The sequence below is a fragment of the Struthio camelus genome, chromosome 2 (assembly GCF_040807025.1).
Source record: "Struthio camelus isolate bStrCam1 chromosome 2, bStrCam1.hap1, whole genome shotgun sequence".
In the NCBI taxonomy this organism is placed as follows: Eukaryota; Metazoa; Chordata; class Aves; order Struthioniformes; family Struthionidae; genus Struthio; species Struthio camelus.
Window position 1 is genome coordinate 153,162,306 of NC_090943.1, and position 72,089 is coordinate 153,234,394.

Consider the following 72,089-nt stretch of genomic DNA (forward strand, 5'->3'; position numbering starts at 1 on the left):
CAGGACGCTGCCCATTTCTCAGGCTAGCTGGCCCCGTTCTCTGTGTCCATTAGGAAGAAAACTAGGGCAGCTGGCAAGCACAGTGCTCACCCAAGGCCTGACCTGGGCAACATCCTATCACCGACCTCTCTGCAACTCCCCACAGAGGCTACTCATTACGCTTTTGTTAATTTTAGTTATATAATAACTTACAATGCTGTCCACCCATTTTAAGCTTCTGCAACTTATTACCATTAATGGATTGTCGCATTTCATTAATGCCCACAGGATCTAGTTAAGACTATACAAAAATTCTTCTTCCAAGCTTGTATATTCTGAGCTGGTAAATGTTAAAATTAAGCACATATTACGATAAGTCATATGGACTCAGAAACTTGGATCTGTAGTATTCACTTTACTGGCATTTAAAAATCAATCTCAAGAGGCTCTCAGGATATAGTTTAGAGTATCAAGTTGTGGAGGAAGTTCTATGTGACTTGCTTAAGGCTTGCTAATGTTCTGGATTCATCAAGTTGATTTATATTTCTTGTTTTCCCCAGCTTTCCTAAAGCGTCTCTTCTTTGCCTCTTTTCATGGAATGCTCAGTGATGTAATCCTGGCTGTGGTCTCTGTTTCTGAGTGTCAATAGCTAGGAAGAATTGTATTCTAGCCATAAAAGCTCCTGCAGCTATGGTTGCCTCTTGTCCTTTAGTTTGGTAGTCAGAAAAAGGGAATTCATTCTGAATTGACTGTAAATACTAATGCTGATTTAGAAATTCAAAATGGTACAGTTTTGCTACATATTTTCCAAATATGTAACTGTTTGTGCTAGTCAAACTTAGAAAATGATAAGGAAAAAATAATTTCCAGATGGCAAAATTTTTACTTGACATTTCTTCTCAGTTGTGGGTGTATATTGTGATAAAACTTAAAAGCATGTTAAAATGTTCGCCTCTCTATATTAACCCTTACAGCAATCCCCCTACAACAAATTTATTAATTTATATTCTTAAATATGTTTATGTTGGGAAATTATAAACTAGATGTACGCTAATATCTGCACTTCCAATTTTAATAAATAAAGGCCAAGTAGGATCAGGCTGAAAGGAAGTCACATAGTCTTTAAGTCATATGATTCAAATATCTTGAATTTCCTCTATTTTCACCCACTAATTTATCTTTAGGGACTCATCTTTACCATTACTACACAAGTTAATGATATCTGTAAACGCTCCACACGTAAAATGAAGTTTGTCCATACTCTTCAAGAGTAGGGAAAAACATATCTAAACAAGCAAATGAGTCCTCCTTTCGTTCACATAGGAGACAAAGTAAAGTTAGCACTTTATTCATTCCCAGCTTACATGGATACTCTACCTGTACATTCTTCCTAGTACCGCAACTGTTTCAGAGTTGTTTCCTCTTCTCTAGCTCTCATCTACTTCAAGGATGCCACCACTGCTACCTTACTAAACTAACCTCAACATTACCAAACTAAAATAGGTTCCAGACCCTGTTAGGTGAGGAGCCCATATATCTCTACCATATATGCTTCATATCTCATGCACAGGGCATAGGCTTCCATGCTTTGCTCTACTGGTAAGCTCTAATTCATATTATTTCGTTCTTCTTCCTTGGTATGCGTCATTTCTCTGAACTATAATTCTGACTGAATTATTATTGAACTGACTGATGGGTTTCATAACAAAAAAAAAAGAGAAATACGTTTTTTTAAAAAAGAAACAGAGCAAAAAAGATGTTTGCTAGTATTTTTTTTTTTCAATTTCACTTGGTAAGGTGCAGCATTAGCTGTATTATCTACCAAAAAGCCTAAGCTGAAATTTCTACAGCCTTAAACAGTCACCTCAAAGCACCTTACATCTAAAATTACTATATGAACTTTGGATCACTATCTTTCCTGTTGGTTCCTGCAGAAGTAGCACAAAAGCAGCACATGATAGACCCAGAAAACAGATTTCACATGACAATTGCCTTTTTAGAACTTTTGAAACTTTATTAGCAAAACACTTTCAACTTGGAATTAAGTGGCGGAGCTCCTTGGCATTAGAAAACTGTTTTTGAAATCAGTGTTTCAGTTTCCGAGAAGAAAAAGCTTAAACCAAAAACATCTCTGTTTCCAACTATAATATTATCTGGCTTAACTGGATATTGTAACAACAATTCCCTGCTCTACGTGAGTGTGGAAGGTTTCCTCTTCTACAGTAAGAGCAGAGGAATGCAGAGAAAGGTCAGCTTCCAGCTCGGCAGAACACAGCGTATGTGATCTTGGGCAAGTCATTCAAGACTACATCCAAAAAAGGTGGTAGACAACACTTACAGTGCCTAACTTGAGGATCCAGTCTCTTCTTACCATGCAGGTGGAGGGCTGCATATCTCAGGAAGCAATCCAAAATAACTGGGAAGCTGTCTAACTCTAGCTAACACAGAGGTCAGAATTATTTCTGACAACAGGAACTGGATCAAGCACTTCTCAGGTATGAGTTCCTAACTCCTCCTGAGATAGAGAGTTTTGGGCAGGTGCAAAGCAGAAAGCTAATTGAAAGTAAGAACCCCTCCATAAACATTTCAAACATATATTTCTCAAATCTCAGTACCTTCAGCATTAGGTGGCAGCTGATAGGGCTTTTAAAGGAATGAAAATTTGGATTTCACAGAATCACAGAATCGTTTAGGTTGGAAGGGACCTCTGGAGATCATCTAGTCCAACCTCCCTGCTCAAGCAGGGTCACCTAGAGCATATTGCCCAGGATCACATCCAGACGGGTTCTGAAGATCTCCAGCGAAGGAGACTCCACTACCTCTCGGGGCAACATGGTCCAATGCTCAGTCACCCTCACAGTCAAGAAGTTTTTTCTCAGGTTCAGATGGAACTGCCTGTGGTTCAGTTTCTGACCGTTGCCTCTCGTCCTGTTGCTGGGCACCACGGAGAAGAGGCTGGCCTCATCCTCTTGACACTCCCCCTTCAGATACTTGTACACGTTGATCAGATCACCTCTCAGTCTTCTCTTCTCCAGGCTGAACAGGCCCAGCTCTCGCAGTCTTTCTTCCTAGGAGAGGTGCTCCAGCCCTCTAATCATCTTGGTAGCCCTCCGCTGGACTCTCTCCAGGAGTGCCATGTCTCTCTTGGACTGGGGAGCCCAGCACTGGACAAAGTACTCCAGGGGAGGCCTCCCCAGGGCTGAGGAGAGGGGCAGGATCACCTCCCTCCACCTGCTGGCAACACTCTGCCTCATGCACCCCAGGATCCCATTGGCCTTCTTGGCCACAAGGGCACACTGCTGGCTCACGGTCAACTTGTTGTCCACCAGCACTCCCAGGTCCTTCTTGGCAGAGCTACTTTCCAGCAGGTCAGCCGCCAGCCTGTCCTGGTGCACGGGGTTATTTCTCCCTAGGTGCAGGACCCTGTGCTTGCCTTTGTAGAACTTCAGGAGGTTCCTCTCCGCCCACCTCTCCAGCCTGCCCAGGTCCCTCGGAATGGCAGCACAGTCTTCTGGTGTGTCAGCCTCTCCCCCCAGTTTAGTATCATCAGCAAACTTGCTGAGGGTGCACTCTGTCCCTTCCTCCAGGTCATTGATGAATATATTGAACAAGACTGGACCCAGGACTGACCCCTGGGGGACACCACTAGCTACAGGCCTCCATCTTGACTCTGCGCCATTCACCACAGCCCTCTGAGCTCGGCCATCCAGCCAGTTCTCAAGCCACCTCACTGTCCACTCATCTAGCCCACACTTCCTGAGCTTACCTAGGAGGATGTGATGGGAGACAGTGTCAAAAGCCTTGCTGAAGTCCAGGTAGACAACATCCACTGCTCTGCCCTCATCTACCCAGCCAGTCATTCCGTCATAGAAGGCTGTCAGGTTGGTCAAGCATGATTTCCCTTTGACCATTTATATGCTTAAGTTTAGTCTGCATCCCATATTAGGCATTAGAGCTAGCTCAGCAATCCAGCAACATTGAACTCTGTGCAGCTAATTTCTCATTCTAGCTCAGTTATCTCTATGTTGCAATGCAGTGTGCAGAGCAAGTGTGTACTAAATCCTTTTATGGATCTGGCCCTTAATCATTCTATATGCAGTCCTTTACCTGTAAAACAGGTGTGACACTTACCTACCCTGTCGGACTACTATGAGAATACATGAATGTTTTTGAAGCGTTCAGATAATAAAGATAAGGGCATCATAAAATTAGCTGGAAGTATGGCTTTACTGTACAAGGTCAAAAGAGTGGTCCTTCCAATTCAGTGACTTAGAAAATGAAAGACCATTTTAGCGGGAAGGAAAATAAAGACATATGGAGTCTCTTTCAACAGAGAGAGATCCTCAAAGATGGGAGATTGATTTTGAGTATGGAGTCTGAGGCACTCTGCTTCCCAGAAGAGAACTTGTCAGAGTTGAAGGTGGATGTTGTCAGGCAAGTTAAGTTTCTGGGTGGTATTTTTTAAACAAACCAATTGCTTTACATATCTGCAGTTGAACAGCTAAAAATCCATCACAATTTCTGAACATCTTTTAAGTTTACATCACCTCTTAAGTGGAGTTATATTTATTTCTTAATAAAGTAGTGAAACTGAGAGCCAAGAAATCCTTCACACAAACAGTCTGCGCCCAGAACAACTTACAGCGCTACAAGACAAAAGGTCCAACGGCGACAGGGGTGACGTGACCCAGCAGTAACGGCTCAGGTTGCGGGTCACCAGCAGAGCCCCCAGCGTGAGCCCTCTCAGAGCTTCCCTGACGCGGGTGATGGCGGCCGTTTATAAAACACTGAGCAGTTTGGAGCAAGCGAACACAAAAGGCCTTCTCCAAGACAAGCCCAGGGGGCACGAAGGGAACGAGTAGGTAGCAAGCTTAAAACAACCGACAGCGGTGCCTCCTCGTGTTTAAGTCGTTAAACTTTGTGCCGCGACGCGTGGATGCTGCAAGTGCACAGGGGCGAAGACAGGACAAACTTATTCATAACTGTTAAGGCCGTCTTTGCCACCGGATGTCCCGGGGCCAACTGCGGCCGGGGCCCGAGGAGCCCCCTCCCGCGCCTTGCCCCCGGCACCCTGTTTGGCCGCTGCGGGAAGCCGGCCGGGGGCTGGACGGACCTCGGCTCTAACTCGTGCGCCAGGGGCTCTGCTTCAGCTCACAGCACTGATGGCGTTCGTGATTAAACCATGAATTTTGCAGCCTTGGGTGACCCAGAGGCTACACAGGCCCTTGCTTCGCAGACCCGCCGCAGCTGCGCCAGCGGGAGGAGGAGGAGGAGGAGGAGGAGGAGGGCGGCGGCGGCCCTGGCCCGGCCCGGCCCGCTCCTCTGCCGCTGCACCGAGGGCAGGGCAAGGGCCGGTCACACCCGAGAATTAAATAAAAAGCCTCCCTGCCCTCCCCCAGCTACGGTGGGAAAAGTACCGCCTTTCCACCCCTCCGGCCGCGCCAAGCCTGCTCCTTCTGTGGGTCTGATCGGGCGGCTTCACCTCTTCTCCCCGGGGGGGGGAGGGGGGGGGCCGCGTCGGACGGACGGACGGACGGACGCACGCGCTGCCGCTGCCCGCGGCGCCTCAGGCGGCCCCCGCCCCGCCCCCGCCCAGCCTCCCCGCCAATGAGGGCCGCGGGCGTCACGGCCGCGCGTCACGCCGGCGGCCGGCAAGATGGCGAAGGTCTCGGAGATGTACGACGTGACCTGGGAAGGTAACGCAGCGGCGCGGCGGGCGCCTCGCCTGGCCGCTGCGCCGGGAGCCCCCGGCCCCGGCCTCAACCCCAGCCCCAGCCCCAGCGGGCGGCGGCGGTTGAGGCTCGGCCGGGCCGCTGCGGTGGTGAAGCAGCTCCGTCTGCTCGTGCGCAGCGGGGCGCCGCGCGGGGGGCGGTGCTGGGCGACCGGCCCGGCCCGGCGGGCAGCTCTCGCGGGGCTGCCGGCCCCCTCCGGTCTCCCCGGCCGGTTCGTGGCGCTGATTCCTGCTGAACGCGGCCCTCGGTGCCCCCGCTCGGCCCCGGAAGGGGCTTCTCAGCGCTGCTTCTCAATACCAACGAGAAAGTGGGGTGATTAGACGATCTTTTGCTCAGAGTGCTTTGTTTTACGTGGGAATGTGACGTATGTCTTACTGGAAGAGTACGTTCTTGCCGGGATGAGCTATGTCAAGGCGAGATGCGTTTGCTGTTGCTCCATCCTTTTAGCCACAGTCTCAAAAGTGGAGGGGTGGCTTAAGTCGGGGTCTAGAGTCACACAGCCGGCATCTTCCAGCCTATTAAGAAAGCCTCTGTGGCGTACCTGAAAACTGTCTGGCGCTGCTCTAAAGCTCCATCATGGGAATTAGTGGAGGAGCACCCAGAAGCTCTGCAGTGGCGTGAAAGGTTTTGCACATCCTGCTTCTCAAAGCTGTGTCGCTTTCCTCTCCCTTCAATCTTCCCGAAATCTCCCCCCTCCCCCCCAGTGATACCTACTGTGGTTTATCCAAAATTCAGAATGGTTCTTCTTTCATAAGCAGTTCGTTCTCACACCTCCTTGTTCAAATGTTAGTTCGTTCAGCACTCAAGGCCATTGGCCTCTCATATTTGGTGTTAATGCTCCTCCATAATTTTAGACCTAAAGGAGGGAGCCAAAGACAAATGGCCTAGTACGTTACAGACGTTATACAGTGGGGGAGGCCATGCACTGACAGAGAGGAGCTGCGTGATACTCATTTTTTATTTATTTGCTGTTGATCTGTGAAGAAATAGTTGAGGCGTTGGGGGAAGAAAAAAGAGTTAACAGAATGATTTCCTGAACATATTATTGGTTAGTTTGGTTTTGTAATGTGGGGAAAGAGGAGAAATATTGCCTGGGAGGTATTTTAGCAGATGTCAGTAACATGCACATCAGAAATAGTGCCCATTCTGTTTTTCATGACACTTCTTCTAGCGGATCCCAAAGCAGAACAAAATAGAATTTGAAATACTCAATTTTCAGTTTGAATTGCGTTAATAACAGAAAACATTGTATCTGATACTGAAATAAATATCACTGTAACTGAATGTTTAACGATGAAAAAGAAGGTTTACTTGCCCGCATGTACAGTTGCATTATGGTGATGTCATTAGACTAATTTAGTACCTCAGGAAAAGATTGTGTGGGTGTTCTTTTATGTCTTGTGAGAAGGTATTCCAGTTGTGGAGCTGAACTTGAGCAGAGAGCAGGTAGGTCAATATATGGGGAGGAAAGGGATGCGTGTCTGTGTAGTGTTATTAGGTTTATTTTAGACCTTCCCAAAAGTTACTGTAAAAAAAGCTTGTGAAAAGAAGGCTTCTATGAAATCAAGAAATGACAGTGCCAATGTTGTGGTACTTGAACTGAAAAAAAAAAGCTATCAGCTTTGAAAAAGATAAGTTGACGGTGGCCTGTTAGTGGCAATGGCCTGTTTTAGGCCCTTTATTTGACTTATTAATACAAATATTGAAAACAAATCCTTAAAACCAGTCCAGATATTAATGCATTTAAGTTTTAATTGACATTTGCAGCCCTGTGCAACTTTTAAGTTGGTATCTTCCAGTTTACCTTGAAATTATAGAATTGGTTGGCAGGTCAGGGAAAACCTTGAAATCGGCTTTGGTACCAGGGCTGTCTGTTTTGGGAACACACATTTGAAACATTATATTCTTCTGTCACACTTTTGAGAGATGCAAAATAGAGTGAAAATGAACAAATTTCTCCAACAAACTCTACAGAAACTCTCCTCAGAGAGGAAGGCTTCTCTCATACTCCACATGTACTGTTTCAAATCCCGAGTACGATGAGGCCGATCACTGTGTGGTGATCCCAGCAGTGCTGTGTCCTAGTCCCTAACCAAGGACTGGGACATGGTTCTAGGAACTGAATGCAGCCTGTCTCATATTTATCTAAAACACTTACCTAGTTTCATAGAAATGGTTGGTGTTTTTTTTAAGAAGTGTCCGTGATGGGCCTGGTGCTTTCTAAATGGGATTGATTTTACTTGCATATTGCTCAAAGATGAAACTATATTTGGAGGTTAGGGAAGAAGACTAATGCTAGGGAGATGAAATGCAGTTTGTACCTTCCTTGATTTTTAAGTCAAGTTCTTCATGACAAATCTGAGTGTTTAACAATGATTAAATTGTACGTTAGGTAGGTGCATTGCAGAGGTAGGTGCTCAGAAAAGTCATCTGAAAATAGCTGTGATTTCTGCAGCTAAAGCTGCTCTCTTTATTTTTCTTTCTTTACTTTGTCTGCTGTTGTCTCTTGAGTTTTAAACTGTGTTTTGAAAACTGTGGAGCAGGAACACCTGTCTTATCTAACTTCAGGATTTTGATCAATGAGTGGATTTATATAATCCAAACATGGCTTCAGAGTGCTGTTGTATTAAAAGAAATGCTTATATGTGGACATTCATCATATATTTTACGGCTTATGTATTTAACCATATGGTGGTACATTGTTTGGGGGGGATGGTTATTGTTGCTTATTATCCCATGGAAAATGGCCTTATGTTTGCTGCCTGCTTTATATTTGCAAGAATTAGAAACTGTACAGTGACGGGGAGCTAGGAGCTGCTGTCTGACAAAGAAGCATGATACTGTAGATTTGGCATATCAGCAGTAACTGGCAATGTACAGTCCGTTCTAGGAGCCTCTTAAGCCATGTCAAGCTTTATGGATACTGTCAACCTAAATAACACAGCACCATTGATGTGCGTCTGTTCCGTTTGAATTGGTTTCCAAATTTTCTTGCTGTTGATAAATATTTGACATGGTTTCAATGATACATTAAAACTGAATCTGGCCCATGAGTGGAAATATTAAAAAAAAAAAAAAAAAAAAGACACCTCTGTAAAGTTATTTTAGGACCTGGTTGTGTTCCACAGAAGTTGGTCTGTGTGTGGAATTAGTTTGATTGGCAAAAAAAGAAGCAGGCATGATCGTTGAAACCAAATCAAGTAACAGTTGGCTTTCTTAGTAAAACTCATCTGATGCCTTGTCAGAACTGGACAAAATAAACCAAGTTTTCTTTTCCTTCTCTTGCTTGCACAGAAGCACAATTGCGTTAACATCTCACATGCAGCTAAAATGAAGCAGTGACTTTCAGTTAATGATAGACATGCTTTCTGGAGATCTCTGAAGGCTGTCAGGGCAGCTCTTTTTTTAATCAATAAATCTTCTTCACATCAAAACCAAAAAAAAGAGATGTCATAGTCTCTAAACTAGATTTCTTTTAACAAAAATGGAAAGCAAGTCAGGAGACTATTTTGCAAGATTTTGGGTAGCTCTAGTGATGGCTATATTCCTGACCTTACACAGATTTTTCTGGATCAGTAAGTCAGTATTACTGTCTTTTAGATTAAAAATTGCACTACTTAAGCAGTAGCACATTAGAAGTTTTTGTTACGTTTTTACGTGAGACTTTTACAGGATTCTTTAATTCATGTATATATCATAAAAATGTTTAATAAAATCAAATTACTGTATACTCAAGGTGTTTTCTTGCAAACACATGCATGAGGAAAATTCATGTATAACAAAGAGAAAATCCCACATGAATTTTAACGAGGAACACTTCCAGTTAAAGTGGACTCTGATACTAGAGACATGATATATGAGAAATTGCTTCCTTCCTATGACTTAAACTGAATTCACATTTATTTTCTATGGAAAGACTCCTCTAAGTAGAACACTGAGTCTAACACTTTGTCTTTCACAATCCATTGTACACGTAAATGTGGATGAAGAGTATTTGTTGCATTCCGCACTGTGTTGGCTTGCTTTTGTGTATTCCTAATTCTTGTGGTAACTGAGGACAGAGCGGTTCACTCTGGATTTTATATATGAAGTAATGTGATTACAACAGGCAAAGGTGAGATCCTGAAATTTAGCTCAGGCCGTTTTGTCATAGTTAGAGGCAGCATCAGCGTTGTCCAACTGCATTTCCTTTGCCTCTTGCTGTACTTGCCTGCTGCTGGCCAGGTGTTTGGATGGAGACAGAGGGCTGGGGACCTGAACAGAGCTGTAGCCGGGCCACAACACACAGGGTGGGCTCAGGTCAGCTCGTGGCATTGGCAGCTTGGTGAGGCTTTCATATCTATCAGTTTGTTTATTTGTTTACCCTTTTGTAAGATGGGAATGGGTGGAACTGAGGTGTGGTGGAAGACTGGGTTTCTGTAGTTGAAGAAGAATGTAACAATGAGGTCCAGAAATGTGCTGGTTACCGAATCCCTGCCTCAGTGACTGTGGTAGTGGTTGTCATAATGTCAAGGTAACATTTGGAAGAGTGTAATGTACGTCTCAGTAGGGGAGGACTTCCTTGATTTCATTTCAACAGGTGCTTTTAGATATTAAGGACTTGAAAGCTATATTCCATCTAAACAAACAAGCAAAATATAAATATAGAAGTTACTTAATGTCTAGTGGTTCAGGCCAAATTAACTGAAACCTGAGCAGAAGCAAATATATAATATAGGTGATTTCTTTTGGCTTCCTACACGTTATTTGTATATTTTCAGGGACAAACAAATATCTTAGCAAGTGTGCTTGTTCCTTTGAGCTTATAACACTTTGATTTATTTATGCATAACTTGCTATTTTAAAATAATTCAGGTCTAAAACAGATGTATCAGTTGCTCAAGACCAACCTATATATATGACAGAAGTGGAACTGTAATTAGTTAGTCATTTCTTTAACTATTTTTTTCTAAAATCCCAGCTCACTATTGCCCAACCTTGTATTACGTACTATATGTAGATTTGCCTTCAAGACTTGAGTTATTATTGACTGACACTTGTGACAGCTTTCTTAGTAAAAATTCGTCAAGTTTGAGAACATTGGAAAAAAAAAAAAAACCCACCAAAAACTTACATAACTTTTGCTGTAATTTTTAGCATTTTCTTCTGCCTTTAATAGGGAATTCAGTATTTCTAAAACTAATGCACCTTTTGATGGATGCGCATGAATGAGAACATTTATGCTTGTTTTCTGTTTTTTGGTTGTCAGTTGATGTACTGTGCTCTGCCCTGCTGTTTTTTGCCATCACTGTAAATTCTGTAATTAGGTGATGAATGGTGGATGTGCATTCTACTAATAAATAATTTAGACACAATTACTTTTGGAATTCCACTGGAACAGAGGTGTTGGTAATTTCCAAGTAAATGAGTAGGTAGCAATCAGATGACTTATTTTTCATGTACGTAGCTTGTCAGTTTTTGTGAGTGTTTGCATTCCCTGACGTTCTTACTGTCTAACTTTGAATTTCCAGGCAGCACTGTGTGTCTAGAACCATTTGACTGTACTCATGCGTATGAAACATAACCCTGTGGTGGTTTTGGTTGAATTTCAAAAGACAAAATATAGCACAGTAACAGTTTTATGAGTGATCTGAGATCACTTCACGTAGATGGAGTAAAGTTCTATGCATAATCTTTAACTGTCAGTTAGGTGAAACTGTGCGTTTTGAAGTACAAGAAAAACTGACAGTACTTAGAGCTACGTTTGTGTTTGTTTTTCCAGCTGTTGTAAAGTTAAAACAAACAAGCAAACAAAAAAGGCAACTGTTTTCATGGTAACTTCATATTAGTAAAAACACTATATAATATTGAAAACTATTCTCTTTATGTTCCCTTAACCTTTTGTTCTAGTATATGGAAGTGATATAAAATTATATTCTTAATAATCTTGCATTTCAGGGGGGAAATAAAACCTGGTCTAGTCAGTGCTCTCTAGATGACTTTATAAGTATGCCTGCTCTTCAGGAGATCTGGTTCACAGTAAATGTACTCCTAAAATTGAAAGCAAGCAAAAGTCCTAATGAGAAAAGAAGCTGTCTTTTCTATCTTAGCTAGCTAAGGAATGATATTTTTGATGCCTTTGGGCTCTCTCCTGATGAAGAAAGCCTTCGCTTCCCTGTCTGTCTTCCGTGGTGCTCCTGTGCCTAGGAGTGCTGGTTCTTTTTGGGATGGATTTCACAGCGTTGTATTTACACTGGTAAAAATGAGAGGCCGTAGTGTTCTCTGAGTTCTTCTGATACTTCCTTCGAGTGAGAATTTATTCACCTGGAAAAGATAAAGCAATTTTGGTAAGATTTGCAAGTATAAGTATAAAACTACTTGGAAGAAAACTCTTGAAGCCTGTTTTTCCTAACAATGGATAATATCTGTTAAATTTTGTTATTTGTTGGATAACAAGAAATTGGGGGTTTCCTGCATATATTATTAACCTTATAGCCTGCAAATTCAGAAGCTGAATCGATATATACACACACACATATAGGTATATATGTGTATATATATGTGTATGCACACAGGCAAGGTTTGATACCATTTCAGAGGCCAGGTGCATCTATCTGTAAATTTTTAGTATTAGTGGAAGTCTTTTTCTTAGATCTACTGCTGCCTCTAAAACTATTCTTCATATTCTTATTTTCTAGACATAAAATTCAAATTCCATTACTCTCTGGAAATCTCAATATTTTCTGTTGACTCCCTCCCCCCAGATATGCGTGATAAAATGAGGAAATGGAGGGAAGAAAACTACCGAAACAGTGAACAGATAGTGGATGTGGGAGAAGAGTTAATTAATGAATACGCATCTAAGCTTGGAGATGACAGTAAGTACACGTTATTTTTAAAAATTCCATTGTTTTAGCTCTTATTGCATGGGTCTGGTTTTGTTTGTTTATATACCTAGCTGTTAATCTTCTTCAACAGCATGGCAAAGATTGAAAAGTGTCTCTTTATAAGAGAAAGCTATTCCTTGATTTAAGTCATACATACTGCAGGAGTTAATACTAAGGCTGTTTTTTCTTATTGCATTACATTTGTGGTACTGTATTTGAAGGTAAGTTTAGGTTTCTGCTATCCATAAAGTTATTATTTTCAGGGGATTTTAACTACGTTATACTAAGTCTCAGTAGACAGAAACTCGGCATATAACGTTTCATATGAGAAGAGAATTGTTTAGAAACATGTCACAAGAACACAGTAGCACACTTCTCTGTAAGCATGAAATATGAAGTATAACAAAATCCAATGTCAAGAGTGTAATTGTAAGTTTGCATATTAATTTCACACAGGCAGATTTTTATCTTAATGCTCATTCCTCTTTCTTCATGTTTCCTTTTTTAATAGCTCGGATAACTTAATACAGGCCATATATTTTTCTTGTAATTCTTTCATTTTCATTAACAGTGATTACATAGTCACTAGATTAACAGCTACAGTAATGCAATTGTATTTAACTAACGTAAGTTAAGGTATTCTGTGTGACTGTTCAGCTTTGGTAAGTTAATTTGAATTCAAATACTTAACTTCATACAGTGTTCCAGGAATTAAAGTCCACATACTTATTGCAGAAGTATACTTTGCTTTGTTTTCTGATCAGATGAGGAATCTTGAATTTTGTGCTCTGTAGATATGGTTCCCTTTATAGTGATACTTTGTTGTAGTTCTGTCTTGCATCTTCTGTACTGTAAGTCTGTTTTGGAGTTCTTCCAGTGCTAGGAAACTTGTGACATTGGTCACTGCAAATATTGTTGTTTGGAGATATAAATATGTTGACAATGTACCCGACTGACATTGTGTCATAGACACTTTTGTGCATAGCAGTGAGTCATGAGGTAGGTACGGAGATGCAGTTCCTAATGTAAGGCCCCCATGCGGAATATCAATACACTTTTAAGTGTAACAAATGTACTTTTTTGGATTGTCTGGTTGGGTTTAAGATAAAAGAACTATCATCGTTTTCCCCTGGCTTTAGAAAAGTACTGAAAGCTAACTTTGATTTTAATTTATTATTACAATGTTGTTAGGAATTTATGAGAATTATATTTTAGTACAGAATGCTCTAGGAGCTTCATGTTTCTCTCGGATCTTGCCAGTGCCCTTCTAAAATAGTGTCCTCAATAACTCCACTTGAGTCGGTCCTTTTCATTCCCTTCTTGTCAGTGTTGTCTCTGTCCTTCTTTTCAAAATATATTTATCATACTCTTTCATGAACTTGACGTTGAGGATTTAGTAGATAAATTAGCTGCAGTGTTCGTAAGCTGCTTACGAAATGCATGAAAGTATCTGAAATTTGTTTGAATATTTGTGTTCTGTTTAATTTTTGAAAAAGAAGTACCAGGAATGGAAACAGTATACCATTTAAGAAAAGGTACAGTGTACCTAGAGTTCTTGGGTAGCCATGAAAGGTAAATGGATCATCATATATGGTGGGTGTTAGTCTTGTTGCTTAATGTGCTTTCAGAAAATATCCCGATGTTGTAATGATTAATTGCAGAATGCATATAGAAGGGAAATTAATGAATGGAATAGGGTGGATTATTTGGGTATCTCTGTAACTTGCCTTGTAGATATGTGTGTTATCTGTATTTTGTATCTGATGCATGTATTTTTACAATCATGAAAAAATTGTATAAATTATATTACAAAAATAGCGCATCTCTTACAAATAGTTCAGTGGGGAAAAAAGCTTACAGGCAAATTAATACATGTGTCCATTCTTTTAGATATTTAGAAAGAAAGAATATTCTTTTTTTAAAAATAGTGGAAACTCATATGATAGAATGTATATTTAAAAAAAAAAAAAAAAAAGTCAGGAGAGCCTTTATTTGCTCTGTTTTGAAAGGTACTTGCTTCTGGTTTTTCTGTGATGTATTGACTGCCCCTGATTTGATTTACAGGAGTTGAGAATGCTTGATACTTGCAATACTCACCTTATATACTTTTCTTCTATCATAACCCATCTTTTCTGTGGCCTCTGTAGCTATTCTTTTGAGTTCCTTACATTCAAGAACTCAGTAGAGCTGAGACAGGAAAAACATAATCTGTCATTGATTTGGAGAAATTGTCCAACTCCAGGAAGAAAACAACATTTGTAGGAGTTTTGGCAGTGAAACGGTTAAGGAAATTTGTTTTATTTCTAGCTCAAATGGCTGTTCTCCAGGTCTGATCAGAGAGCACGTCCTAATGGGGATCTGCTTAGAAAATTGTAGATATAATGATAGGAAAAGCAGAGAATTAGAGCTTTTTGCCTTTCAGGATGTCAAAAGGTACTTTATGTTACTAAAAGCAATAAAACTACTTAAATGTATTTTTAATTAATTCCATCAGTTTGTTTAAAATGTCCGTTTTTCAGTAACGATCCACAGGAATGGAAGGGGAAAAATATACAGAGACAGAATTCATTAATCTTATTTACATGTTAGGTGTTTCCCATTATCTTAAAAAATCAATTATCTACATTTAATGTCTCTTTTGTGTCCAGTTTGGATAATATACGAACAGGTGATGATTGCTGCCCTGGACTGCAGTCGAGATGATTTGGCGTTGGTAAGTTTTCAAGTTGACTTTTCCCTCAGACTTTTTAAGTTTTCTTCCTTGGAATCTCTTCCAGATAGTTATAAGATATTCTGAACTCCATATCTTGGACTTTGAGAATATCGAGAAATATACTGCTGAGAAGAAACCACCTCCACCCACCTTCTCTAATATGTAACTTCTGTTTAGACAGATCATGTCTCTTCCAATAGCCGTGAAAATATTTACAGCTACTCTGGTATGGGCTAAATGTCAAGAATAATACTAAAGTTGCCATATTGTACAGAGAATGTTTGTTTATTGAAAACCTCTCAAATTATATTGGGTTTTTTTTGAATGTTTTGTGGTAAAATGTCATGTCATACATACCATATTATTTGTCACATTGGCTGTTATCGCTGACAAGGAATCAGACAGTTAGATGCATGTGTAGTACATCAGAAAGGCTGATATATGCAATTCCATTTGCTACAGCCTTAGAAATGAGTGATAATGGAAAAAGCGTGGTTGTACCCATTTTTGCTCTTACTAAAATGTCAAGACTGCATTGAGAACTTAAAATTGCTTTGGTTTTTGTTAGATACCTGGGTTTATTTTTTCACTTAGTTCCCCCTCCTCACCTGAAGAGGAAGTACCACAGCCATTTCTAACGTTTTGTCTGTTTAAATTGTGAGCCCAAAAAAGGGCCTGAAGATGTTAAAAGCTATGAAATTATTTTTCTTTTGGCCTTTAAATCAAGTCTGATTCCTAAAGGCAGAAACATCTTGCTGTTAACTGTTTTTACAATAGTACTTTTCAAGTGTGGGAACTGATTGTCAAGGGAATAACTGCAGAGTACTTGGTGCTGTTCTCTGTGAACAGATCAATGCTTAAGGTGGATCCAATCCAATGGAATTAAAGTAGGGAATGATTTTCTTGTCAGACATATCTGGTTAGGTAAACAGAGCATTTCTTACATTTGAGGTTTCTCTCTCACAAGTTAGTCTGAAAAGTTCCCTTTGAAAGCTTTTGCTGTTACTTGTTAGGTAAAGGATATCAAATAAATGCTTGAGTTTTAACTGATGATTTCTCAACCTTACTGTATCATTAGTGAGCTTATTTTCTGTCGTGTTTGAAGGGAGAGCGTTTATTAGCAACAACGTAGTCATCTGGTTGAGGGAAGTGGTAATTCCTTTCTATTTGGCCCTGGAGTACTGTGCACCAGTTTTGGGCTCCTCAACACAAGAAAGTCATTGATGTATTGGAGCAAGTCCAGGGGACGACCACTGAGATGATTAAGGAGCTAGAGTGCATAATATATCAGGAAAGGCTGAGAGATCTGTCTTTGTTAAGTCTCGAGATGGCTAAGGGGGAATCTTCTTGCTGTCTTCAAATGCATACTAATGGGAAGGTACGAAGAACACGGAGCCAAAGACGAGAGAGAGCAACGTGCACAGGCTGCGTAAATGGAAATTCCAACTAGGTACTGGGAAAAAATTGTTAGCGGTAAGGATGGTGAACCCTTTGGAACAAGTTTTCCGGAGAGACTGTGGAATCTCCATCCTTGGAGGGAATCAGGACTTGACTGGCATATGGCTTCCTGTTCTGACTTTGAAGCTGGCTCCGTTTTGAGTGGGATTGGACCCAGGTGACCTCCAAAAGTCCCTGCCAACCTAAATTATTCTTTGATGCTTAATGTAAATATTGCTTATGGATATTCAGGTTTAGGCAATTTGCATTTAGATTTATTTGTATATACACAAATAACAACTTAGATTAAAATTGTTAATCAGCTGATTTAGAACTGTAACATCGTTTCACTAGATTAAAACTGTAAAACACAAACTTGGCTGCTCCTTTGCATGCAGGAACTGAAAAGGGCAAAAGACTGTTTTGCACCCAGATTTTAATGAGCCTTTCATCTGTCCTTCACAAAAGGCTGGGAAAATAAATGGGATTGGTTTGTGCCCTGCAAGCCAACAAGCGTGGGCTTATTCCAAATAAATAAGACGCTTTATGGAGTTCAAGTCATTTGTGAGAATTACTCTTCCAGTGTTTTATTCTCCCACAGATGGCAAGACATCACGTAAAGTCTTTGAGACTCATGTTGTTTGGGTGAGATTCAACAGCCCGTGATTTACAAGAGGTCACACTAGAAGATGTAGCTGGGAGAAGGGCAATTTGAAAGCAGACAGAACTAGAAAGTTCTCAAATCTTTATCTCAGATTCTGTTTGTGTATGGTAAAATGGAGTGCCCTGAAAAAATGCAGCCCTAAATACTGAACTTGTTGTGAACCCAGTGAGCTTCCCTTTCTTAGATAATTCTTAACGTTCCTCAAAAGAAAGTACTGTTTTAGAATAGCTGTCTGTTTAAATAAAAACAAATAGACTTACTGTTTAAATATATTTCTGTGTTCTGATTTATATCTAAAAAATTTTTGATTTGAGGGTCTTTTTCATGAAGACTCATGAAGCCGTTGAGGGAGCCAATGTTGAAAGATCAGTTGTGAAACACTATTTGTTTTTACTAACCCTGGCAGGGATTTTGAATTTGAGTTTCTGTGCCCTCTAAGGGATATTGCTTGAGATGAGAGAGTGCAACATTTTATGCATCTCAGAAAGTGGGTTAAAAGCCTAGAGGGAAACTTAGATTTTTTTTTTGGTTTTTAATTTGATTGATTTATAATAAAGAAATAGTTAATTCAAACAAGTCAACATCGTATGTGGCTTTCTGCTACAGCTGTAGTCCTGAAGTAGACCAGCTTTGGAACTTCTGTTTTTTAGCAGTGTGCTTTTGACAGCTGTGATGCATTTTGCTTAGGGGAATGGGTCTCATCTGCTCCAAATGAGGAGACTGAGATGCTTTTCAGAGTCATTCATCTGGCATTTCTTTTTTCTTTTTTTCTTTTTAGTTTTTCTTACTGCTATCCTCTTTGTCTTGCACAGAATGATTATGCCTAATGCATGCAACCACTGCAATTAGCCAGTTCTGTCTTTCACACATGTTTTAGTGAAATCACCTGTTGCTGGCAGCCACCTGCACTATCAGTGTCTTGCATGCTGAAATTCAAGTTTATGCTTCTTTGTCGTTGCAGAGTTCAAGTCAGACTTTTAAAGTTAGAAAGTTGCTGGTTAAAGAAGTCAGAAAGCAAGTTAACAATCCTTAAAGTTGTACATATAAATCAGACTTGCCGTTATAATTCCTGGGTTTCTGAGAGAATCTCAAAAGTAGATTATTGACATAGTGCTGACCCAGTCCTCTTTGTAGGAACTGATGGCACTTCTTAGTAACAAGTGCAGCATTTCAAAAATAAATAATAGCTTAAACAGTTATAGGAATCACAAATTTAAAAAAAAAAAAAAGAGAGATGACATTCAGTGCTACTGAGTCCAGAACACTTTGAAGATATGCCTAATGTATTTTATCTCCGCAGAGGGCTTCTTTTGTTTTCGAAAGTGTTGCAGTGGATTGTTTCTGACTGTCTTACACCTTTTCCTGTCACTTAATTATGCCTGATGTCTTAACCTCTTGGAGTTTGTTTTGGCCTCGTGGTTGCTCTTTTCACTTGAATTATGGTCGTGTAGTCGGATCTGTCCGCGAACGTTTCTGGTCTCGCACGCTTCTGGTACCCCCGCGCTCAAGTGCTACCTCATCATCTTTTTCCTGTAAGGTCGATGGGGTTTCTCTGGATGCAGCAGTCTATCTGCAGATTGTGGGGTTTCATCTCTGTATTACAAAATTTGAAGCATACTTTTATTCTGAAAATTATTATCCTTCAGGATAGCCAGAGTATTGGACCGCATGGTGGATTTATGATCTGCAAAAGTTCTTTTTTAAAAAATAGAGGGTAGTGTTTGTATTATGAAACCTGCCAGAGTGAAACTACTTCCCTGGAGTTTTACGTCCATTTCCCTGTCTCTTAAAAATGTTCACAGGTTACTGCAGATTATGTAACGTGCTGCTAGGTACATGTAGTTTTCTGTAACAATTTGTAGTTCGGGGCAGGAGCATTTGACCTGGCCATCACTCAAAAGTGCCAGTAAACAGTTTCTGTGTTAAGTCTGGGTCTTTTGTTACATGAAATTGCATTGCTGAGATCTTGGTTGTGTTGGGTACTAGCAGGATCATGATGAAAATAACCTGTGCTTACCTGAGGCTAAACATTACTTCACTGATTACTGTCTCCTTCCTCTCTCTCCTATCTGTATTCTTTTGTATCTGGGAGAGAGATGAGTGCTTCTCTTTGCTCTGCTCTTGCAACCTATTTCGGCTGCAGAAATAGAGAGGGAACTTGGTAATTTTTACCAGTTTGCTTATCTGTCCATATTTTTCCTGTGAACAGTGGATGTGAGGAGATGGAACAGATTATGTAGTTAAGCCTCCACTAGACCCTTAGATCTGTAGAACAGGTTTAAGTTGAGTTGTATAAATAAATGCCTTGAAAAGGAGGGTTTTGTATGAAGCTTTTAAGATTATTTATACCGCTGCTCTTTTGGAGAGCCTGGGGCTCATCCTGCCTCCCACCACAATGTAATGGGTCAGCTACAAATGTTGCACCGCTATCTAGCCACACTCATGGTACGGTTAGAGTTTGGTTGCTTTGGGGAAGTTCTGACTCGGTCCCTCTACCAAACATCCTTTTCCCCTAATCCAGAGAAATCTGCCTGTGATGAATTTGTTTTATCCAGCCCAGGTGTCTCATTGATTTCAGGAGTCAGACATTTCGCCTCCTCTGCCAGCCGGCTCAGTTTAAGCCAGTGACAAACATTTTCTTTGGATTTCAAAGTTTTATTTTAAAAATAAACACAGTGCGTAGTATTAGCATAGTTTCTTCCATTGTAACAGATCCATTTATTAAAGAAGTATCATGTAAGCTCTTACTGTCTTTATTTTGGGTTTCGTATTGTTACGAGGCAACTAAGTAGACTTCATGTTTTAATAGTATCAGTAGATGAGTTTAGTTTTCTAGATAAATAACTATTTCCAAGAAGCCCTGACAATCTAGCAACTTCTACGGAAAATATTTCTTAGAATTAGTCTTCTAAGGCTAGGAGGTTTCAGTTTCTGAACTTATATTTATTAATGCATTTTATTACTTATTTCAAAAATTGATATTTGTTTTCATGTTGTTGAAAAAAGTCAAGTTTTCTTTTTTTCCCCTCAGCTTCTGTGTGGGTAATTATATTCACAATAATATTTTTGGTTTTGTTTATTTGTATAGTTTTGTCTTCAAGAACTAAGGCGACAGTTTCCTGGGAGCCACAGGGTTAAGAGATTAACTGGAATGAGATTTGAAGCTATGGAAAGGTAAAACCTGAACTTAAGAAAATGTAATTCCTATCTGGAAAAAGGTTCTTGCTATTTATTGAAAAGGAATTCAGGCATAATAAAAGCAGAGCAAAACAATGCTGTGCAGTTTTCTTGTAGAACGCAACTGTGTGCATGATAATTTTATAATGCTTAGATGTTTTTATTACATTTTCGCTTGCACTATACAGCGTTACGTTTTTCCAGTCTTCCCATCAGACTTCACAGATTAAAAGGATCTGTTACTTGCCAGCATAAGTCAGTATACAGTAAAACACTAGGCTCTTTTTTGGCAAAGTCTGTAAGCTGTACGTTTAATCTCACAGAGCTAGAGCAGCATTTGAAAATCACTGACAGCCTTTTCATTCTCGTTGTTCTCCTGTGCTCCTAATCAGCAGAGAACATCTTTTCCCACATTTTCTGAGTGTTGTGGGTCCAGTAGGATTTAATAAGGTTTAAATCTGTAGGATTGTTTATAGAAATTACTTAAAAGCCTTATAGAAATTACTTAAAACAGAATAGCAGAACCTAAAAGGCAGACTAACCTTTCTGAAATAACCTATAGAAGAGTTATAACTTACTAAATTTAGGAGGAATTATTAAAATAATGAACAGCTCAGGACTTTATGGCTTTTCGAGAGGAATGACCTCAGGGCTTGAGGCTGACCTCCATTGTTTGACTTTCTTCTTTGGATATATCCTTTTATCAACATTCCTTTCTAATGCACTTATGGCAGAGGGCAGTTACAACTTTGCAAAGGACTCTTAGTTTCTGGTGACTTTGAATGCTAGCAAATGTGTTCTGTGCCACACTTCTAATCGTTGAGATTTGGAGCTTTTGGGCTGTTTTGGCAGGAAGGGACTGGAATTTAGAAGTAAACCCATAAATGCTTTTTTCGATTTAGCAGATATTTTTCATCCATTTCCTTGAAAAATGAACTCTAAAAGTATAATGTGATATCAGCCACCAAGGAAGGTCCATTGTTTGGATTAAAATAACTGGACTCCACTACCACCAGACCAGTCTGAGGGCAACTAAAATTTTGATATTTTGTACTCACTCTGTATAAAATACATGGAGCATGAGGGATCATGAACACAGCATTTTGCAGCACTTCCGCTTAAGTTGTCTGTAGCGGTCACCGTCTGCTCATTTCTGCGTTTGTGCTTTGTTTCATGTTTGTTTTTATATCTTACGGTGATCTGGACTGGTCAGCCGAGTTTCACAAATCGCGGTGCAGCTTAGGGAACGGTCTTAGTACGTAAATGAGTGTCCAAGGTGAGAAGGGGATGGGTAGCGACAAGTTTGGTCAGCAGTACTTCTGGGAAATTACTTGTCAGACCATAAACTGAAGGACAAAGTATGCCCTAGCTATATGGTGACAGCGCAATAACTGTATAATCAAATGTGATTGAACGGAATTGTTTTATTTATCTAGTCTGGGTTCTTCATGTGGCTGGCTGATTGCACAAATCTGTTCCCAGAAGATTTAAAGCATTTGTAGCAGCTGTAGTAACCTATTTCTAGCATACTTCAAGTAGCAGAATTAATTAATTCATAACACCTATGTACTGATAATGGAAAAGGTTTTCTTTCATGCTTTATGGTAGTGTTGGAGTTGGACTCTTTTGTATGCACCCCCTTAGTTTATTATACTCTGCTGCTTATACTTTATGAAGTCATAACAGAAGTAACTTACCTGAAAAAAGTGAAAAGTCTGTTATTCTGGATATCCTTTCAAGTTTTTGGATTTCTGTTCCTTTGTGAAGAGGAGAATTGGGAAGTGGTGGTTGTAGCTATTAGGTAAAGAAAAAGAGAGACCGGGCAAAGGAGTAAAACACGTTAGGTGCAAAATGTGTAAGTTGTTGCTGAAATAGTATTCCATGAAGGAATTGCAATGTATTTTTTTTAACTTTGTGGCATAAAATACTGCACTTCATATTCAGCACTCACTTAAATGAACTTTTGCATAAATATAGCTCTCACAATATTCAATACGAAAAGTGCAGCAATGTTATTAACTGGAATAATTAGAAGGATAGTTGGAAAGTGAGGAGTTCTGTCTTAGCAGAAATAAACGTGCCTAACTTCTTTGAACAGGTATGATGATGCTATCCAGTTATACGACAGAATTTTACAAGAAGATTCAACCAACACAGTAAGTTTAAAAGATTTTTCTGAACTACAATGTGACATTGTTTGAAAATTTGCTAACATTTTGTGGGTTTCACTGTGGAAAAACGTTTTGGCGGAATGATTATTGAATTTATGTCCTTTAATTTCCCATTATAATAAACTTGTACGTTACTTTCCTCAGAGCAAATGAGATTCTTCTCATAAAGAGAAGGTGTGATTTAACGTTTGCTTAAACACTGAATTTAGAAAACGTATTATTGTAACTAGGAACCTTTCCAGTGATCACGATAGGGTTTGAATTGGGCCTTTCAGCTTTTCCGTTTCCTCTGAAAATTTAGTATTAAAGGATCAGTGTAGTCTGCTATGTATCGTCTGTCTTCCTAATGCGTAATCTTGCAAGTGTGATTACACTCAGGTAGCACTTGAATTGTGTAGTTATTTTGATTTATTATTTGGGATACTTTATTAGCTTTTGACTCAAAATGCTGTAAAGCTTGCCAGCATTACAAAGCAAAACCTGAGAGACTATACTTTTTAGGAATTTCTTAAATACTGGTTATGTAAGACTCCTTGAGATATTAGATGCCAAAATGAAAGTCTAAAAAAACTTGTGGCAATGTAGTCATACCTTTTTTTTTTTTCCTTTTTTTAGTAAAGGTAAAGCTAGAAACATGAAGAAACCGTGGTGTTTCATAATTGCACATTGCACATAATGAATTTCAATTAAGATTTATTATTGATCATTGCCCTTTTGAGAGTATATGTTCTCTGCCTTGATTTTAAAGAACTGGGTCTCTTTATTGGGTAATCATCTATGCTAATATACTTTGGCTATTCTAGATGTTTTGACAGTCTCATGTAAACCTTCATCAGCTCATGTTGAACTGCTACCTTTCTGCAGTCTTAACTTGGTGTGATCTGCGCTGTTCAGGAAAGAATAACCTATAGAAACTCAGATAACAGGGCAAGGTATGCCAGAACTGGCTATAGATAAAATGCCGTCACTTAAGTAAACTATAAAAAAGAAAAGACGGGAAATTATTTTTAAGGGAACACACTTTAAAAACGTTAATGCCAAGTTAAGTGCTCCGACAACAGTGTCAGATTGAAGTCTGTGTCTTTTTGCAGTGATTTAACTGAACAAATGTTTGTGCAAAGGTAAAAATAACTCTTTAAATTCTTCAGTATTTTTTGTTCACTCTCCCTAAAGTTGTACGTCTCTATCTGTGTTACGCAAGGCAAATGTAAGTGGTTTGTGGTTGTCCTTTGGAAGTCTATAGTATTTCTGAGTAGGAGCTTGACTACAAGGTGCATCGTTGTCTGCAGTAAATTTTGACCGATTTTAGCCATTTTTTATGGCCCAAAGAGTTTGGGAGACACTGTCTTCAAAGTCACGCTAAAACAAGATGGAAGCCATCAACAGTGCAGACACAAGAATAGGTCACCTAGGTGCACGTTTTATGACCTTCTGCTGAAGCCAGTGGAAAATGGAGCACCATATTGCTATGACTTCTGTAGACCACAGATCTTTGAAGTGTGCATTTTTGGCAGTTTTACTCTTCAGCTGTCTCAACGTGGCTAACGTCATCTGAGTAAGTGGTTTGTTGGATAGTTTTATAAAACAAAATGATGTATTTAAATAAGTAACGTGCATGGCAATTACCTAATTTGGGTTTCCTCCATTAGAAAATCGTAAAGATACAGAAAATGTTAATACTTAGAAGCATAGGACGTGAATATTAGAACAGCTGCAGGACCTATTGGGTTTCTTTAAATCTGAGAACAGAAGTGAAGAGACTATTAAATACAGAGCAAAAGTTCTTTGTTATATAAGTGTAGAATAGGTTGGCTCAATCTTGCACGTGAAGAGTGAAAGTTAAATAGAAAGTTTTGATAAATTGTCCTATGTTAGAGTTCTTTGTGTCTTTTACCTGTTAATTATTTCCATGCACACATGTGGCTGCTGTAGGAAAATAAATATTTCAAGATTTCTAAAAAGAAACCATTGCTGAGTTTGTCTTGGCACTCACCTTACCTTACAGCAATTTCTTCTGATGTGCTGACACATGGAGTTGCTTATATATATTAAACGTTTTGGCAAGTACTGTAAGTGGAACATAGACATTGTTCACACGAGTCATGTAAAAATCATACTTTGCATCGGCTGACAGTTTCCAATAGAGAGAAGCATGGGAAAAGTTTTGTTTTGTTTTTAAAAATCATTTATTTTTAAGATGCAGCAGATTTTTACTTTATGGAAAGTAAACTTTGAACTCAAACTATGTAATGGACGTTCACACTTTTTTACGAGGGTTTTTTGCATGCAAATTCTGAAATTAAGATTATGATTGTCTTATTTCATTTCTTAGGATAGAATTTGAAGTAGTCTGTTACAAAAAGATGATCATCTCAGTGTCTTATCTCACTTTAAGCTTCCTTGCTGAAAAAGATGACTCATTTAACAGTGGAGCAATGTTGTCGCTTGAGAGATCCTGTTTCATTGTTTAGAGCATGTAGGCCTTGAGTAAGACTCTGCCCCTTCCCTAGATAGGTTACCATTAATGAATGAAATCTGACTCCTATGAAAAGCACAGCTTGTGTGGATTTTAATAGGATAAGAATGGGAACCTTTTTCTTTCTTGACCATTTTGATTGAAATGCGGGAGTACTAGAGCTGTAGCTGCCAGATTATTCTGTAATTAAGCCTGCATAACATTTTTCCATTGTAGGACCTTTTTCATTAATTAAAATTTAATATAGTATCTGATTGGGAAATCTTTATGCTGATGCTAGACAGTAGCTGAGTTGTTTGCAGGTCTTCAGATAAAGTATCTGTTTCTGAGAAGAAAATAAGGAGGACATTGTTTTTTAGCATGTTTGGAAGAGGGTTTTTTTTGTTTTGTGGTGATGGTGATGTTAACGTGTCTCGTTGAGAAACCCTTACGCTCCTTTGCTTTAGAGCAAAGCTTTGGATACCAATGGGAAAAGAACTCTTGCTAGAATGTAGCTTTTGTTATGGTATGAGAAAAACACCCAAACTCGCTAAGTTACAGACATTTGAAAATCTTCCATTTCGTGTGCTCACTAGAGACTGCTGGTATTTTTATTAAATACATCTTCTTGAATTCCATTTGTACTGAGCGTGATTGATCCCAGGCTAGAGAGTCTAAGCAGGACTTCCCTGTGGTTGTTCCTCATGGCTGTAGTGCTATGGAAAGGGGCAGAAAGTAGGGAGACTCCTTTCTTTTCTGAATTGCACCTAAGCAGTGAAGAGGAGAAGGAAAAACCATCCAGAAGGAACTGAATACGGGAAGGGAGCAGAATTGTGAGGACTAAAGAGGAAGGGAGAGGTAATGGAAGCTTAGCTGGTTAGTTAAAGGTAGAAATCAGGTCGCATGTAGGGGAACAGATGGCTTGGAGGGTGGGTAGGAGATCAGAACAGAGGGGTATGTATTAACACTTAAGTCTCGGGCTTTTGTTTAAAAAAAAAAAAAAAACACGTTTTGCCTTGAGGCACTGTATTTTCTGCTGTCAATAAATAGCTTTAAGACCTACTGGTGAAATGTGTCTCTTATTCCCTCTAGTACCTGATGTGTATTAGTTCTGTCAGTAACTGTTTTAGCTCTAATAGTGAAGGCATATACCATTTGGATGTTGCAAGTAACCAAGTTGCAAGTTATGGTTCTGCAAAATTGAATTTCTTTTCTTTTATTAAAGCAAATGCAGGCACACTTTGTGCCTTTTGAAGACAAGGCTGAATGGTCAAATATGCTACTTAAAAAATGCCAGAATGTGTGCAACCTTAAATTGATCAGCAGTCTTTTGGAGTGAGTTTAGTTATTTAGCTGTATCCATTGTAAATTAAGATAATGCAAAGGCCAGAATTTGTATAATGTTATAATATGAAATATAATGCCAGATTCAAACTCTAAGCGTTTTTAAATTGTAAGCTGATCTTCTATGAGTAATACTTCATAATGCCTTCAGAGTCTTTATTAGTGGGTTGGATACTACATTAGTATTTGTGTTTTGGGTGAATTTCTTGTGCAAGATTTAATAGCAAGGTTACTTGGAACTGATTTATTCATATTCTCTATTTGATACTCTAAGCCCTTATTTCTGGGGATGGGGCTTTTTACTGCTTGAATTTGTAAGATCCAAGAATGACTCTTAAATTTTTTTTTCTTCTCTCTCTCTCACTTGTCGTAACACCTATGTGAGATGAAACAGTACTGACATTTTACATATGAAGAGCAGATATGCAGAGAAATTAAAGCCGAGATCTCTCAAGTTATTTAGGACTCTTAAGTAGGTAGTTAGCTCTCTCATTTTGCCATTGATTTCAATTCTGTGATGAGTATCAAATGAGTAATTTTAAACTATCTGTATGTTTCCCTGTCTGATTAGGTTGATTGCCTTTATACTGACAGAGATTTCTGTTTTGGGGAAGCAATTCGAATGAACGCCATCTATTTTAATTAGATATCTAAATATTTTTGTGAATTGGGCCCTGATTGAGATGACTTGTCCAGGAGTGCAAAGAAAATGGATGATGAGAAAGGAAATTGGGTTCAGCTGTCCAAGGCTTAGGTTGGTGTCTAAACCAATGCACTGTCGTCCTAGTCTGGGTACAGTTTCCCCTTATTCTTTAACTGAACTGTCAAGAAGACTGCCGGAGCACAGAGTCAGAAGCAGGGGGAAAATGAGATAAGACACACAGTTCTGCCTTAATTGTAATCCATGGAAAATGTGTTGTCTTTATTGGGATAATAATTCTACTGTTTCTCTTACCCCTTTTTCAGCTAAGCTTCTAATTCAAGAAGACATTGTATGCGCTTGGTTGGCTTAGGGCATATGGATAATCCCATTAACTTCATGGGTCTAGTAATATAATTGCGGCTCACTGAATGAAGAATTTAAAATAAAACTTTAAACCCAAGACGGTAATAGAAGCCATTATCTTTCAGAGTCCTTCAAATATTAAAATGCTCTTCACTAGTAACTTCGTGAGAATGAACAGGAAAAAGTGTATGGATTTGGTCACATGAATTTACATATAATCTTGACTATATAGATAGCTTAGTTTCATCCAATTCCTTGTCTTTAACAAATATGAGGAAGATATTGAGCTTCAGGTATGAGCATTTATCATTTTAATCGCCATAATTCTTTAAAACTCCTGCAGTAACTGTGCATTCATTTTAAACTGAGAGAGACCTCCTGTGAAGTACTTGCGGATTTGTACAATCTACAGGATGCTTTAAGTTTCAAAAGGGAAATTGGGTAGTAAGTGAGTATCTGCTAATGGAGGGCATTTTCTGAGGTGATATGTGTATGTTTCATAAAATATGTTGCTAGCACTGCCAGGAAAGACGTGACTAACCCTGAACTGAAGTTTGTATGGTGGTAGTTTTAAAGGGAATTGCAAAGGATAGTTTGGCACTGTGTCTGATACAGGCTGGAGTTGGTGAGACGTATGAGGAGCTGCAGCTGCTGCTTCAGATAGTCCTCAAGGACTGGTGATTAAGTTGGGGATGCATATATGATCCTGAAGAAATGAGCTCTTCATTTGACATTTGGAGCATCGTTTACTTTTGCTAGGGTTTTTTTTTTGCTTGTTGTTGAATCATGATTGGTGAAGTGAGAGAGTGCGTTCCACTATTTGTCACATGCGTGACTTCTGAGGGTGTCACATTTTAAATGTTGATGGAGATCTTTGTCCCTTGAAATTAAGTACTTGAAAATATAAGAACAGCTATACTGGAGTCATGCCATAAGTCCATTTAGCCCATTGTCCTGTTTTTGACAGTGACCAATAGCAGATACCAGGGGAAGTGAATAAGAAGCGGGCAAACATACTGTATGGTCTGCTGTGGTCTCCCAGCTTCTATTAATCTTCAGGTCATGGATTTCCTGTGCCAGAAGTGGTAACTATGGATTTAATAGCTCTTCATGGAATTTCAGCATTAATTTTTGGAACTGCTTTCTGAATCTCTGTAAATTTTGCGCATGTCTGTGTGTCTCTACAACGTCATCTGGCAGTGAATTTCCATCCCTTATTTATGCTTTGGGCAAATCTCCTGTAATTTATTTTGAGCCTTCCACCTAGCAATTTTATTTGATAACCTTAATTCTTCTTTTCTTATGGGCAATACTCATTGTCTGTTCACTTTAATTTTTGCTTGCGATTCTGTAGATCTTTCATTCCCCTCTAAGCAGAGAAGTCCTGAGCTGCTTAGCAGTTCTAGTTGCCATTCTGTGCCCTGTGACCCTGTTGCTATTCCGAGTACCCTTTCCGTCTTTTTAGATGAGGTAGGAGAGCACAGAAGTGCAGTTAGTATTCAAAATGCAAGAGTGTTCTGGATTTATACAATGGCAAAATAATGTGTTCTAGTCGGTATTCTTTTCTGATGATTCCATCCTCGTAGCGCTGGAGGTGTTTTGAAGAGCACTTCTGAACACTGAGCTAACAGTTTATAGAACCGTTTGTTGTGATTCCAACATCTTCCTAACTGGGCGGACTCGGAGGGTGTTGCTGTGTACATTAAATTAGTATTGTTTCACCCTTTGTGTACTCAGATGAAATTTCTTGGGCCGTTTTATCATGCTGGTGTTCACTGCTGTGAATGCTAGTCTTTGCAGTTGAGTTTAGTTTTTTTACACTTGAATAACTTAATCATCAGTTAACTTTGTCACATCGCTGTTAATTCCTGTGTTAGAACACCTATGAACATGCTAAACGGTAGTTTTTACAGGTGCAGGTGACTGTAGGATTTTCAGTAGCGGAAGTCATTAGTAGACAGGAATGACTTTTTCCTGTTTTAGATCTTTTAGCTAGTTTAGTCATCTGTTAGAAGACCTTTCCCTCCTATACTGTAGCAGCTTAGTTTCTTTAAGAGATTTCAGTGAGCATTCAGTTGAATGTCTTTTTAAAATCAAAGTAGACTGTATCAAATGGCTCTTTATTCCTCTGTGCTCAGTGAGTTGTTCAAAGAACTCCAATATATCCATGAAGCCTTACTTTCCTCTGCATAAACTGTTCTTACTCTTTGTGGATATATTATATTTTTCTTGTTTTCAAATTCCAGGCTTTAATGTAGCTTCTGCTAATTTGCTGTGTGTTGATATTGGACTTTACGGGCTTTTGTTCACTGGATTCCCCTTTGGAACGCTTTAAAAAAAATATGTTCACGTTTACTACTTGTGCTTTGACATTATCCCTAAAGTAATTGCTTCAGGTCAGCAGCTCTGTGCTTTCATAGATTCATTTGCAAGATTTGACCTGATGTAACTGTCTTTCATGGTCAACCTGGAGGAAAAAAAAATAAATCTGGTAACAGTATTTTCATTATTGTGGTTACATACAAATAATAGCTTTCATATATTTCCTTCCCTTTTTCTTTGTCGTAGCTGTTTACCCTTCTGTTTTGATTTGTGCATTGCAGTGTGGAGGGAATTATTTTGATCAGTCAAACTTTTAGACCAAATGATCCTTTTCTAAAATGTTAAATCCTTCATATAAGCAAATTGAAAGAATTAATTTTGAAGAAATTTGTAAAGTCACAAAATAATTTGCTTAGCATTACAGCAGTAACACAGATACGGAACTGTTTCTTTCTTAAGAGAGCCAGGAACCGAAAAGCCTTCTCGGGCTAATACTTTCTTTGCGACCGTGAAATTTAGAGCGATCTTAGACTCTCTGTTGGTATGTTTTACTAATCAAATGCAGAAGTTGATAAATGTTCAAATCCTCGCTTCACTTTGAGTCTACTTAATGCTAATTAAAAAGAATCATGACAAATGGAGGATTAGTTCTTGTGCCAGATTGGGGATTATTAGTCTTTAAAAGAAATAGCTTGGAAAAGTTCAGTGTTTAATAAATATGTGACATATTAAAGCACCTTACCCCATATGATACTGATTATGGTATAAGTGTTTCTTTAAGATGACATATGTCTTTCCATTAAAAATGCTGGATTTACAGAATCGGCCAATAACCATTCCAGTGTTTTGTTTTAAACTCTGGAAAATTGATAGGGCGAATTCCATGTCATAGGTTCTGCATGGTCAAACAGTGCATATCTTATTGCAGCATAAAAATTTTTGTCTTTTCCTTTTTGATTTAAGGTGGAAGGAGAAAGGAGAGCGAGTTCCTTTATGAATTAGAATTGTTATTAAAAACCTTATTCTTGTGATGCAGAGAATTCACGTGAAACCCTTGGGGAGCCTTGTTTTTCTGTCTTTGTTAACATAATTGTTATAGCTATTTTAGTATGCTTCATAGATTTCATAATAATCACAAATCTTGTAGTTTAAAAATAAGTTTCTCATGGTAATTTTTAGTGGACTTGAAATTAATGTTTTTGAACAGATTCCTAGTCTGTATTGTGCGGTTTTTTGGTGTCTTGCAATAGGTCTACTAACAATGAGTTCACGTTTTGAAATGTGAGGTTGTTACTAAACGAAAGGCTGAAACATAATAAAAACTATGACCTATTTTTCTTATATCAGCTGATAATGAAAAAGGTGCTAAGTTGGATATGTGAAATATAAATGCTAAGTAACTCTTCCGTAGTGCTAGTGGCATTCTGCGTTTTCTTGTAAGAGGAATCAGTTTTTGTTTGGTAAGGTGGCTTTTATTGTAGCGGTGGTGTTGCACAGTTTAAAAAAAAAAAATAAATTACTTCATTTGATGGAAATAAATGAAAGCTGGTGCTAAACGTGTAAATTGTCATTACGTATTCCAGTCTCCTGGGGATACTCGTTAAGCACCCGGTGAACACAATGAGCGTCCTTCCCAGCTCACCAAGGAGGAAACGGACACATCCAGAGTCCTAGATAAGGGCTCAGAGACTATATAGATCAAGATAAGGAGTAAAAGCTTACAACGCACAAACTTGTCAATGTCCTGATTTTAATGCAAGCCTTTCCGTATTTGTGTGTGTTTTTTTTTTTTTTTTCTTGAAGCATTGACTACTGCACTCATACCGCATTTCAATCTCTGTTTAAAGTGTAACTGATAGTCCTTACGGTCTAAAGAAAAGCTAGAATGGAAGTGTAGTATACAGTATACAGATAAAAGCAATGCTGTTTTGTTTTCATTTATTTATTTTTTAGTCAGTCCTAAAACTTTTAGGCATCTTAGTTCTGAATACTTTGTATCACTGCTACTAAATGCCTCAGTGTAAATCTCTTGGCAATGTGTTCAGAATATTTTTGTTGTTATTTATAGGATTGAAAAATGTTAGCAACGTTTTCAAGAACAAAGCAAAAAACAGATCTTGATTGACTTCTTCCCAACAGTTCTTAACAGGTTAAGCAAAACGCTGACTTTCAAAAATTCTGTGCCATTATAAAAAATTGTGATCATCCAGTTACTAGATTTTTTCCTTTGAATGTCAGCACTGTTTTCAATGTTTGTGCCTCTTCTTTTGAACTAAGAGTTCTGTGTAAATAAGCTAACTTATCCCAACATTTTTGAACGTGTATTTGAGGATGAAGAGTGCCCGTTTCAAGCCTAGATGCTATTTTATCGTTGATGGTGCGGAAGGTGAATGAAAAAGGAAGTTTTAAATACAGTTATTTTCAAACATGAAACAGAAAGTGTAATTTTGCAGAAATGTAGTGGGGATTTGGAGCAGGAAGATGCAGTTTAGAACAGAATAAACTCTATTGGAGGTATATATACTTTGTGTTACTCCTGAATGCTACTATCAGAACCTGTTAATTATACCTAATCCTTTTGTCCTTATTATTTGATTGCATTAGATGAAATGCTTGTTATCGACAAATATCAGTTTATATTTGTGACTAGAAATAGTTCCTTTTCAACAGTTACTGTCTTAAGGTATCAGAGATGCATGCTGTTTGGGAGTGCTGTGGTTCAGAAATACAGCAACCACTGAAATAATGCTTTTGCAGACGGGGCTGGAGGGCTCGCTTGCATGCGATCGAAGTAGTTTCATTAGAAACGAAGAAGGGTGACATGTGGACAATTCCTGTCTGACCTTGCAAATTAAGTTCTCAGATGCATTGACTGATTTTATATATTAAACAGTACATTTCAGTTCTCAAGCAGTTCAGTTTTGATCACTTCAGTCTCTTGATTGCTTTTTCTTTAAATTTTGAAAATACCTTTTTTTTTTTTTAATTCAAATGCTACATTTTAAAGTAGAATTCCTTAAGCTGTCACCTGCAAAAAGTTTTCTCTTCTCATAAGTCAGAATTGGACGATACGCCCCTTTGGGTGTGTGCGCTAGTATGCCCTCTTTCCCTTCTCTGCCCGGCCCTGCTGGGGCGCAGGTGCTTGCGTTCTGTACGCTGTCTGCCTTCAGGCTTCCTCGGTAATTATCTCTTCCTATTGAGCATCATGCCTTTCCTTTTTTGGGATGCAAATCTCCACGTTGTATCACCAAGTGTGATGTGGCTCCAAGTGGAGCATGAATCAGAAAAGCTGGTTTGGTTTGTGCCTGCGTCACTGTGTGGCCCTGAGTTAGTTTAACACTGCGCCTCCGTGTTGCTGCCCTAGCAAGGGTACTAACCTGCTTTATGTAATGCTTTGACATCCGCTCATAAAAAGCGAGGCTCTTTTTTCTGTTTCTTAATAATAGTGGCTATGTGATAAACATGAGATACCTTTTTTTATATTTGAAAATATCAAAAGTTTAATTTTGCAGTTATCCTTATTTTAAAAGCTCCAGAAAATAAGCAGTGTATATTGTTGTTACAGTGATTAATGGCATGGTCCAGAATTGCAATTTCCAGAGTCAGTTAAAGATTTAGCCAAACATCTCTCACTAAAGCTAGAAAGATGAATGTAGTTTCACAGGTTGCAGTTTGACAAAGAAACGATATGACTCTTGAGTAAACGTACCAACCTGTCTTTATCCAAATTTGTCTCCTGATAATTCCAGTGAATTTTTTCTCTATCTGTGCATTGCATTAAGCAGAACAGTAATTTTTTTTTTTTCTTCACTTGTACCATTTTCTTTGAAGTTGCATTGACTCTATGTTTGAGGAGTTAAATGTGTTTCTAACTGTGGTGGTGTCTGTTTTGTCAGCTTGAACTAATTTACTTAAATGGTACAGGCTACTCTTCTTCCAGAAGAAATTGAATTGGTCAAATGATGATAAAAGGATATTAAGTAGGAGAACAGTCACAGTTAAAATAATATTAAAAATCCAAAAGGCTTCACATTTCATGTGACTGAGATCTTAAGAAGGGATGTCACGAAGAAACAAATGTTAGAACTATCTCAAATTCTAAGATTAAAAACCTAAGTTTTCATTGAAGAGTTGCCCTTTCCCATGCTGTCAAGACTTCTGTAGGATTGTACCTGTGCAACCTCTTTTTAAGATATGAGATAGGATAAGAGTTAGGAGGGGAATAAGCAGTGGGTTTGTGCAACAGAAAAAAAGGTATACTAGCTTTTCATGACTATTATCTTATGGAGAAATAGCGTGTAAGTGTGTGTACACATACAGATCTATCTTGCAAAACAGACCATCTGTCTTCTCATGTTTGACTGCAGCAGCTATGATGGCCCAGGAGAACGCTTCTTATGCAAGGAAGTTGACTGATAGTATTTTTTCTTTGAGGCATGTTATACTAGAATTTGTTTTTAGTGTTGTTCTGTCACATTCCAGATCTGGTGACTTTTAGGCTGGCTGAGGTGTACTGCTATTTGCTCCAAACTCTGTCAGACTGCTGGGAATATGTCCATTTTTTTGAATTACAACTTAAGTATACCTTGCTTCAAAATTCCTCGGGGTCAGAAGACTGCTTTTAGAGAACTGTAACCTACATACTTCAAAAATTGGAGTATCAGATTGGAATTGCGAATAATCAACTATTAAAATGTCGTGTGTCTTTTTTCCTGGTGGTCTATGGCAACTTTTATCAAAATATTATTGCAATAAAATACTTAAACAGTATTAAAAAACAAAGATATATGCTGAAATACATTTTCTGCTCACATATTGAAGTACTGGCTGGTTTTGCTATTGAAGAGGCTATTTTATATTGCCTTTACGTTAAAAGATCTACTTTGTGCTCTAAGAATGATGAATACTTGTTTGTGAAGTTGTGTGTGTGTGTGTGTATATATGTGTATCTGCATACACATATATACACACACCCCCATGTATATATATTCGACAGTAATTAAGAATGGCATTTTGCACTTTGACAGAAATCTTTAAAAATGGCTGAAAGCCCTATTTATACAGTAGCAACCCGGATGCCTCTGTGCAATTCTCTAAAACTCGGTCGCGATAATCATGGACCTTGTGAATGAGAAGGTGGGGGTCTTTGGAGTGGCTGCAGATTAGCCTCTCCTGCTGTTTTGTAATTATCAGAATCTGGATAGTCACTTATTTGAATGAAATAATGCATACAGTTTGTGCCTCCGAAGAAAAGCATGCATAATGTGATTGTAAGAAGAGGTTTTCAATCTCTCAGTGGGATGTCATAGGGTATGTTTATAAACTCCAGCCTAGCGGTTGCTCTGCAATGGAATTCCACTGGTATTGAGATAATAATTTGCACAGTCAAGCTGCTTTCTGTACAAAAACCCAGGGAATTATGAGACCCTAATCCTTTATTAATGTCAAACCATAGGCAGCAAGAAAGCGTAAGATTGCCATTCGAAAAGCCCAGGGGAAAAATCTTGAGGCCATCCGAGAGCTGAATGAGTATCTGGAACAGTGAGTGTCTTGCAAGAATACGGATTGTGTTTTGCTATTCTGATAAATCTTTTTAATTAAAATGGAATTTGCATTTGATTTATTCCTCTGCTTCCATGCTGGTCATTTACAGAATCCCTCTACACATTCTTTTCCTTTTTCCTCCCCTGCTCTCTGTATGCAGATTTGTCGGAGACCAAGAAGCTTGGCATGAACTTGCAGAACTTTACATCAATGAACACGAGTAAGTTGTTTGCTAAGTCCACATAAAAACTATTAAATTGAAATCTTACTCCATGTAAGTCACAGACCTCAGTGATTGTTTTGATGGATCAGTGTTAGAAAGTATACTGTCTCACTTCCAATATAGCACGCGTCATCAGGAAATAGTTAACAACCTTATCTGACTATTTAATGATATAACAAAGCATTTGGTTTTAGAACAGAAACAACTTACTAAATTACCTGTATATTTAATTTCTTTTAAAATAGCTGAGATAAAAAAAAAAAAAAGCTGTGTCTGTAGTGAAGACCAGCACACACTTACCCTCATTTTTCTTTCAAGTGATATTTTTTACTAGTAATAGATTTTAAAATCTGTACCTCTAAAAAAAATTAATTACACTAACTGTATGTAATGTTCTGTTTTTCTGTTAAGTAACCTCTGCAGGAACTTGCAGGACATATTTCTAAACCTGAAAAACGCACACGCACACACACGCACACACACAAATGGATCCAGAGCTAGAGGCATTTCGTCGCCTGGGTACAAAAGCCAGTGCAATCAAGAATGCTGAATGTTGTAGTAACTTGCTTATTGGATATTTAATGTTTTTGTTAGCTTTTTTTATTGCTGTAGTGACAGGAGGAAATCCCAGTGTGAGAGGATTAGCTCAAAGCCTTAGTACGAGTTTTCTAATATCACAGCATTAATTCTAACCTCCACCCAAAGGCGTATCTCCCCCACCGCCCCTGTTAGCTCTTCGGCCCGGCCTGAATTACATCGCATTGTTTGCTTCCTTCCTTTCTAGAGGGTAGTAAAAGAATCAAATTCTCAAGGAAAAAACAGCCATTCTCGTTCTCATGAAAAGATTGTTCCCTCATCACTTCTACTCCATTCTCACCAAAAATAATGATTAAGCTCTTTCAAATGCTGACTTAAAGAATAATCCAGGATTTCGATATCCAAATTTGTTTTGGGAAATTCACCAGCAACTTGTCCAAGAAAATAGCTGTTTTTTAAAAATGTGAACTAAACTCCAATGTATAAAAATATAGTTAACCTTATCAGAGCTGTCAGTACGAAAATGAATGATAGAGTGGAGCAGACATACTTACTTTTACTGATATATTTATTTATTTTTTCCCTTTGGCTATAATCTTCATTACAAAATGCTGCAGTGAAACTTAAGAAGTAAATTGCTTTTGCTTGCACTTATATCGGTCTATATTTCTAATAAAAATATTATGCAGAATTTTTTCCAGGTCATTGAAAAAATTGACTTTGCTTAGTGTACTCTTCTGAGCATTATTATTATTTTAATATTAATTTGGGAAAAAATTAGAATCTGGGATAAAAAGCAGCTAAAAGTTAATTTTTCATAAAAGGAAATAGTCAGCTTACCGGTTCTGTCAGTATCCTAAAGTTATTGTTGCCTGTGAAATTGCCATGCTGTTACCTTTGCTCATGAACATGCTTAGATTTCCAAGGTTGTGTAGTCCCCTGTTCTGTGTTCTGTTCCGTTTTGAGGACTGTGGCTTGCTTCTAATCTACCACTTTTGGAGACTGAGATGACTATCCTTTCTCTCCAAATTTCCTGACTGTCATAATGTGCACAGAGGAAAAATCACAGTACGTTTCTTTTAAGAAAAAAGATTATACAAATTACTTGTTTTGATACTGTCTCATCATTGCTAAATTGCTGGTACTCTAATATTAAATATTTGCTAATACTTGTGTTACAAACTTTGTGTCTTTGGTTTTTGGAATCCTACCGTGCAAGCTCTTTTGAACAATGCTATCATACATCTGTGGCAGATGCAACTTCTGCAGGAAACCGTATTAGCTGACACATTGTGAAGTTAGGATTTTTATTATTAATGTGAATAAATTTGTATTATGATCTTATCTTCATAATTCATGCTGAAAGCTTTAATTCAAAGAACAAGTGCTAGCCTTTTCTTTTGCAATAATAAATTTTTGCCTATTTTGACTGGTTTAATGCTTTTTTCATTTTGACTTTTTGATTTTAGAACTGGTCTTATGGGTTTTAGATCTCACTTTCTGTAGTTAACTGTGAGCGAATAACATCGAGAAATTAGTTCTTTCCTCTATAGCTTGATATATGAATCATCCTGTAGCTGAATTTTATGCAGAGGAAAACGTGAGTTTCTTCATAGCCTGAATTAAAGTAACTTCTAGTAGTTAACAAAATTTGCTTATCCTGTTTCTTCTCATCCTTTATTAATATGAAATGGGTAAAGTTTAAGTTTTCCGTGAGCTGTTCAGTATATAGCAGGGCCATTACATTTAGTCAAGATTTCACTACCTACAATGTAAAAATAATAATTTGTGTTTTCAAATGTTGTATAAAAATAGAACTTTTCTTTTGATCGTAAGTCATGTGAAGTTATGCAAGAAAATTAAGACTCCTTTTACCATAGTGTAAAGAAACTGAAACAAAGAGCTATATGCTTTTTTATATGTCACTTTTTTTATTCCCTAGCTATGCAAAGGCAGCCTTCTGCTTAGAGGAACTTATGATGACTAATCCACACAACCACTTATATTGTCAGCAATATGCTGAAGTAAGTATTTTCAGAAAAATCAATGTGTTCAACTACGTATTCTGTTTTTAATATCACTTAAGTGGTGAAAATTGAATAAAAACAGTTTATTTTAGTTTTTCCCTGGGAGATTTAAGAGAGTACACAGAGAATATGTTAGTTTAAAACATCTCATAGAAGTTAATATGTTAAGAAAATTATGTTTTGTTATTTAGTATAATAATATAACTAAGCTATAAGTAAGAGTAAGGGCAGGAATTATTGAAGATAAAATTTCCTTTTAAAAAAGCTATTCTTGCTGAAGTGTTTTTGCACTTTTCAAATCAAGTGTATGAGAAGTTAAACTTTTTCATAATAATGCTGTCTAGGAAGTTACGTACTGCCTGTAACTGTGGAGCCAGATCTTGGAACCCTTCATATAGGAAATTTTGCCTGAAAGAGCACAAGGTGGAGAGAGGACCCTTAAAAGATTTTTAAAAGGTTTTTAACAGTTTATAATAATTTTTCAGATGTATATATTTTTTTCTCTACATTATCTTGTTAACTGATGGGAAAGGATTTCATTTGTTTTGTTAACATGGATAAAATTGGATTAACATTAAAACTTGAAAGTCTGAATAGCTTTGTGGTAGAAAATCTGTGAAATGTCTTCTAATATTTATTCTCTTTCTTTTTTTATTTAATAACAGGCAAAATGAATACATAAGTAATAGAGTAATCTTTAAACTTTGCACATTTGTTTGCATTTGAATAGATAACAGGCATTGTGGCATAAATAAAAGGCATTGTGTTGTTTTGTGTACTGCTGGTAACTAATCCTACGCTGAAGGAATATAGAGTTAGTGTGGATTTGTAGCAGTCAGAATTTAGCTTTAGATGTAAAGTTTGTGTTATTTTCCTAGGAGACCATCACAAGATTATAAGTAATTTATCGATAGGTTCAAAATAATCACTCTTTTACTCTTATAGGAACTGATACCTAAATTAATGTTGACTTTTTTCCTATAGTTAAATGTTTTTTTTTTTTTAAAAAAAACCTTTCTTTATTGAAAAGAGCTCAGGTTTCTCCCCATCCAGTATGTAGCCTTTGACAGGACTTACCTGATTTGAAATGTGAAATACAAATCTGAAGAGAAGTTTTATAATATCTTTGATTCAAGAGTGAATGCTTGATGATATATCCAAGTTTCAGGAGCCTATCATTTTTACAGGTTAAATATACTCAAGGGGGGCTTGAAAACTTTGAACTATCAAGAAAGTATTTTGCACAAGCACTGAAGCTGAACAACAGAAACATGAGAGCTTTGTTCGGACTTTACATGGTGAGCTTGATTATAGATTTTCTGTGGTATGATTATATATTTTCTGTGTTACCATTTTGCATGTACTATTATGCACGTATTATTATCCTTTTTCATCTGACTTTTTTTGCTTTAACTTAATACCTCAGATTATTAACACAGTTATTAAATATTAGTTATGGACAATTTTATGCCAGTGGTTAAAAACAGTTAAAAGAAGCCACATCTGGATTCTATATCTGAATTCTGGTTCCTCCATCCCACATAGGATGGTAATATTTTATTAAACCTATTTTATTAGGAAGTTCAAGCTGTAGCGTTCAATTGCTTTTAAATATGTTTTTCTGTGGAAGCAAGGCTTCTCCTTTATGTACCTGCCCATATGTAAATCCAAACAAGATTTTTTTTGACTTAATGTTCCCCACTGGGATGCTCATGTATTTTGACTATCAATGTGGACATAAATGTGCCACGTTTGCTCGTGCCTCAATTTCTGTCAACCGAATGGTTTGAGCTTTCTCAGTTTTGCTTGCTGATCATGTTATTGCCGTGTTCTCCCAGGTTTATTTGATCAATGATTGATTTCATTTTAAAACATTTTGTCAGTTATCTTTTTTTATTTGTAAGAATTTCCTTTTATCCCAAACCCTTTTGAGGACCTCAGTGCTTCCAGAGGTTTAACAAGCCTCATACTGATAGACGACTTTGCCTAATGCATTTCCAACCACTTTGGATGGTGGTAAATCCCCATATTTAGGGGTTTCAGTTATACTCCACTGTAATTTCTGTATTCCATCATCAGAAGTTCAGTTCACTTGTGTTACCTATACAGTTACCTATAACACATTATTGGCCAGTATGCCATACGTCAGTTCTTTTGTACTTACTGGAAAGGATCACTAGGTTGCACCAAAATCTCCTCAGTGAATCTGTCCACATGACGTCAAACTTAAACAGCCGGTGAATTTGTATTATATTCTGTGTCCTTGCTACAGATAGGTGTGTATATGTATGTATATATAAAAAAAGACTTGGAAAACTATGTATTTTCTTAGCCGTAGCCTCAGGAAATTATTCCTCCTGTGCATCTTTTTCAATGGATATCTCTGTAAGTCTGCCACTGGAGTGCTAAGTTAAAGTAGAAGCATCTTTCTCTTCTGCTTGTGGGAAGTCCCTTATGCTTTGATATTTGTCCTCTTTTACAACTACAAAAAGCTAATCTATGCTGTTGTAGTCTTTCTCCTTACTCAAAGTATTCTTCAGCTATAAATCTTGCCCATGTTTTCCAAAGATTTGTAATCACTGACGCATGAAGTGCAAAAGAATTTAAAGTCAGTCTCCTCTCTACAGGATGGTGAACTATGGAAGGGTAGCAGCATAACGTGACGACTGCTTTTTTTTTTTTTTTTTTTACCAACTTGTTTTCTTCTGTTTTTTTTCTTTTCTCTTTCTAATTTCTAAATGGAACTTTCCATTTCAGTTTCAGAATCGATGTTTATCCTGTACAGCATTGTTGTCTTGAGTGTGGCAGATACAAAAGCATGTGATGCCATGTATACAGTACCTACAGGTAGAAGGTACTGGCATCAATACTTCAGTTTCTCCATGGGTGTTTAGGCCTTGGTGGAAGTTCTTTCTTTAGATCTTTTAAATGATCTTTTTCCTTTTTCGGGGAGAGGTGAGGCAGATAACTTTGAGGCTTCCTAAAAATGCCAGACAGTATTAATAGGAATTTCCTGTCAAGGATAACTTTCTCTTGGACATCACACTTAAGAGACTCGGACCTAACCTTCCTAGCCCATCTTGGATTGGTGATTATGTGTTCAAGAAAGAAAAAGATAGCTCCTTGCTGTTCCTTGGGTGCTTTAGCTTTTAAGGAAAAAGTTTTTGGAGAAAGCATTTAATGCTGTATAAATTAATGTGTTTATTAGCCTCAAGTGACTTTTAGGTGTGTATACATATGGACAACTCAATTGATTCTAGAACAGCCATAAGGATTTATGATGGCCAATCTTGGCTTGTCCTCATCCAGATCTTACCTCTCACCTGTTATTTTCAGTCTATAAAGGAGATTCTGCACCTGTTACTGATGAGAAGTTTGTTTTAGTGGTGCCTAAAAGTCATATACAGAAACCTGGATTTGCATAACACAAGTAAACTACTGCAAAAAGGGAATGTGTGCTTTGTCTCTGTTCCTTCAGTTTCTCTCAGGTGGTTGGCTGTCAGATTTCATTAGGTGATTTTTGCAAGGGCAGCTCTCCACCTCTGTTTGTGTGTCTACTCTTTGGCTCCCAATTTCTTCATAACCCTATTTCCAAGGTTTAAGATCTGTTCTTACTGTGGCTGCTACTTTTGTACTTAACAGACATGCCAGGTACTTGTAGTCCGTGGAGAAGGTCCATATCCCTGGTAAATGCTCTGTAGAGGCTTCCAGCCATATCTGCTGAGGGAACTTAGTATAAGGTCTCATCTGCCTTTAAAACTTGATATCTGATGTCATATGGAAAAATGTTATGTTGTTAATGGGAATCTGGGCTGCACAGTAATGTTTTGTATATCTTCTGTGATAATGAATTGGAAAAACTGATTTATACTTTTTACTTTGGGAGAAGCTGATTATGTCCAGCTTCTGTCCCTAACTCAGTACACAACTGAACCTAAGTCTAGTTTAGTTTTAATTAGAACAAACAATTGTTTAGCTACTTCTCAATTGGATACTGTTTACCAATCACATGGGTTTTTTTTTCCCCCCCGTATCACTGAGCCTGCAGCTCCAAAAGCAGAGATGTCCATCTGTTTACTTCCGCATATATATTTTACTGCTGTACTGTTTTTCTTTTTGTTTTTCTAGTCTGCCAGTCATATTGCCTCCAACCCAAAAGCAAGTGCAAAAATGAAAAAAGATAATATGAAATATGCCAGTTGGGCAGCTAACCAAATAAACAGAGCGTACCAGGTTAGTACGTAATTGCGTTCAGATACCTTCGGTACCCTTTACATGCTCTCTTCTTTTCTGCATTTTTATCAACTGCTATTTAGAAAGTTAGATATGACAGTTAACATAAGTCAGCATTATTTGCTTGGATTGTATGTGTTCTACTTCTCTTCACTTTCTTGAAAGTCTTAATAAATTAATACAAGTAAAGTTGATATTTTACAGTTATCAGTTTGTATTATCTACTCATTAGCTTTGAATACTTTTTTTGTATTAACATAAAATGACTTCTGAGTGTACAATGTAGTATAATGCTGACTTCCAAGATTCAAGTCTATAGCTATCTAAGTATTTTAATAAAACTTTGTATATCTTAATTCTTAGCATGACTTGGTCATCTACTTATACTATTTACTAGAAAACAAATGAAAATTCTAGAATTTAGTTTCCTTCAGTTTCGTTCTCATCTTTTAAAAGCACACTTAACAGTGTTCTTAATTACTTTAGGAGCTGTGACTGATGCTGGTTCTGCGTAATTTCATTTGAAAAATTCCTGTAAAATTGTGAAAATGTAGACTTTGTAGGCCACACTCACAGCTTACTAAAGTCAATAGGAGTCTTTTCAACGATCTGAAAAGCTATACATGAACCACTAAACTTGCTTCACCTAACTATGAATAGAAAACAGATTTTAACTCATAGGTTCTGTCCTTGCATCCTGCACTTAGTATGTCAGTTTGACTCCATTACCGCTATTTTTAATAGTCTAGCGGTCAAAGTGTATGTATCGGTAAGGTCAAACATCAACAACAGACTGTCCAGTTCTCCCCAGAACTCTGTTTATGAGCAAATATGTTGGTATTAAATGCAAAGAGTTTACACTTACAGTTATGTAATGCTCTTTTATCTCTTAATATTTCAGTATCAGAACCAAATATTTTTTTATTTATTTTTACTGCTGCTATTTCAAAGCTAAATACTAGCAAATGGCTTTTTGATCATTGTCATCTATTATGGAATTAAATTAGATTTTTCCTTTATGAACAGCACAGTTTTCTTAATGTACTGTTTGTCAGTTAATTGACAAGAGTGCAGCTTCTTTTGGCCAACAAGTGTTTTCGATGCCTTGCAAATTTGAAGTAGTTTCTATTTTCCTTGATTAGCCATGTAATTTGACTATACTGTACAGTGGAGATTATCTCGTTAGAAACGGTTTTGTAGGAAGTATATTGTATCCCTGAGGACATAATTAAGCACTTTATCCTTGCAAGCCTGAAAGTTTCTTTTTCTGTTTTGCTGTTTAATTGACTCCCTACTTTTTGTTAATAATTGACTCCCTACTTTTTGTTAATAATTGACTCCCTACTTTTTGTTAATAATTGACTCCCTACTTTTTGTTAATAATTTATCTAACTTGTTCATTATAGTAAGGTCACACATACCTTACTGTTTAGTATGACTTTTGTATCCAATTCCACACAAATAAGCAGGATTTCTTTTACTTCCGTATGTCTGATATTCCTGTAAGCACAAAGTTGATGGAAAAGCCAAGTACTGCAGGATTTATCAAAACAACTTGAAGAGCAGAACACACAGTAAATTTACCACTGATAGAACAAGATAGGTATTAAAATGTGTGAATTTGAGAAGAAACTACTATTAACATGTTTTACACCTTAATGAAATGAAATGCTTAGATTTAGAGAGGCTTTAAAAATGTTTTTGAGTGTTATAAGGTCTCCAGTTCAAAGACCAGCAGAAAGACCCATTAACACTTGTGGGAAACAGCCCCCTTCAAGACGCATCAGGATGGGAATATAAAATCAGTATTGGCTGTGGATTGATGGTGTACCAAGATTAATATCTAGAAATTTGTATCTCCAGGTTCCAAATATGATGAAAGTTTCATTAAAGTTTAGTTATGATAGTTTGAACTTACTGACTCACAGGCATATAAGTTTGCCTTTTTTCCTTTTTTCATGTGACTTTCTGTTAACGGCACTCTCTGAGGAAAATGAAATCTCTAAGAAAATATGACTTGTATTTTGGGGAGGTTTTTTTTTTTTTTTTTTTTTTTTTTTGAACTGAAAAGTGTGCTTCCATTGTTTCTGTGAAGTTACTTTGGAACCTGCGTTAAGCATTTTTGGTTGATGCTTACCAGAACAGATCACGTTAGCACAACTAACGTATATTTAAAACAAATGTCATAACTTCTTTGTGACTTCATACTTTTGTGATACATTGCATACTTCAGCAGGTCTTTTTTAGCTGTTTCGGACATAAAGTGACGCATACCATATCTGACTGGAACCGTCAGGGGAATTTAGCTATGCAGAAAGTGTAAGTGCTCAGACTAGAATTTGGCGAGCAACTGGCGCGAACAACCCTTCCCCTTCAGAAAAGTACCACAAGAAGCTCTAGTGACTGCAGCTGGACTGGACAACCCCCAGCCCAGCCCTGCTGAGCTTGTTACTCTGACAGGACTGCGGAAGGGTTTGGCCACTCCGGTGTTTACATCAGACACTTACAACATCCAACTGTTACAGCAAATGGTGTTTGGTGATGTAGTAGGTGGCAGTTTCCCCTATGAGTCACTGTTGATTTGTTTGCTCCTGTAGAGTGTTGAGCAGTTGGAAATCGTCATCTTTTGGACCTAAGGATGAAACCTCGGTCACTTGTGTCAGTGGAGGCCCTCGTGGCCTTCTTCCGTTAAAGGAGGATTGTCCAGCAGGTTTTAAGCTGGATACTTACATTATCGCTATAAATCCTTCTCACTTTCCTTGCATTATCCAAAGCTCTTTGTAAAGTTAAACGAGACCCTTAAGAGCTTGTTGAGTTTGTCATTGACTTGTTTTATTAGTTGGACCTTCTGATACTCTTAAATGCAATTTACTCTCTAGGACATGACTACAAAACAAGATGTATTTGCAATCCTGTCTTGGTTGCCCGGTCAAATTACATGAATTTCTGACTTTTAAAAATGAAGTTATTAATAGGGAAAAATTGCTCTTGAGCAATTGTCTTGCAAGGAGATCTTTCCTCATTCTCAATCTGGATTTTGAACTTAGAATTACCACCAGTTTGCTCGATAATTTTGGAAAATATCCTTTATTTTTCAAATTCAGGACTAGCTGTAGTTGCATTTTTATTTTTCATACAGTTTACCTGAGGTGTTTTTACTGGTCTCTTTCTTTCTGTTTATTCTCTCATTCAAGTGGTGTGCTTTGGCACTTGAGTTTTGCCTTTCCTATGCATTCCTGTTTGAAATGTAAGGAACTTTTTGTTTGATTGGTTAGTTTTTTTAAATGACGATAATCTTTAAGTGTAAAAAAACTACTTTACTTTTATAGAAGCCTGTTGGACTGTGGAGTAGTTCCTTTAAAGAAACATGTAGTGATAAAGAACAGCTGAATTAAATAATTTTTTGAAAAGTACAGATATTTGCTCCATCTGGTTAATACTCTTATTCTGATGTTAAGTATGTAACCATCGCTGCTGATTACTACTTCTCGTCTGTGCCTAATCGAGGAGAAATGTAAACTTATGAAGGAAGACAGAAAGGTTTTGTATCTAAGGTTGCTACTTGGAGCTTGAATTCCTGGCTCCTAATACAGGCGCTTAAAAAAGGTCATTATTCTCCAGGCTGCTTAAATTTAATTGGTTGGGTAAAAAAGAATAAAATAAAAATTTAAACTTTCATTTGAAAGACATTATAGAAGTACTAATTATTGAAAGAATTGTTATAAGGTTAAGCTTAGTTTTGCATTATTTTATCACTGGGAAACTCAGAGTATTCTATCAGTGCAGATTCTGTGAAGAAACGTATAGCCGTTCTAACTGTAGACATGAGTCACACAGTTACGTTAACATCGAAACAAAATATGGCTACCTAGGGCTCTTCAGTTAGATAATTGGTTTAGCATGTCCTCTGGTAGAAGTGCTTCAGCAGAGGCAGGCAAGTTTGATTAACGCTCACGAAAGTCTTTAATGTGATCCTGGTCATAGTAATTTTCCAGATACATGCTTCTTGGGTACACTGCTAAATTCTTCTGCGTTAGCAGTCCTCATGTTATTTATGGTTAGAAAGGTGATTTTGTTACAAACCATTTGGGAAAAAGAAAATTAAATCATGATTTTAAGAAATGGATTCCGGCTCAATCAGTCAAATTGCAGCGTAATGGCAGAATAGACAAAATAATTGTTCGTCAAGGCAAATTTGAAGTGATTAGATTTCCAAGTTTACTTCTGTTTGTTATGACGCGGAGTTTGGTTTTATTTGTTCAGCCTAAAGTACACGTCAGTATCATTAAGGCAGCCACTCTTGAAACTAACAAGTACCATTCTTAAACTAATGTCTTATGTCAGCTTTGCTTTCAGGGTCCCGAAGGCGAAGTAAAAATAAGTAAAATTATTTTTACCTTGAAACCTTCCTCTGCATGCTTGCTGGGAATCTTGCCATACAGCTTTCTGACCACCGAATATTCACACTTCTGTGATTTTTTTATTGAAAGTCTCGGAAATGCTCGTTTGAAACAATTTTTTTCAATCAGTTTTGCGGGGAGAGGCTGTTTGTTTGTCTGTTTTTGTGAAAGCCTCCCAAACTATCTACTTAGGACTACTCTTGTTTAGCGTGAAGAAAAAGAGAATATTGTATGAAATTCAAATCCAAGCAAAAGTTACTTCTATCAGCTGGGACAGTATTCAGAAATCTGTTTTTCCTGTAATGTTGGTTATTGCAGGTCATTATGAAAGCTGCACAACAAAGAGTAGATTTATACTTGCTACTAGAGTCAGACCATGGGACGGTCATTCATCTTGTGGAAATACGAAATTAGAAAATGCGGTGTTTTCAGTATGTCCTTTAATTATAAAGTGTTGTCATTGTAACAGCGTTTTTTTCCTAAGTATTTAATTTGAAATGGCATTCATTTGCTGTACCAAAACTGTTCCTTTAAGAGCTAGGTACTGATTGGGAATCCCAATGTTAGATTTTAGCCGGGGGGTCAAAAGCAGGTTAACAGGTCCTGCAGCTTGTTGCTGGTGTGATATTACCTGGGTCTGATCACTTAATCTTTCTTAACAGGTCATGAAGAGTTTGCTAAATTAAGTTAATTACAAGAGAGAAGGGACACCTTGTAAATCAAGGACTAACTGTGCAAGACAGCAGTGGTATTTGAAATAAAAAAACATTAAATTGAAAAATTTATTGAGTGTTTAGATATATTAACATGTAGATAGAGACTAGGCTATTTTACTAATGGCAAGTTATAGTTTCTGCTTCTGTAATTTCTTTACCAAACCCCCCAGCCCAAAATGCAGAATCGTTTTAATGCAGGTGCATTAAAAATGGTTGAGTTTCATTTGACTAAAGCACCAGCGAAGTCCGTAAATCTACTGTGTTAATCATGGCTGATGAGTGATAAGAATTGTCAGTACAGTTAGAAAACTCCTTTTCCGATCAGCGTGGGGTAGTCAACAGCTCCTACACATCTTCTCCCTCCTCTCCCAACCTTGGCAGCCTGTACTATAGCGAATCTAAAGCTATATCGTTGAAAAGTAGTATTTACCAAGCTATATCTTCCTTTGTTATCAACATAAGCTTTATCTCAAACACTCTGAAACTGCAGTTGTAATAGATTACAATCAAATAAAAGGTCATTACTCACAGTTACATCGAACCATGAAATGTAATTGTATGATGACTGCTTTGTATTATAGATGTTTTGATAAGTAGCTCATTCTTCTCTCTCTTGCTGTAACAAAAATAGAATCTAATTAGCCTTTATACCAGCTCCAAGTCTTGCCACTATTTAAATTACGAATATAATCTAATGTAAATCACATCAAAAATTCAAATTTGAAATAAAATTCATGTTATAAGTCACAGCGCAAACAAAGCAGCACTAAGATTTTTTGTGTATTTAGATAAATGTTAAATTTCAAAGCAGTATATTTATTAGTCTTAAAAGTTCAGTTCAGAGCAAATGAGTGAAATTAAGGAATTATGTTTTGTTAAATTTTTTCATGACTTATTAGAAGAAGGTTGGTATAGCTTGCGTTCTAGTGAAAATGATAAGTCTTAGTGAAGCATTAAAGAGACTACTTTTGAAATTATAGTAGTTAATGCTTTTTAGAGTCTTTCTGCTGTAGAATTTCTGATATACGACCAATGCTTTTTTCTTTTTTTTTTTTTTTTTTTAAAGTTTGCAGGCCGCTGTAAGAAAGAGACTAAATACTCCCTGAAGGCAGTGGAAGACATGTTGGAGACCCTGCAAATCACTCAATCTTAGATTGGCACAAAGAGATGCAATATTAAATTTTCCAACTCCATGATCAACCTTAATGACCTATGGGTTAAGTTACTGTAGTGCTGTTAAAAATTAATTTTGTATTGATTGATATGGTTACCTAAAATGTTTCTATGAAAAGAAAAATGCCTGTTTATTGCTGCTATGAGAACTATGCTGAATACCCACTGAGATGAATAACTTATCCTAGGAAGACAACTTAAGTAATTAAATGTGTTGCACATCAGTCTCTTTAGATTTTGTATGTACATTACTTGCTTTTAAGTCATAATTTGTAGAAATAAACCTGTTAAATGATTTTAAAAAAATTACAGTGATTTATTGGGTCTGCCAGTCAAAGTTACAAATTTATATATGTTGATGAATACTGTACGATGGAAAACTTTATCTTGCTTGTAGTGCACTTAACTCTTAAATACACAGGTATATACTTTCTGGCCAATAGTTACCATACAACAGGATGTAATTATTGTGCATGAATTTACTTTATTAGAGAAAAAAGTTAATAGTTTCAATAAGGTATTGTTATCTGGTATTACAGAAATGGAGAAAGCCTATTAGTATACTTTGCTCCAGTGGGGCTTTTGTACTGGCTTAAGGCCAAAGACATTCCTTTCTGTGGCTTTTGTGGGCAAAGGCTTGCATGTCCACTTAGTTCTCCAATCTGTGTGTGTGTGTGTATATATATATATATATACACGCACTTTTTATTCCTTCTGCCTGCCCTTTGTTGTACATATGTTTCACATCAAGAGTTTAAAGACCATTTGAAAACAGGGCTGCATGCTGGTCTGTGCTAATTTTGTACCTAAAGCCTGGCTACCGCCTCACTGTAGTGTAAGCTATGGCGTGTTAGTTTCTCCACGGTAACTGAATGTCCTTGCAGAGTAAGCTTGAGGCAGTTCATTCTACTACATTGTGCTTACTGGAGGATAAAAGTGTGCGTGCAGCCATGAGCATGAAGTATCTAGCGCCCTGTAAACCCATACCATGTTTGTCTTTTAGGAACTTGTTTATGTATTTGAATAATTTATCAGACACTCAAATTCATGGATTTTTGCAGTTCTCATTGCTTTGACTGTTGTTCATATGCATACTCTTGACAATTCAGTTGTGCAGCTATGGTTTTTTTTATTGCAGCTTCAGTTAGAGTACATAACAGCAAAACACTCTTGACAAATTCTAATAAAAATATTGCACTGTCATTTTGATTGTTATCACCATCCAGAATAATTGAGTTTCAAATTTTATACTTCCTACTCTATGTAAAGGGGCAGGTTAAAGGCTATGCATTAAGATGTCCTTTTTGTGACCCCAGATCTGATGTAATAAAACAAAGCTGTGCTCTTGCTAAAAGCAAAGCCGCAACAGAAACTTCCCCTATGGGTTTAAAGCTTGAAAATGTGTATAGCTGGTGGTTGCACGAAACAGTACCTTCAGGAAACATAAGATCTCATTCCCGTTGTGAAATAGGTTGTCACCAGCAGTGAGTGTGATGCTGTGAGAGGATGGGTGCCATGCCATGAGAATGAATTCTGTGTAGAATCTTAAAGTGAATTAATTCAGTACTGCTGAAATAGAGAACTGTTAAGTTTTATATAAATATATATAAAAAAATGATGTTAAATCACCCAATTCTAAACTGGGGAGATATTGCAGATCCTTTGTTATATTCACTGCTTCACAAATTGGCCTCAAAACACTATTTGCAGATAGATGATTTATATTTCAGGTGGAAAAACAGGTAATCTCATAAGTGAATATGTGTATTTCCGTTCAGATTTACGGCCTTTTATTGTATGAGTGTGCCATCTAGAGTTGTAAATCTTCATTCGTCTTGTTTTTCTTTTATCTACATCTCAAATAACTTGGTCTTATTCTGAAAACAAAATAGTGGAAAGCTCTACTGTAGGCTAAAATTACTCAGATTAAAGAGCAGTTCAGTAATCCAACTTCATTCTGTACGGTAGAATATTCTCTCTGCCTCCTAAATTTACCTTTAGGAAGCACATATCTGCTGTGTTTTACTGGAAGTAGTAGCCTAGTTTGGCTACTATAGCAAGCGCAGAAAGGCCAACGTAGGTTGACCCCTGAGTCTGTAGTATGGTAGAAGATGCATATCGGAAAGTTTCACCTCATAGAGTTAAATTTATGATAGTCAGTGAAGTAAAGAGACAGAAGTGTCAGGTTGATTTATAGAAAGCTCGTCACACTGCTTGAACATTTTGTTGTGTGTAGTTTGTAACAATGAAAACTCTCCCACATTGTATTTAATCAGTTATATAATGAACTTCAATTATGCAGCTGAGGTGTATAATGTTTTACCTGCAAGGCATTCATAAATTAGCAGTGCAGTACTCTTATACAGCAGGCAGCTCTGCTTCTTGAGTGCCACATATGATGTTTTTTTATTCAGAGGCAAATTTTGACAAAACAAGGAATTTAAATGTCAGACTTGTGCATTTTGATTATTTGTTTCTCTGTAAATTTGTTCTGTTTGTTGATTGCAGTGATTTGATGACAAATTTCATCTCATTGCCCGCTTAGAACCACCAGACTTTTTGTTATTGCTTAATATTTTTTTGAAAACTACTGTTTAGCACTATTGAGCTTATGAATTGACCTAACAAAATATTTCTGACAAATGTTACTTAAGAGGTAAAATGAATTACTCCTGTGAAAGTGCATGGGCAGTTTTTGAATGATCTGTTGAATTCCTCAGTGGGAATCGAGGTTTTTTTTTTCTCTTTTCAAATGAAAAAAACTTGAAGTCTTGTGTCTGCAGAAGAAATAACTGAAATGCCCTGCTATCTCAGCAAGCAAAGAGTACAGAAGAGAAGCTGAGGTATAATACATTTTTTGTAAAATTGAATTTTTAAATTTTACTAAATGATTTGTAATATATTGCTGATGTTGTCTTGGATTAAAGGATAGGCTTGCAAGAGGGTTGTTTATTTAACAAATAAACTTGATTACATTCTGTGTTGTGCTCTGATAGTGACAAATGCTACGTAAAAATAGCTATCAAGCATGCAGCCTCCTCTTTCAATAATAGACTGATTTCATATTGTTTCAATTGACAGCAAAGATCTGAGACCTTTGCAATGCCAAACTGTGTAGCAATGACTTGCACCTATTCTGAGCAGCTGTGATTGGATAACAGGGTTGATAGGGAAGGTTTGGTATCATCTGTTGAAGTGAAGGTCATTGAAGAGCCAGCAAAATCTCTGATTCCACCTTTATAAAACAAGTTACTGATGAGTTTTGAAAAATCTTTTGTCCAAAAGTTATACAATTCATACTCTCTACTCGTAAAGAGTACATCTTGTTTAGAATATATCCCTAAATCTCTTCAGTTCAGTGCCCAGAATATCTTGCAGTTGCTATTGGAAACTCTGTTATTAGTCAACGGAGGACTTCCTCTTGGCAGCGCTCTATTTGTGATGGCATTCGCGTTTGCTAGTCACTGCATTTACAGTGGAACTTGTTCATCAGCCAGCTTTAGAAGGGAGGGGAAAAGGAAAGCAAATTAAACTTGACTTACTGGCATGAATTTGTTAGCTTCTTGTTACTTGCACCCTCATCTTCCAAGAACACCAACTATAGATATAGGCAGGTTTGCAATAATAACTCTTCTTCTTGTAACTCGGGAGCTTCTATATATTCAGCTGTAAAACCAGCAGTCTATTAAAATCTAAACATATAGATTCCAGGTAAACAGTGCTATGCAATGTGTACTTACCCTGGTATTCATGGGGAGGGCAGTTCTAGCCTCACTTAGGTTGGCATCAGACCGGAGGAGTATTAGAGTAGTTCTGTGATACTGGTTTCTTTATCTATTTTTGTCTAGAATACTGACAAAACTGAATACACCTGGAAACACTGCTTATTACTTGCATTATTCAGTGCCTGAAGAGAATTTTAGGAGCAACTATTGCTTAACTACAGGTATTTGAATCTACATGGAGAGTAAAGTGCTTGGAATTAGTCATTAGTCTTATCTGGAATGACTCTGCATCCTTAGAGATCTGTAGCCTCTTGATAGGCACCAGCTGGAAGCTGGATTTAACCCAGAGACTAGTTTTCAGAAATGTCATTAATCTGCTTGCCTCTTACAGCAGAAAAAAACATGTGGTAAAGAAAGTTGGATACGAAAGTTGCTGGGTACGAAATGGGAAACCTTTATCGGTGCACTTCGTAGGTAAGCTTATTCTGCTCTGTTAAGAGGAAATCCTCTGCTGTGAAAAGCAGTGTGATCCTTTTCATGCCTCTCTAGTATGAAGAAAGGCTGCAGAGCAGTGCTTAAGGCCTGTAGATAGAGGGCCTTTCTATGGCAAGTCCTACAAAAAATGCCATTGATCTGCCGTTAGGCTCCCATGGGTGAGCGTTGCTGGTATTCAGGCAGTATTTCCACCATAAAAGGGCCAAATAAGATCTGACTGGCACTGGTCCAGCGCCTGCAGCAGCTAGGCAGGTCCTGCAGGGTCCTGCATAGGCTAGGCAGTAGGGGTCCTGCATAGGCGTGAGTCTGCCTGCAGGCGCTCTGCCCCCTGCCCCGGCCTCCTCTATATCCTTTGTGTTTTGCTCCCTACCGGCCTTCGCAGTGGGATACTTGCAGGCAGATCTCTGCCCATGTGGAGCCCTGCTGGTTTCGGTGGGGCTGTGTGCAGGGATAAGGGTGCATGGGGATCAATTTGCTGGACTGATTGTGCATCTGTGAAGGTTTTGCACCTTCTTAACTTCACTCAATTACCAGTGCACACCTGAAGGTCAGAGTATAAACTTTTGCCTTGGATTGACAGGACGTCAGCCCACAGACCTGCCCTGTTGCACATCTGCAGGCCACTTTGTTCATTTGTGGGTGCTGGAGAAGGAATGTGAGAGAGTGGATTTTATCCATGCAGAATGACGTGCAAACATGTGGAAAGATCTGTTATTCATGGTATCGCAGTGGTTGTCGTTTAGGTCTCTCATCCACTGGGACTTCCTTTGTGCGTGTTTATGTTTGTGTAATAAGTTTTTATTAAAACATGTTATAATACAAGTATACAAGAGGCATGGAGTGAAAAAGCTAGGGAAAACATTTCCAGATGGGAGGCCTGTTAACCAAGCTCAAAGCGGTAGCGAAAGAAGAGCCACGTTTTCAGCCTCAGTCAGCCTGGGTCAGCGTCAGTCCAATTGTTCTCTTCCCTGTAGAAGATGACCCAGTATGCATTGTGTAAATAATAAGAGGCATAAGGCTGTGTTAAAAAAGAAAAATTGCAGCCCAAAAATATTGTTCTCCTCACCCCTATGTATTTTAACAAGTTGTCAGTGTGACCTTGCTGATGTTAGGGTTTGTCGTGCCGTTTGGCTAACACGTAGGCATCTGCCTCAGGGCTACCAACGGCGAGAGGCGTAATCGAAGTGAGTGCTCCCTGGTGTCATGGTATTGACGGGTGTCCGTCACTGCAGGTCATGACCTTCCTGCATGGGCAGCAGAAGCTCAGCTTGCCCTGTCGACAGTGCTTCCTTGAATAAGGTTCCTCTTAGGATTGAAGCTAATTTCCCTCCCCCTCCTCCCCCCCGAGTAATTTTCCCAAATTTATACAGATTTTCTATAGCAAGCTTTTAGTTTTTGGACGTCGTGTTTGGAAATGATACTTTAAACCAGGCAGATGCAGTCCTCCGGGGAAAAGACTGCAAAAAATCAACACCGAGGCTGTTTTAAAAAAAGGCAGCAGCAAGCAAAATTAACCATTGCTTCTGTTTATTTAGGTAATTGAGCTTGACGCAGTGGTGTGTCTACAAGTTGGTTTGTGTGTTTTGTTCCATTAAGTACAGATACGACACTCCAAGCTGTCACTAGCAGTCTGAGAATGTTTGTTTCAGTTTAGACTTTGGAAATCATGTGAGTGTGGATAGATCACGATGTGGGCAGCAGCATAAGAAAACTACCCAGTGGAACAGTATCTCCTTTCCCTGGACAACTTTTACAGTTTGTTCTGTTTAACTTAAAATCAAGAATGAAAACCATGAAGAATTATTAATAGGTCTATTGAAAGTCAATAGACGCTGTGTCCTTTTAATTATTTCTACTTTTTTTTTCTCACTGAACAGTTTATTATTGGATTTGCTTGAGCGTTATTTGTTTAGCTAGTTTTATTGTAAGCTGGAAATACATTTGGAAGATTTAAAGGGAAAATGAAAATTCTGAAAAACTTAAACGCGCCTTGGTCTTGCTGACTGAGATCAAGATAAATTGTATATAAAATGAACACAGAATTTTTGTTTTAAACATATCAATAACATTCAGTGACTTGTGTAACAATATTGTAATTGTAGCCATGCCAAGCTTTTTGATCAAAACTTCCCAGAAATGTGATATCTGTATGGAGCCAAAAGCTCTAATAAGCTTTTAAATAAACTTTGATTTAGTTAAGTATAGGCACTGCCCAGACAGAGGAAGAAGCCTTTGCTAATAGAGGTATCTTGCTCCTCTTGAGAAGCTCCCGCTTGCAGGTAATTTTAACCCTGATTAGCCATATGAAAGAAACAGCTACCTCTATTGTCAGGGAAATCTTAAGGAACTTCAGGGACTTTTCCACATAAAAACCATCTCCTCAAAAAAGCAGAGATATAGATGCAGTCATTTGGGAAAAAAATTTGAGAGCAGATACATGATACCATCACTTTGGGAGGGAAATGGATGAAGAAGCCTGGTAAGAGATTTATATTTGTTCTTCCTTGGGCCCCTTTCTTTCTGTAAAGTATACTGAATAAAAAGCGCTCTGCAAAGAAAATCCTTTTAGGTTGGCTTACATCTGCGTTTCAGCTATTTAATTCCTGAACAGAAAGTGAATTTTGACAGGTATCAGTCTAACAGGCTGATGAGTGACTGATGTTAGTGCAAGGAGCAGTTTCTTACCTGGGTTTCAGGTTGAGAACAATAGGGGCCTTCTGTACCAAAGTCCTAGGACCTAACACTGTTGTGGCATGCATCTTTAGGACAAGAACAACTGCCTTCATGTCCTTTCAGTGCCTAACACAATAGTATTCAATCTTCCAAATGCCATTATAATACAAAGAGTGTTTTTTCTAATTCAAGTTATTTGCTAGTTCAGAGGGGATCAATGATCTGATTTATGCTTCCAGCTCTAGCCAGTATACATACAAGTATTTTTTAAAAAGGAGCTCCTAGGCCTTGTTCTTGATTTGCTATTTAGGCACCAAAACAGGGGGTTGAGTGATCCAAATCATTCTGAGGCCATCAGCCCTCCTTTGGCCTTGCTGGCACGTCTCCAGTTTTTTTGAAAATCAGACCACATATTTAAGTGCTTAAACATGGATTTAGTTCTTAAGTTAGGCACTGACTTTTTTTCTTTTCTTTTTTTTTCTTGTAAGTCCTTCATTTGCCAGATTTTAAGGGAAGCAGACTAGATAGTTTTCTGAATCACCTTGGCTGTATATTTGTAAGCAATGGAAAAATGCCTTTTCATGTATGGTCATCTACATGTGGCATCACAGGAAGAAAACAAGAGCTGTGACTAGTGACTGATGCAGTCAGATTAACATTTTGAACCAAACTAATGCAAGAAAGTCTGCAGAGTCTGGGAATCAGAGATTAGTGAGGTAAGAGGTCTTCATAAGATACAGAAAATAAAACAAGTCCTGAGCTCTGCTGGGTGCTGGAAGCATGTGATCTTTTTTATTTCATGCCCCTTCCATTCCTGCACCCTCTTGCCTGTGGGTTTTAGCTTGTGCTGTGGTTCTTTGGGGCAGGGTTTCTGTCCTTGTGCCGTGGCCGTCCATGACATAAATGAGATCTGAGAGGTGACATCTAGCCACTGCAGGAAGATGGCTTTTTAGTAGCTTTGTCCTATTTCCTTTTCCATGGCGGGTGAGAAGTGTTCTTTGGCAGTGAACAAAAAATATCAGAAGGTTGCCAGATGTTGGCTGTCTTCACCTATTTCTGATCACCTCAAGTAAATGAAACAGAAAAGTAGCTGGTGTTGGGAGGATGCCCCTCTGCTATCAGGTTCCCGGCAACCTGAGGGAAGTTGTGGAACTGAGTCTCTGGTTTTGCCATAGCGGGGGAGTCCGGGGGGATGCTATTCTCACTTTGAGCTCTCTGAATGAAGAACACTACTTAAATGGGAAATGATATTACTGAGGACTGGCTAGAATGCAAGAATTTTTTTATACAATAAAATTGAGGTTTGCCTTCTGTTTTTGTTCCATATTAGAACAAAACAGAAACCTATTCAGTGCTAAAAAAATCATACCCGCAAGGTTGAAATCCACATTGGATTACCAGTAACCTAATGACTGAGTCATTTCCCTTGGTTGTAGGAGATCCAAATTTAAGTTCTCTGTCTACCTGATTGAGGGAGACTTTGAACTTGAATTTCTCTTATTCCCGGCAAGTGACCTAACCATCATGTTGCTGAGTCAGTCCCTGGCCCACTGAAAGTTGGAAAAATGGAAGAGCTCAATCGGAGAGATTGGCCTATTAGCTCTTGTAGGTTGAGTTAGTACCTTCCCTAAAATAAACTCCGTGAAAGCTCCAGTGTAATAAATACACTTCTATGAAAAGCATCTGGCTTTTATGAGATGTGATGACTTTAATATTAATTGTGATCCTTCACAATCAGGATATTGAATTTACCATTTATTAAATATACAGTAGCTCTGAGGCATTAAAAAATAATCACATAACTTGCTTCTTTTTCAGCTAACAAATCTGGAAATTTACAGAGAAAGGAAAGCTGAGAAATCTGTCGGTGCTTGCTCCCTTTCTTTGCTTGCTCATGCGCTACGTGCCGCATGCATGTGCCTGGTCCCACGAACTGAGAGGCAGCCCAGATCAACAGGGAAAGCAAGCAGCTGCTCAGGGTAGAAAATTTTGCAGACTTTGCCTGGAAGAACAGCGATGAGCTGTTTTATCCTGAGCAGCCTGTCTCTGTGCACACGTTTCTACCCGGCACTGGCAGCAAAGGAAGGGTCAGGATTTGTGTATGGAATTGGGGAGCTATGGGGTACTTCAGGAGCAGCTTTTTCCAGCAGCAGAGGCCTCGGGAGCAGCTCTCTGCTCTCTGTACCCTTCCCCTTCTCCTTTCTAGCTCCATGCAGGAGCAGCAGCAGCCCTGATCCTGGCCACGTGCTCCCTCTCTGGAGGAAGAGCTACCTCCTGGGTTCAGGCTGCTCTCTGACAGAGGCTTGAGGAGCAGCGTTGCTTCTTTTTCCAGAACAGAGTTGAGCTGGAGCTGGGTGGCTGCTCTGAGAGCGGCAGCTCTTGGTCGGGGAGAGGGAGCTCTTGTGCAGCTGCTCCCAGCTGCAGGCAGTGGAGACGGAGAGGTGGAGAGCTGAGTGAAGCCCCTTCCGGCTGAGCTCCTTGCAGTGACCACCTTCAGCTAGACTTCCACTGTTGCAAGCAAACCTGGTAACAAAACTCCTAACATCTCCGCTGTATCTCTGCAGGGCCCAGATCCTAGCTTTAATCCACTGATAGTCACCCGAGAAAGTCATTACACGTGTAGGCGTTTGCAGAGCAGACTTCAGCTCAGGTAACGGGCGTCACAGAGAGAGAAGCCTGGAAACGTACTGGCCTGGCAGAGTTTTTTTTTTTTTTTTCTTCCTAAGGGGGGAATGCAGAAAGAAAAAACATAGTTGGAGAAATGGTTTCTGTGTTTCTGGTAACTTAAATGAAATGCTATATTGTGCAAATGACATATAGAAAATGACTTCTAAGAAGTGTAAATGAGCACAAAGGAGAAAAGAGAGGTGCTTGCTTTTGCAGAGAGTAAAGGCTGGAGAGAAGGGCCAACCTAGTAAGTCTTAGTTTTCTTGGCAGTTTGCAAGAAGAAACATTGCCCAGGCATATTGCATTGCTTTCATGGACAGCTTCATATGTCAAATAACTACTGAAGTGATAACTGAGTTTGAATAAACTCTGAATTATCTTTCATGCATATGGATGCATATTCACATCTTTACAATCAAGTAACTCAGCACAGATTTTCAATATACTCACTTGGCTGAGAGGGTAAATGTAGGAAGCTGCTGCTGCTAAGGAAGACACATGCTGTTTCAGCAATGACACCTCTTAAAAAAACTGGATTATTTCTCTTACCTGCTTGAGGTTAGTCTTTCATTTTTTATGTATGATTTTAACTGGCTGGGGTAGATAGGTTTCTCTGTTATGCTGGTCTTTCTGAAAAAAGACACCTAAAAATGCTGATTTTTGTGTTATTAGTAATAAGTGCGTCATCTCTGGAGCCATTCAGCCTGCAGGATAGTGACCTCTTTTCCTCCTAAGTAGTTTAAAATCTCTCTGATATTTGTATGCAGAAAAGCAGTAAGTGTGCTAGAAATAATTATTGGTTAATTGTTTTCACCTTGCAAAGGGGAAGTGAAGTTAGTCAGTCAGTTAGGATGAGAGAAATCTTGCTAGCATGTGGGAGATGGTAAAGTTTTGCAATTAGCATGAAAAGGCCTGTCACTTTGTGAGTTATGTTATTGACTTAGCTCTGCAATTGAAAGCAATTTAGTAATCTAGGCTTTTTCTGCTTCAGATTTCTCAACTGTAAAATAGGATTAGTAGAATCAGTTGTGCACACAAAGTCACTGCTTGTAGGTGTTGCCGTGAAATTAATGCAGTGCTTATCAATTTTATTCTGCTTAACATCATAAATATTATATTACTAGTTGGCTGACCAACCAGCTACATCTGTCTGGGGAAAGAAGTAATTTCTCTGTCCAGCCATTTCTCACAGGTAACAAGAAATTTATGTCATGTGGGTCACCGCAGTCAGAACTTAGGGTGACAGGAAAGTGTAGGGTAAATTTGGCAGAATTCATGTACATTTTATACAGACGCCAGATGTTTTAAGTATTCTATGCATTTGTTGAAAATACGGTCTTCTAATATTTGAGGTGGTTATTAATATTTTTGCCCAAACTCAACTTTATTATGCGTGGTTGATGGGTTTAAGTTAGCAATTCTTACTAATCCAGTAATTATTCACAGTTTATTTTCTGTATGCGTCAAGAGCTTCTGATCCTGCAGTCTTAATGGAGTTTATAAAGGATAATCGATCATCTAGATTAACAGAAGAAATGTGGTTGAAATATGTTGTGTGCAAAGTTTTTATGCAGTCAACTGCTAAATGATTACAGAGTAAAGGATTAGGGAGTAAAATGTAAAAAGTACTTGAAGGAAAAAAGGAGATGTGTTTCTGAATATTAGAGGGGTCACAGCTAATCCTGAGATAGATTGTTTTGTATATGCTGAGTCTGATTCAGCTCAGATTTAACTCAGCGTGAGTTTTCATTTTGATCTAAATGGGAACTGGGTGTTGTGAATTTTAGGACAATGATTATATTCCCTTGAAATACTAATTTGCATTTTATAAATCTATGTTAGACCATTTCCAATTATAGTCATAGTTCTCTGCATAAAGAAAGTGCAGTATTGCCACGTACCTTACCATGAATCAGGACACATAACAACTCAAGTGTTCACAGTGCATGGCAAAATAAGAAACTGATTTCTCTTAATTTTCTCTTATTTTTAAACTATTTTTCCATCTTAAGTCTGGAAAGTACGCAACTGAATTTTTTTAATTATCATTAGGCAGCTCTGGTATAATTTATGTTAAGAGGTTTTGGCCTGTTTATGTGTGCTGGAATTTGCCAAAATTAGTAATGTGATATTCCATCTTTAGCAAGCCTATAGAGCAATAAATAATGACACATGACTGTATGTGAGTGTTGTTAGTTTAATTTTTTTTGTGGTGTTCATGAAATGCAACCATCTTCCAACCCAAATTCTGCAGTATTAGGCAGCAAGTTGTACTCTGAACTAAACCAGATGCTGATCAGCTCTGTTCCTATTATCGACTTGGGGCAGAGATGGTAACCAGACCTTATTTGCAATGTTAACATTTGGAACAGATTAACAGCAGTTAGGCTGAAATGAGAAACCTTCACTTTACTGAAAAGGTTCAAAACATGTAATGCTGTAAAAATCAGGACGTCTGTAGTACGTTAGATAGGAATAAATAAGTTAACTGTAGGCCACACATTCCCCATGCAGGATGTGTTGTTTCCAGTTTGAGTGGCTCTTTTAAAGGACATGTTTATGCAGTATGGTGAGGTTTAAGTCCTGATAAACCATCTACTTGATGAGGTACAGCATATCAGAACTTGCCGAGCTTGTTTGTTGTGTTGTGGCGGTACTGAGGTAGCCTTCCCTAGAACCAAGTGATAGAGAAGACTTCTGTCTTGGGGACAAGTCCTACTGGAGCTTGTAAAGCTGTGAGACCCCAGAATTTGAAGGTTTTTGAAAGCCAGCTTTCTGCTGCATTCAAAGGCAAGTCAGTGAGGACGCGCCCCAGAACTGCCTAGCAGAGGACATGGGGCATGACGTGGCCTGTAAACTGCGTTCTGGGCTGAAGAGGTTTCCTTCTCTGGGTGTTTTCATGCAGTCTTAGAGGTTTTACTGGGTACTGGCAGGGGCTCAACTTTTTCTTCTCTGTGCGTTTTCAGAGTATCTCAGAGAGCTGACTAAATATTGGTAGGAGCCCAGCATAGGTGTAGCAGAAAGCCTCATGCTTCCTAGGCTAAGCATAAGCTAAGCCTAATCACCTACTTGCAACTGGCTGCAACTGTGTATTTCTATAATGCATTATTTCTGGCGTTATATTACCTTCCTCCTCCTCCCCAATGATTTTTTTACTGGGAGTATTGATTTAGCATGAATTGAATAGCAGGATTCGGGGCTAAGCAGAAGCTTTTTGCAAAAGCCATTCAAAGACATTGCTCGTGGTGGTCTTTCCATGTTACGAGGTTGAAAATACAGTATTCAACTTTTGCATAGAGTAAAAGCTTTTTGAAAACTCATATGTTGCTCTTTAGTTATTAACAACTGTTTATATGGATGTTGAGGGAAATGGAGATGAAATTAGCTTATCCTGATAACATGGTCAAGATGTTCGTATAGTAACCAGTTTAGCCAAGGAAGTCACTCACTCCAGCTCTGTAAAGTACTACTAGTGAGCGCTTCATTCATGGATGGAGGTTGTATTGGCATGGCTGAACTTTCACCAGTGTAAACTAAATGGGAAATTAAACCTAATCCACTATAATTACCCTGGGTAAACGACTGTATGGATTTCAATTCCGTTTTCATGGACTTGAAACAGGCTTTGGTTTAAAAAAAAAAAAAAAATAGAGTAAATGTGACTTGAGAAATGCATTGGATTTGTAAATGGTTCAGAAATGGTTTGTGTTGTTACATACGAACGGACCTAACAAACCTTCGTATATAGAGTAGCAAAAGCAACTGCTGTCTTTCGGGAAGGAGCAAATGCCTCATGACGTGAGCTCTCTTCTAGTACTCCGTCTTCCCCACCAGTGCAGTTATAGTAGGACTAAAATCATCCTGCCTTAACTTCAGCAAAAGAGCCTCAGTCACCCAAGTGAGAGGCAGCGTGACATCACTATGTGAGGGACCAGTACTCTGTCCCCCTCAATGACAGAGCTGCCATTGTTTGGCCATGGGGCTGGATTTGACATTGTCATTTGTACAGCCAAGTGGCAAGAGCAAGAGTTAGAGATGCGGCCAGGAGAGCAGGGACAGCACTGGGGTGGGACGTAGTGTCAGAACGATGGCTAGAAGTGATATCAAGACACAGGAACGTTTACTCCGTGCAAGCTGTTTATAGACATGCTCTAAAATACCCTTAACTATTGCCAACGAAGGAAGGGATCCTGAAAGCACTGAAAGACTCTTAGTTTATAATGCTGTGTTCGTGTGCAGCAGGTGCGTGCTGATGTACGTGTTGACCCACACTACTGAAAGTGCCCATTTTCTCTCCTGACGTTCATGCTGAGAAGAGAATTGCTTCAGCTCTTTGAGGATGGACTTGCTTGTGTCTGCCAGCGTGGATGTGAGGCAAGTCTAGATTTGTGAGTGGATTCAAGCATGCCTTGGAAATGCTCTGTAGAAAGAGGCTGTGCAGAAAGAGGCCTCCTGTTGCATGAGGTTCTTTTCTATAGGTTGCCCTTAGTTCAGTGTTATAGGCGTGTATCTAGGGAGCTGTAACCTCCCAAGTGAATCCACTTATAGGTCAGCCAGTGATGTGGTTTTCTGTCATTATTTTTATTCCTTTCAAAAATTTGTTACAGAAAGTATGTATGCCCCTTTTTTGATCCTCTGCGTATGCCCTGTCTTTCTTCTTGCATTCATGTAGGATTTGGGCCTTATGAAAATTGATGAAACTTTTCTTAAATTACAGATCAGGGTAAAACTACCCCTGGTTGTGGTATTACTTAGGAGCTGGTCTGTAGTTCAGGTTGTAATCAGACCTTCTTTTCCATGCTCCCTATAATTCAAATCAGGAAGAATATTTTCAGATGGAGAAGAAAATCTGTGAATACTTTGCAAGTAATAGTATTTTCCGTGTAGAGGTGAAAAAGTAGTGAAAGTAATAAACTATTTTTAAAGCCTGACCTTCTAAAAGATGGCATATATTGGGGAGCTCAAAGGAGGGATTTTTACCTCCTCCCAGGTAAGATCCTATCACAGAGGGAGCTTTGAGGGGAGCAGCTTGTAGCACTAACTGCAGAAACATGCAGGCAAGCCGCTCTGAGACATAGTTTTATGTAGCTGTCTTTGCTTAAAGGCAAAGAAGATTTTGATCTGTGAGATTGAATTTAGAGTATCCTGGTAAATGTGCAGTGAAAGATGATGAAGCAAGAGCATAATGTTAACAGTCTGCCGCTCGACATGCTCATGCTTCTACACGGCTCTGATGTTAACATCTTCTGCTCTGAAATAGCCGTAGCAATTTCATAAAGTAGGAATATTGCTTAAAGTAAATGAGGTGGAATATTGAAGAGAAAACCTGAAGTGGCACAGCTATACACCAAGTTTTATGTGCCCAGTCTTTCAGCGTTTCACTCCGTCACATTTCTCCAGTTTTTCTTCTCTTTGGTAGATAGTAGATATAAAGTGGTGCTGCTAGGCTGGCATTTCAGAATCTGCTTGATCTGTTGCAAAGTCTCATTTCTAGATAGTGAAGGGTTTGTTCATCATGTATCCTGGTCACCTCCAAAGTTTTACTGAGCGATTAAGTATTTCCATAAGCAACTGTGTTCATACTATTTCTACCTCCTACATTTTATTTCTCCCTATGTGAACATTGCAATGGGAATGCCTATTTCAAAGAGTTCCTTAACCTTTTTATAATATAAGATGTCAGAGGTCCATTTTGCCTACTGTAAGAAATTTACCATACTGGAGGAATTAGTGACTGAGTTTTAAATGTGGAGTTGATACGCTGCAAAAACTCACTTGCAGTTTCCAATATATTTAGATTTAAAACCAGCAAAAATGTAATTGCGGGATAAAAATTGGCGATGTTTGCAGTCTAGGAATTATGTTTCAGACTTTGGAAGAAAAATGGTTTGGCTTATTTTTTTCCACTTTCAGGAACACTATTATTTGCTGACTTAATGGTTTCAGATGCTGTTAAATGAAAAAAAAAATTTCTGGAGCAAGCGTATTTTGCAGGTGCTTTGTTCTGGGGTGTCTCTTGGAATTTTACAATTTGACTATTTGTGAAAGCAGCAGGCCACAAACCTTCATAAAGTGGCTTCCAGATAGCCAAGACTGCTGCTTCAGGGGCAGCTGTGGTTGTTGGTGCACGGGTGTACAGCTGCCTTCTCTTGGATGTCACCCAAACTGTCCAACTCAGCTTTTTGTCTTGCCTGCTGGGGGCTGCAGTAGGTGACAACACGTAGCGATTTCCTTGAAAAAATTCAGTGTTGTATTTCTTGCAAAGCCAAAGAAAAAGGATTCATCTTCTACAGTCCCAGGGACAAAGGACTCGGCACGTTGCATGTGTGCAGCCCAGTCTTAAGTCAGTCCAGTTAGTACTTCAATTATCAGAGCTGGGACCTCTTGGGCACCCAAACCAGCGCATAGCCCAGAGAGGGTTGCTCTCAGCAGGACTCCGTTGGCCTTTCAGGTGATGGTAAGGGAGAACGTTACATAGCAAGCAAGTAGAGTCATCTGATATCAAAGATGAAGATACTTTTAAAAAAATTGCTCAGCAAAGAAGTATCGTTGGCCCCAAAATCTCAATAATCGGTAATTGTCCTTACCGTTTCTTAGACATTTAGGGGGCACATTTGAGTCAAGTCTGAGTTTCATTAAAAAAGAAAAGGTGTCATTTCCATGATGATTCCAGTTCAAAGGAAACACTGTCCTCCTTCCCTTTCCCTTTTTTTCAAAAGAAAAGTCACAGCCCTCAAGTTCGGAGCTGAGCTAACCTTCCTCCAGCTCCCTGAATGGCTGAGCTCAACTCTGTGCTCCCTCTTCAAAGGACAACGTGGTGCATTTCTGCTGAAATGCCTAAAACACCAAAACGGGGTGAGAATCCATCTTTAGAGCCCGCTAACGGTTTTTCTTTGGTTCCAGAATGGTCAGGATCCCAGTCCTGGTGCAGACAAGGCAGCTTTGATTTTAATTTGATTAATAGTCATCTCAACTGTCTCTATCACAACAAAACTGCCACTCAGTAGTCTGCTCTGAGGTTTCAGCACATGTAACAGCTACGGGGTAGTTATCTTGAAAAGATGCTGATTCCTGAGATAGCTGAGATCTACGTTATTCCTTACCACTGTGTATGTTTTGTAGTGACCCCAAGAACCACAGGAAAAATTAGATGATTGACTGTCCCTGAGGAATGGTAAAAACTGATTGATCATATACAAATCTGAAATGGCCCAAGCAAATAGCATTTTTTAAGACAGCCTATGGTTTTAATAGCAAGATTACTTTTCTGCCTCTCTTTGAGGAAAAGATCATTGCTTTTCTGCCAGAAGCTTTCTTTTTTCACCAATTTTTTTTCTCATCAGAAATTTGTATTTCAAATAATAGAAAGTTATTTTTCCTGTTGTTGTTGATGTCATGCAAATGTAATTTTTTTCAAATTAAAATGTGAACTTTTCCTGCATTTCCATTTCTGACTTGCAATCAAATAAATTAGTTCTTTATTTTTTTAGATGCATCTCTTTTCTTCGCTCCACCTCTTTTCAATTAGATAAAAGTCTTTTTATGGAATTTGCCATGTGCCAGGTAAGATGTTCTTTCCTGCCTTCGTATTTTCATTGCAGTAAAATACAGAAGCGTTGGATTGCCAGGGTGCTCTGTACAAGTATATCACGATACGCTGCCTGTCCCAGAGGCACTTCTATTTAAGACGGCATGCAACAGGGAAACGAAACAAGCATGTGGAGGAAGGAGAGATGGGAAAGAAACTGATGGTGAGAAAAACACAAATGGGCTGTTATTTCCAAGAGTGATTAGAATCACTTAGAAGCTCTTTGGTTTTTAGAAAATGAGTAAATATTCATTTTTGGCACTCTACTTGGCTGGAAATAGCCGACGGTGATCTGTAATGCATCTTACCTTCGCTCCTCTGCTTTGCAGCCTCTGCACTGACGCCGGTGGCACGTGGGCGGCTGTGACAGCTCCGGGTGACGCCAGGAGGCTGCTGTCAACCAGCTGCAGCTCTGGCCCTGCGTGGCAGCAGTTGCGGGGGAGATACCTGCTTCGAGGCGCTCTGGGTGGTGACTGCAAGCAGATCTCTCTGCCTCTTGCCTTTGCTCCAGTTTACTAGTGGAGACACTGGAAGGAGATTTTACAGATTCACAAGAGAAAGCAACGTCATGTTAAACACTGATGTGTAGGGAAAAAAAGGAGACAACTGCATGTACAAAGTAATTTATACAAGAGTCTTTCTTATTAGAAAACTTTCAGTAATAAGCTATAACTGCTCCAATTCGGCAATGATTAGATTGATGTATTTCAGCACTTCCTACTGCATTAACAGTTTCTAAAGTCACCTATATATTGTCTATGTCAGTAACTTCCTGGGACCGAACCCAAGTACTAGAACAGTTTTGGGTTTTCTTCAACTTGTTAAACATGAGAGAGGCAGAAGCAGCGCTACACTTGATGTAAAATAAGTTTTTCACAGCACAACTGGAATGTCTTTGAATATATTCTGGAATGAGTGTACCTGCCTTTGAGATCAAAATAGTGCATTTTGAAATAATATACAACTAACTTGCTGCTAACTTTACATAGAGCCTTTAGTCAGAGATGTATGTCATTCCTATTTTACAGCTGTCAAGACACACTTTAAAAAATCTAAGCCCTATTCACCAGATGTTACTTAGTCCGGTGTGGTCTACCTTGGACCCATTCCAACCTTGTCTGCATATAATTTTCAAGTCCCAACAGCCCTGCGGTGCTGGGAGATAAAAACTGACCATAACTGTACCCTTTCATATTACTCAGAGCTTGGTTTAATTATCTGAAACACTACCAGGTAAATAGTTCAATCAGAAGAATTCCACCTTACCATTAAATACGACCGCAGCAGTTTTTTTCTAATTTGAGGCAGGGTTTAGATTACTAGTTCTAAAGTCTGCAAAGTTCCAAGCAATGGTTAATAAAGCTATCTATGCAATTTTTTTTTTTAATTGTGAATAATGGAGTGCGTTTATATGGCCTTTGTAACTTATTGAGCAAGTCACTCCATGAATTTATGTGATTTAGCTTTATGTACAGGTGGGGTGCGTGTGTGTGACTTGGACCTGATATTTTTAAATTTCATGTTTATAAGTTTAAATAGGTTCACCTCCAGTCGTCATATGATTTGCAGAGCTGCTAAGCAACCACTAGTTCCAGTGGTCACCTCTCAAGAAAGCACCTAACCACGTTATTTTAGTCAGCAGGGGTTAAGCATCTGCCTACAGTTAAGTCCATGCGTATGTACTTTTCCGAAGCAGGATATTATTCTGAACTCACGTCGCTAATTCAAAGATGGATTTAAATCGGTGCATTCAGTGCCTCTAAAAGTCTCTTTCGGAGACCCCTTCTGAAGGCAGGCCTAGGTCTGAAGAGGTATTTCAGTTTTCTAGCTCTCCTTGAATAGCTTCCTGGACCTGAGCTCTTACCCTGAAAGCATACAAACTGTTAGAAAGTTATGTTGAAACTACTGTAAAGTTATGTTGAAAGCCCTGCTTTTCTTAGGTGATATTTTCAATTTTTCCAATACTTTCTCATATTACAGCAATGTTTTAAAATAAAATTTAATATTAGAAAAGCACTTTAATAGTTTGGTTATTTTATAGCCATTGCTAATTTTCTTCCTGATGTCCTTTACTAGTATATGACTTTTCTGCATATAATAGCTATGATAAATTTGTCTCGCTTGTCTTTGAAATTTTGTATTTGTTACAAAATTCCATTCCTTTAATTCTGGAGCATAAACTGTGCAGAGAAACAGCAAACTGAGGAAAGTACTAGTGAGCATTTGTACGAAGTGATGACTGTAGCTCCGTGTGTAATCGGTGGAATTAGAAACCACTTGATTATGGTTTCGTTTTATTGGGGAATAGAAACAAGATTGGGATCCATGTGGCAAATCAGAACTAATTAACAAGTTTGATTTGGGACATTAAATAGTAACCACATTCATTTTATGGGCAATCTACAGGTTGGTTATTATTTCCCTGAATGATCCATTAAATTTCAAAGCGTGGTACTGAGGGATAAACCTAGGTCTGATGCAAGTGTTTAACGGGGGAAATACCTATTTCCGCCTCACTCTATGACAAGCTGGTTTTCTTTGCTAAGATATTTTCAGTAGAAATTCACATTGTTAAATGTGAATAAGAAATATTTCCAGCTAATGTATTCTTTTAAAGGTTTCTTTTAACTTTGCTTAATTAGACCCCTTGCTTCGCGTGCTTTTCCCTTTTTGATTTAGATTGTCTTCTGTTTCACCTTTTCAGTTTGTGGTCTTCATGAATCTGCTTATAACTACACAGTGTGTTACAGATTTTGCCTCTTTTTGCCTTGCATTTTAAGAGTACTTTCATTTGCCAGTACTCTCTTCGTACTTGTGCACAAGCTCCTTGCGCCGCTTTCTCAGTGCTCCACTTGAGCGCCTGCTAAAACTGTAAGCTTCAGGGGAAATAAATCTAAGATGTCTGTGACTTAAAGCCCAGTGCTGTAAGTTTAAGATGTTTGCATGATATCACATCACCAAAATGGAACAGATAAAGATGAAGTGTAAAGTATATGTAACGTGGTTTGCAGTTAAATGCAGTAATTGGAGAATGCAGGCAGTAGATCAGGGAAGGTGATAAGGTAAGCCAAAGCTTCTTGGGAAAGGTAAACTATCTGAAGAGCTGACAGTGATATGCACTGACTGGAAGGAACCCAAAATTGTTTTAGCCTTTAAGCATCCAACAGACATTGGAGTAATTGAGTAATCATATGCTCTAGGTCCAGTATTCCTGTCTCTGATACCCCATGCATCTCAGTTATTGGTGTAATTTAAATCTGATAGCCACATAATGGACCAAATTCTCTTCTCTTTACTTTTCATAAGTTGCCCTCTTAGATTTAATATGAAGAATGTTCTCATAAGTGCGATGAGCAGAATTTGTATCAGAAAGGCTTATTTTCTGTCTCAAAAAATGTGTTGTACTCTGCTGTATGCATTGTACATTTAAGACAGAGTATTCATTCTAAAGGAAATAACCTGAAGCCCTATAGACTTCAAAACTTACAAACTTACAAAAAGGTGTAAGCTTTTCAGTTTCTTCCATTGCTTAGGCAGTTTTCCTTAACATTTACGCCAAAAAATTGTCCTCAAATCTCTGTCACTTTTGGTGCCAGCGCTCTAAAAGCGTGTCAGATTCTGCACTGTAAAAGATGACGCCTGCCCCTCTGCGTTTCTCCAAACGACAGCTTCTACCTTTCAAGGGTCATTTGGGCCAGAAATTTTCATTAAAAAATATTTGAATACAAGCCACATACCTTGTCTGTTTATTCAATCTTAATATTCAACAAAACATTTCAATATTGCTAAGCAGCCAGATCAGACTAAGCTCACTGGAGTATGGGAACATCTTTTTGTTCTGGTTTTATAGATAGCACCTCATACAGCTGAGGCTTAGTGTGCACAGGCTCTACTGCAATGCAGATAATAAATATTAATAATCAGGAGAGCTTTAAGGTGTGACTTTTGCAATGGGCGTACAGCTTCATAAAACAATCTGGCCCTAATTTTCTCTGTAGTACAGGGGCAGTGTGCTTGTTTGCGTCTCCCTGGTGCTAGGATGATTGATTAATATGTATGGAGTGCTACATAGCAGCAAAAATTGATCTGATTGGCCCCACAGCCGGCACTGGATGGAAAGCCAGGGCCACAGCTTAATTCAGAAAATTGCCCCTTAAAAGAATTTTTCTGGCTGGTAGTAAATATGCAGTGGGGGAGGCTTTTGGTGGTGGTGTTTCTAGATGTTATATGAGTTAGTTAAGGCTGGGATTTGACTGGAGCGTTGCTTTGCTAACTTCCCCCTCTACCTGTTTTCCGCTCCCTCTCCCCACAGTAACTGGGGTATTTTCAGGTTGGCTCTAGTAAAATAACAGTAGTCTAGCAAACTAAATTAGTCTTTACTTTGTCTAGTAAACTAAACAAGACATGGTACAGCTGGGCAGTCAGTCCTACTGTTTAGTCAGTAGCAGGCTTCCTGACATGCTTTCGGGTGGGACAACTAGTGTTGCTGCAGACAGCGTGTGGAAGAGCTTCCCCGGCACTTCAAGGAATGGGGTGGGCGAGGGACTCTCCGAATAGCCGGCGCTATCTGAGGCCCTCGGATGAGGGACAGTGGGGTTGTGTGCACATGAACCGTGCTGTGCAAAGTCAGAAAACAGTCTGGCCCATTTTATTTACTAAAATAGGCACAGCCATGTATGTCTGGTGAAGGGGGGATAAAAATTATTTTCTAATTGTAAGCTGGTTGTATTTGCTCAAGCTCCATATAATAACCAAAATAATTTGTTCCCTTTATACTAGAAAAAATAGTCTACCGGTCTCCCAACTTCTTCTAACCCTTCCCTTCACCCTTGTTATTGCAGATAGCAGGCCATGTATCTGTCACTCCCCATAAAACTACAAATCCTCTACTTGCATCTCTTTCAAGGAAAAAGGGAGTGAGGGTGAGGGGAGAAAAAGGGGTTCAAGTCTACCCAGCATCTCTACAACATGGCCTTTCCTTCCTAAGTGCACAGCTAAAGCTCTCCTTGTAGCTTTCAAAGGCTTGTGTCCCGATATATCCTACACGTTTTTTCTAGTTTTGGTAACAGTAGTCTTGCCCTGCTCGCTGCATTGAGCGTACTGCTGCATAGCTCATTTTTCTGCCTCGTTGCTTTGACTGTGGCACTCCTCTTTGAAATCCTTCTCTGGCTCCTTTTGTCACGTCAAACGTAAGCGCCTTTGCCGCAGGTATTAAAACCTTTCAAAAATGGATCTTCCATCTTGCCTGTCGTTCAGTATGATGGGACTGACTCCAGCTTCCGTTGATAGCGGTTGCTTTGTAGATTTTCAGACAGAAGTTGTCAAACTTCCTCCCTTGCTGTCCCACAGGCTTGGGATGAATCCCTGCTCACGTCCACGTTCCTCATAGTCCTTTCTTTTACCTGCTGCCTATGGCAAACTAGACAAACACGAAGCACTGAGACCACTGCTTGTCATTGACTACTGCTAACTCATTTTTCGTTTATCCCATCTTCCGTATCTCTACCTATCCGTTGTTTTTTAAGTTTGATTGAAAAGCTGAGGTTCCCAAATATGTTTCAGGCCCTTACACCTCTGACTTTTAATAGGACCTATGTTTTTCAATATTTCTTGTGAATTTGTGTTTAAATTCTTCTGAAGGAGGGACCATATTTTTGTTTGAAACAAGATTCTGATCTAGGAATAAGACTCTTACGTGTTGTTGTAATACAAATTGTTTTTAAAAAGTAATAGCACTTGGAAAAATGCCCGAGACTACTTCTTTCTGCAGGCAATATATGCTATCTTGTGCTGCCTCACAGTGTTGGTCTTTTTTTCATACACACTGTAACAGTTTTATTGGTCTGGCCGATTTAAAATTCCTGACCACTAATTTTTATTACAAAGCAAATGTTGCACCCAGCAATTTCTTAAAATGCATTTTGTAAGTTAAAGACAGTAAAAACAAAAGCTGGTTCAAGGATCTGCCTAAGAGGAAAAGGGACATATTTGTCCCTACTTAATTCTGAATGCCGCTAGAGGAAAAAAAAAAAAAAAATCTAAAGCCAGGTTGTTTTTAAAAGTTTCTTTTAGAAAAAGGTCACTTAAAAAAGAAAAAACAAGGTGATTTTATGGCAAATAGTTTTCTTGCTGCTTTCTTCCTTTTATAAAAGCACAATTAATTTCTTCAGTGCTATAATGTGCTGCAAATCATACAATACGTATGATTTTATTCTAAAAATG

The 72,089-nt window shown here is 38.4% G+C and overlaps 1 protein-coding gene and 1 long non-coding RNA gene across 2 annotated transcripts; one reads left to right on the forward strand and one right to left on the reverse strand.

Moving 5' to 3' along the window:
* Nucleotides 1–1,977: 1,977 nt before the first annotated feature.
* On the reverse strand, nt 1,978–5,563 carry LOC138066081 (uncharacterized). The gene is made up of 3 exons (XR_011139299.1): nt 5,397–5,563; nt 4,622–4,918; nt 1,978–3,745 (listed from the first exon to the last, which is right to left on the reverse strand). It is a non-coding gene; the product is annotated as an uncharacterized lncRNA (long non-coding RNA).
* An 18-nt stretch (nt 5,564–5,581) lies between these two features.
* Nucleotides 5,582–51,699, forward strand: EMC2 (ER membrane protein complex subunit 2). Its single transcript, XM_068933131.1, has 11 exons — nt 5,582–5,675; nt 12,455–12,568; nt 15,226–15,290; nt 20,480–20,565; nt 22,667–22,724; nt 35,322–35,407; nt 35,571–35,630; nt 38,113–38,194; nt 39,385–39,495; nt 42,326–42,430; nt 48,613–51,699. Exons 1-11 carry the CDS (start codon nt 5,636–5,638, stop codon nt 48,697–48,699), a joined length of 894 nt encoding a protein of 297 aa, XP_068789232.1. The 5' UTR covers nt 5,582–5,635; the 3' UTR covers nt 48,700–51,699.
* Nucleotides 51,700–72,089: the final 20,390 nt, after the last annotated feature.

Excerpts from the sequence above, each read along its gene's own strand:
- EMC2 (XM_068933131.1), top strand. The coding sequence starts at position 5,636 with ATGGCGAAGGTCTCGGAGATGTACGACGTGACCTGGGAAG. Across the intron at positions 20,566-22,666 it reads AGATTTGAAGCTATGGAAAG|GTATGATGATGCTATCCAGT; the intron begins GTAAAACCTGAA and ends TTCTTTGAACAG. Across the intron at positions 42,431-48,612 it reads AAATAAACAGAGCGTACCAG|TTTGCAGGCCGCTGTAAGAA; the intron begins GTTAGTACGTAA and ends TTTTTTTTAAAG.